General features: G+C 39.3%; 2 protein-coding genes across 3 annotated transcripts in view; one reads left to right on the top strand and one right to left on the bottom strand.

The window, feature by feature from the left end:
* Positions 1-23,767, top strand: part of LOC112959401 (unconventional myosin-X-like) — a 74,858-nt gene extending 51,091 nt beyond the window's left edge. The window contains exons 24-41 of the mRNA XM_026053422.1: positions 51-93; positions 1,051-1,842; positions 2,895-3,018; positions 4,167-4,410; positions 5,236-5,331; positions 6,960-7,053; positions 7,676-7,731; positions 8,467-8,609; positions 10,028-10,222; positions 11,312-11,469; positions 13,439-13,562; positions 14,838-15,135; positions 16,375-16,582; positions 17,107-17,243; positions 18,977-19,100; positions 19,805-20,248; positions 20,901-21,092; positions 21,875-23,767. Coding sequence (XP_025909207.1) covers positions 51-93; positions 1,051-1,842; positions 2,895-3,018; positions 4,167-4,410; positions 5,236-5,331; positions 6,960-7,053; positions 7,676-7,731; positions 8,467-8,609; positions 10,028-10,222; positions 11,312-11,469; positions 13,439-13,562; positions 14,838-15,135; positions 16,375-16,582; positions 17,107-17,243; positions 18,977-19,100; positions 19,805-20,248; positions 20,901-21,092; positions 21,875-21,988 — 3,586 coding nt within the window. The 3' untranslated portion in view covers positions 21,989-23,767. The remainder of the gene's footprint in view (positions 1-50; positions 94-1,050; positions 1,843-2,894; positions 3,019-4,166; positions 4,411-5,235; positions 5,332-6,959; positions 7,054-7,675; positions 7,732-8,466; positions 8,610-10,027; positions 10,223-11,311; positions 11,470-13,438; positions 13,563-14,837; positions 15,136-16,374; positions 16,583-17,106; positions 17,244-18,976; positions 19,101-19,804; positions 20,249-20,900; positions 21,093-21,874) is intronic.
* A 7,663-nt stretch (positions 23,768-31,430) lies between these two features.
* Positions 31,431-71,018, bottom strand: LY75 (lymphocyte antigen 75). Of its 2 annotated transcripts, none has more exons than XM_026053340.1 (34): positions 70,646-71,018; positions 69,461-69,634; positions 69,026-69,190; positions 68,364-68,474; positions 66,910-67,050; positions 65,052-65,240; positions 64,046-64,203; positions 63,084-63,194; positions 61,691-61,779; positions 61,186-61,358; positions 60,821-61,017; positions 60,012-60,154; positions 54,749-54,830; positions 54,133-54,204; positions 52,993-53,116; positions 51,941-51,976; positions 51,504-51,679; positions 50,326-50,390; positions 49,655-49,731; positions 48,873-49,009; positions 47,892-47,997; positions 45,820-45,980; positions 45,023-45,152; positions 42,494-42,726; positions 40,684-40,852; positions 39,329-39,490; positions 38,755-38,877; positions 38,165-38,359; positions 37,579-37,799; positions 36,706-36,880; positions 35,913-36,080; positions 34,863-34,985; positions 34,284-34,454; positions 31,431-33,072 (listed from the first exon to the last, which is right to left on the bottom strand). In XM_026053340.1, the coding sequence occupies exons 1-34, from the start codon at positions 70,974-70,976 to the stop codon at positions 32,888-32,890; spliced, it is 5,073 nt and encodes a 1,690-aa protein (XP_025909125.1). In that variant the 5' UTR covers positions 70,977-71,018; the 3' UTR covers positions 31,431-32,887. The 2 variants fall into 2 exon arrangements, with proteins under 2 accessions (XP_025909125.1, XP_025909200.1); XM_026053415.1 differs by having other exon boundaries at positions 34,284-34,451.
* Positions 71,019-71,779: the final 761 nt, after the last annotated feature.

Raw genomic sequence — 71,779 nt, 5'->3', positions numbered from 1 at the left:
TTCAAGTAGGAGAGCTGCATGTATCTCTGACTGTCACATCTTGTTTTTAGCAGAGAAAAGGAGCAACTGAATGCTCTACTCCACGTGGCTCAGGTAACTTTAACATTTTATTCTCTCCATATGTCTCCTTCAAGGATCTGTGAAGGGTCCTCCATGGCCTACACTTTCCCCTCAAGCTAATATATCTACTTTATTGTGGCAACACTGCTTAGAAAATGTGCTTTGTTCAGTCACCACCTGCAGGTGTTTGGCTTTGGCAGAAGTGCATAGAGCTAATGAGCTTTTTTTCCCTGCACAACTCATGTACCAGCTTGCATAGTTCCTGTTTAAATATTTTCAGTCCTGAACATGCAACATCCTTTTTTTTCTCATTGCTACTTCAGCTTATTACATGACCTTGTGATGTGCTGCACTGTGACACAGTCTGTTTTGTTGGACTGTTGCCTGTAACAGGCAAAATAAAGTGTGTTGAAGGCTGTTGCCACGGCTAAAATAACCCCCTTATAACTGATATAATTGTTTGTTGCTACTTCATATTTTAGAAGAATAGACCTTCTAATGTGAGGTGTGTGAAAACAGCTTTATATCTTCTGGTCTGTTTTCCCATACCATTTGTTCCCCAATTTTGGGCCAATTCTGTTTAGAATAGATGATACATTAGAATATAGCAATTTATTTATGCATGTGAGATGGTCCAAAAAGGGAGGAAGGGCTTTGCGGATGCTTCTATCCAAATTCTAGTATACCGAGTGGCTGACATACAGACTCTTGTAAAAAGTCGCTGTTTCCAGTCAACAATTTTGACCTATTTAGAAAGGAAGTAGGTTTTAGAAGAAGGTAGCCGAAGATCCAGCAGGTCTACCTTTAATTTTTATACCATGGAAGATTGCAGTTGCCAGTCAGAAAAGGAGAGGACACTTAGCGTAATAATTCTGCATAAAAGAAATGCAAGACAAGTACAGGAGATAGGGAGAATGGAAGGTCCAGATAATGACCTCCTGTAGGTTAAAGAAGTAGCATTAACTTTAATATTGTGACAAATTTCTTAAGGTGGAACTAGTAAAGACTGAGGAAGCAGATATTCCCCTGCAAGAAGAAGAGAGACATCAAATGGAGGAGATTTTAAGACTAGAAAAGGAGATTGAGAAGTTGCAGAAGCAGAAGGAGGATCACATGTCCATCATCTGTGAAAGCACCAGGAATGAAATCAATCGGCAGAGAGAAGAAGAGATCCAGAGGCTGGAAAAGGAGGCATCTAGGGTTGCCCAGGAATTTTTGGAACTGCTTGATTTTGGCAATTTGGATGAAAGCGTTCAGAATTTAGAGCATTCACTCTCCAGTGAGGGAACACTCAACATAGACTCTAGTCTGGTAGCACCATTGGCTGAAGAAGAAGTGGATGAGGGCTTTCATGCTGATGATGAGGGACAACCAACTTCCAGTTTGGTGGTCTTGAATCAGCACAGCACAAGAAACAGCAATAACTGTTCAGAGGAAGCTGTGGACACAAACCCATCACTTTTCCAAAGAGAGGTGGGAGAGATTGTTGCTGCTCCAGGCCAACCTGTGGAAAGAACCGTAAGCCTAAAGGAGCAGAATGCCCTATCTGATCCAGGGGGAAGCATTTACAGTGCAGTCTCAGATACACAGAGGAGTAACAGTGGAGATGTGGGAGAGCCAGTTTACAATTTACCTGTGGATGTGGAATCTGATTATGACCATGAGGAGTTTGATGGCTGTGGAGATGCAGGTAGTGCCTCAGCTGAGCCTCTGAATGGTGAGGAAGTCCTGAGACACTCCCATGGCACCAGCATGGACTCCAATCGTGGAAGCCTGGACTCGGTAAGAATTACTCCCTTTGCTTTTCCAAACAGAAGTATGACTTTATTCATGTTCATAGCTTACCACAGTCTAGGCCAGTTTCTACACTTTTTTCTTATAAATGGAAGTTGAGGCTTCTGAATGAATAAAACTCATGAAAAATTCAGGTGCTATTCACTCATGGCATAAACCATGGAAAGAATTAAGTGCATCTCAGTCAGGATAACATCAGTACTTGCTGACCTAGCAGTACCTGCTTTTTACAGTTAATGGCAGAGGGAAAATGAATGAGTAGAAGAGGAGGGCAGAAAGGACAGACAGCAAAGAGCTAGCAGAAAGAACACAAAGGAAGAGAAGAAGGAGAACACACATTTGGGAAAAGAAAAGAACTGCTACCTTTGTCAGTATTAAACTAATACAGCCAAATGAAGTTGTGTTTAAGATGAAGGAAATGAAAGGGTTATATGGGATTTCAAGTGTGAAGTACTTTCTTTTGACTGAGGGCCATTATCTACTTGGGAAACAGAGGTGAATAAACACTGTGATGTTATTTCAGTAATTTAGATCTGTGCTTTAGAGTTCACTTATTCTAGAATGTGCGATTGGAAGTTGTAGTCATTTTCTTGATGGGTGTAGTTCAATGTTCCATCTTACCCAGCATCCTAGCCTATCTGCCAACAGAGTGCCAGAGGATATTACTAGCAGATAGTTTTGGAAAAATCCTCCCAGCTGGAAAATTCTCCCCTGATCCCATTAAATTAGATTTTGAACTGTTGGCTGAGCCATGGAAGAGGAAGGTTTGTTATTGCAGGTAACTGGAGATTTCTAGCTGTATCCACTGGCAAATGTCACTAGCCTTTCTGGCACAAAAATTCCACGTTCCCTGGACAGTCTTGCTTTAGGCATTAATGGGTAAGCTGCCAAGCCTCCAATTTTCCTGTACTGCCTTCTTCATAAAGGGAGTATGTGTGGTTTTGTGCCTTCTAATCATAAGACTTCTGCAGTCATGTTACTTTGCTCCAGTTCTCCTGAGACTAGGAGAACCAAAGCAGCCTTTATTTATTTTCTTTTAGTTTCTGGACAGTGAGGAGGAAGTGGATGTTTACATAGATACAGATGAAGAATTTTGTAATGGACGGGTCACCATCTTCAATGGTTCAGGACCGCCTTATTTTCACAGCTATCTCTACATGAAGGGTAAGCAGCTTCAGCCAAAATCACAGAATGATGGGAACCAGGAAACCCACTTTCTTCTGTTTCTTCAAATCATCATCTTTCACTGCTCTCATTTCCCTGCGTGCTCTCTTTCTCTGTCTTCCTTTATATCATACCACCAAATAAAATGAGCAACCAGACAGTGGATAGCAGGGAGCTAGATTGAGTATCTTTGGCTGAGAGACCGATATATTTCCACCTGTTCAGGGTATGGATTTAAATGGCTGGTTCTGATCTACAACCGTGAAACCTATTCAAAAATAATTGAGGAGTACATGAAGGAGGAGGAGAAGAATGATCTGTAGGATTTTGAGGTGAGGAGTTAATGGAGAGAAGATTCAAAGCTGCTGAGAGTGAGAGGAGTCCAGTCTCTGTTTCCTGTATCAGTTTCCTGTAACAGATGGCCAAGTAGTTTGATAGCACAAGATGACTGGATCCTGTATCAAGCACTGTAGGCAGACTTGAAAGAAGCCCTGGAGAGGATATCACACCATTTATGTCATTGACAGCTAGATAAATTCTTTGTTTTGGAGACTGGGATTTTCAGAAGAGGCTGAAGGATTTAGACTTCGGGCTTCTTAAAAAAAGTCTCTTCCTACTGGCCTGTAGTGAAGCCCGTAGGCTTCTACAATGTTTTGCAATATTATATATGCATGCATATATATATATATATATATTTATGTATGTAGCATATGTATATAGCATATGAACTTATATGCCTGTAAATTTGTCTAATATATAGTTATGCATAGTGTCTTCATAGTGTTGATAAGTTTAGCACTGGAATAATCTAGCCGAGAAAGTTAAAGAGTTAGTTTTATCAGGTCTCTTTGTGCAATTACCTCTAACTATGTGACTATGTAGAAAGAAGGACATAAGGAACAGCACTGACCTTTTTATATTTTATGTTTACTTCACTGGTTATTTCTGAGGGTTTTGTTGCTTATTTTTTTTTTCTCTGTCCAAACAAAACAAACATTTTTGTTTATCTCCCTCAGCGCCTTTTTTTTTCCTTTTTTTTTTTTTTTAGTGTAGAAACTGAACTGGTAACTAAATGTCCAAGAAAGGAGGATCACAGTAGAGAATTGTGCCCTGCTGCGTGTCTGATGAAGTCTTGTCCCTCTTTGCAGGAGGCCTGATGAACCCATGGAGGCGGCGCTGGTGTGTTCTGAAGAATGAGGCATTCATGTGGTTCAGAACCAAGCAAGAGGCGCTCAAGTCAGGCTGGCTCTACAAAAAAGGAGGCGGCATGTCAACACTTTCACGCCGCAACTGGAAACGCCGCTGGTTTGTGCTTCGAGAATCCAAGCTGATGTACTTTGAGAATGATAGTGAGGAAAAGCTGAAGGGGACAATCGATATTAGAAAGGCAAAGTGAGTGAAAAATGAATCTTTTCAATCCTTAGTATTCACTCTCTGGTTGGATAATGAGATTTCCAGTGCTGCCAGTTCATTGTTCTAGTTATCTCCAATAGTGCTGGAAGAATCAGAAGCATAAGAGAAAGAAAACACAATTAGAGTTTCTAGTTTAACCCTGGAAGGATTTTGGAACTCATTCTTTATCCAGTCTTGCATGTGATAATCCAGCAGAGGCTCTTTTGAAGCCATGGATGGAGCCAGACCAGGAGGGGCTAATTCAGTACCTGCCCTATGAATCCTCTCCTTCCCTCTTTCTATGCCTTTCTTGGCTTCTCCAGGCAGTTCACAGAGGGGGTGAGAAGCTCACAGTGGGATTTGATCTTGGCAATGTGCACTATGCCTTTTCCTCAGCCTTGGATGCTCTTTCTGCTGCCATAGCCAATTCCTCAGCTCCTGCTGAAGGAGAGGCAAGTCACACATGAGCATTACGTGATCATATAAAGGACCAAAAAGGGTGGCTCACTGTGCTTCATAAATAGCTGTATAAACTCGTGATCCTGCTATCTCTTCTTTCCTTCAATCTGCTGAAGCTTAAGGAAAACCCATTTAACTCTTTCAAGTTTTGCATTTGTAATAGTTAAGCTGTACAAATCTTTTTCAGGAGATTGCAAAAGTCTGTGTGTATTATAAGAATTTTTGCATTTTTATTGAAGTTAGAAGCCACCTGATATATTAATTTCTTTTCTGTGTTGTACAGTGTGAAAAAAAAAAATGGCCAGAGGAAATTAATGCCTGCAGAAATCTTTCTGTATCTGGCTCATGTGATTTGCTGTGTTTCAGGGAGATCGTGGATATTCACGAGAAGGAGAATGCCTTGGACATTGTGACAGAAGACAGAGTGTATCACATTGTGGCAGAATCACCTGAAGATGCCAGGTATACGCGGGAGTTTTGTTTGACTCGATCAGTGTGAATCTGACCCAGATGCTTGTGGGAGAGCTTTGTGTCTGCTTGAGAAATATCATAATTACTTCCCTTCTGCTAGACAGAAAAGAGGATTCACTCCTCGGGGTCATTTTCTGCTGCTTAGAAGGTACCACACCTTCTCTGGGGACACCCTGTTGCAGCTGCTGAGAGAGTGGTTCAGATTATCAGTTAGTCACAGGACTGTGGTCTTCTGCATGTGGCTGTGAGCACACTGTATTCAAGGGTTACCTCAGGAGACTGGCAAAACCGTAATGTAAACTGGAACATCTAATAGCTGATTTATTTATTAAATGGAATCTTGAATCAAACAAAACATCTATTCATGTTGTCTGTAAATGATTGCAAGAGCAGCTGGGTTTTATCCAGGAGACAGAGAAAAGGCTGCAGCTTATCAGAGTCTGTAGTGTCATCTGATAAAATCTTCCCAGTTCAAAGCAAACAAATGACTCATGTCCTTCCTTCTTGGTGTCCTGGCCATGCAATGAGAATCAGTTATTTAAGGGCAGGTTGGATAACCTGTTCTGGACAGTGGGTAGGTTACTGTCCCTAGCTGCTTATGCTTCTCCCACTCTTACTACAGATTACTGTTCTCTAATTCCAGCAAATGTTACTGGGCTACTTTAAATCAGTTCTGTGAAGTTATTCAGGGATTTTGTTGTTACTTTTTTGGGAATTTATGGAGAAAGGGGAAAATATTTTGGACACAAATTCACAGAGACGGGTGAAGGCCAGCCACATGAACAAGAAACGAGGAAATTCAGAAGGCAGTAGCTGAAGAGATGGTAAATTCTTAATCCAGAGCTTCTGCAGCTGGAATAGCCATGCCCTCAACTGTTATGAATTGCTAGCACAAATGTGGCCTCTGTCAGTACAACTCAGTTGTGAGGGAGGAGAATCGCCAACACTTGCACGAGCAAAGGGCAGATTGGCAGATGGTGTAGAGCAGCTGATCTGTGAATCCTCCACAAAGTCTAGATGTTTGTTGATCTCACTGGAAGCTGATTCACTGGAAGATAAAGATAAGAATCTGCCTGTTTTGCAGAAGAGATTTGGCCTCCAGATATGTCTGTAATGGGAACCTCTCACAGAAAAATATCTTCATTCTCTTCCTTCCAGATTAACTCATGATTAATTGAGATCCATAAAACTTTCAAGTTTATGAGCAGATCAGAGACAGTCTAGTTAAAAGGCGTCTAAGAATCTCTAGGGCTCTAGTCCAGGAGGATCACAGCTGATGCTCTCTTTACAACCACTGTTTGTTCTACACAGTCTCCTGACGTGCTCCTCAGCAGGACAACTGACTGCTTTGTGGTTTCTTGAATAGCAAATAGAAAGCTGAATTTTTTGGGAACAACTATCAGTGGGTTAAAGGACATGCACAGAATTTTCATAGATAAATTGGGAGGAAGGAAGACATTAGTCTAGTATGATATACCCAAGAGATATTTTGTAGTATAATTGTGAGGAAGTTGTGAATGAAGCAATTTTTCTACTTCCTGGCAGCTTTCAGGGTTCCTTGATCATCTAGAACTACTTTCACTACCAGATCTTAACTTTTAGTCTGTTTTGATTGCCAGTGGTTGGTTTAACGTCCTGAGCCGAGTACACGGTGCTACAGCACAGCAGCTGAGGGAAATGCAAGATGAACAGGCCAATCCAAAGAATGCTGTGGTGAGTTACTGTGCAACCAGTCTGTGGGCATGCTTGCGGTCATCTGTGTTTAACTGTTTCGTGCACGTCTTCCCAGCACATGCAGTGCTGTAGCTATTGAACCATGTGCAAAAGGCAGGTGATTATTCAAAAGAAATAGCAAAGCTTATGGAAAAGAGAGGAGGCAGTAAGGAACGTAGTGGATGACCAAGGTGACTGAGTTTGATCACCCTATGGCTCTTCTGTTGGGTTTTGGGAGGAATACCTCATGCAGCTAAAGTATTATGGGACTATTCTGGTTCAATTATACTAGACACAAGAGATTCGGTGAGAGGAACAGTATATTTTGTGTATTTTACTAGTGCTGAGATGTGGAGTCGGGATTATCTCAGATCTCTACAATGCTGCGTGGAAAGCTCCAGCTCTTTTCCTGCAGCTCCATGGAATATTTGCACGCCTTTTCTGCTGTTTAGGAAGTCTTTCATGATGATTCTCTCATTCTCCCTTATTGCTTTTCTCATCTCTTCATTTCTACTCAAACTATTGGAAATCAGAAGAGCATTTTTAGTACCTATTCAAGAAGGAAAATGTCTGTAATTTGATACAAGCAATTGTTGTAATCTGTGTCTTTTTCACTTTACAGGGAACTCTGGATGTTGGGCTCATTGACTCTGTCTGTGCCTCGGACAGTCCTGATAGGTAGGTGCAGATTGTTTTTCAGTGACTTGAGCATCTCCAAGATCAGAAGCAGTCTGACTTATTCTTGTGTGGCGGTCCAGATTTCAGTAGAGGTTTTGCATTTGTTTAAACTGACAGTAAAAACTGACATTTTTTCCAGTTTTTCAACGGTAGTTTTAAGATAATCTTGTAAATTTGGAGATGTTATGGAGGAAAACAACACTGGGAGAATAATAAATGAATTCAGAAGTCTGTATACTTTCTAATATGTTTGCAATGCAACACAGCACAGACCTCTAGTTCACAAATGGGTTAGCTAAGGAGAAAAGATTATGGGACATTTTACATCATGTTATGTTAACATTTAATTATTTCCTATAATGTTAACAGGTTCAACAAGGGCAAAGCTTCTCATTGCACAACTGAATTAAAATGTTAGCTATTAAGGTATTTACTTCTATCATTTGCTTCTCTCTCTGAGGTTACAGGGACTTTTTGGATACTAGATCAGAAAATACTTATCTTGGTAGCTAGCAAAGAGTTCTTTAAAGTAGAAAGTTTTAGCCCCTTCTGAAGTGGGGCTCCTTAGAGTTAATATGTGTCCCAGTAAAACACTGGGCACTGGCAGAATTTATTCTCCCCTCCACAGTTGGTATTCAGAGAATCTTTTTTCTTTGCGACTCTGGCTTTGCATCTGCTGTGACTTGAGACATTTATCTGGTTATGACCAGTTCTAATCCTCATGTCTTCTGGCAGACCAAATTCTTTCGTGATCATCACAGCAAATCGAGTGATTCATTGCAACAGTGACACCCCTGAGGAGATGCACCACTGGATCTCCCTACTGCAGAAACCAAAAGGCGAATCTAAGGTTGATGGACAGGAATTCCTTGTAAGAGGTAAAAGAAATGTATGCAATTAAATTTTATGAAACTCAGGTTTTGATTATGATCTGAGGATAAGGTCTGATTAAAGCTAATCTGATTTAATTTAGCTGCTCCCCCAAACTGATCATCCTCTGCCCCCCCACCTTCCTGCCAGCTGCCTGCCCTGTCTTTTCTTGCTCTGGCACAAGCTCTTGTCTGGCTCCATGTCAGGTGGGTTCAGGAAGCTAAAATTGGAAAAAAACAAAGCACTTCTTTATATATTTAGTTTTCTAGTATTAGTTCCTGAGCTTATTTCAACATGTTATCCAACAAATGTCAGCATGGCATGGGAGGGAGCAGGGGCTGTCCTTTGCAAGCAGCTGGCCTTATATTGACTATAACAGGACACTGCATCTTTGTTTTCAGGAAGCTCTGTTCTTTCTGACACCTGTCGTGCAGAGAAGGAAGGAGGGAGATCTTTGTTAGGTAGCTGCTTTCCTTTGTAAAGCAAACTAATGTGACTAACATGTGGTAAACATGGCGAGGATAATTCTCTAAAGCTGGGTGAAAGATTTAAATTATGTCTAGTTAGAGCTCAGTTGGCGATGGAGGAACTGAGGGATGAGTACTGATCACACACGTATTACAAAATATTCTCCTATTTGTCTCCAACAGTCTCTTAAATTTCCTCAGTATTTTCAGCTCATCATGTGGTCTTTGATGTACAAAGACACTGCTGGCACTATATGTGGAAAGCAAGTGCAGAGCAAATTGCCTTATGTCTTCCAGAAAGTTTTTTAGATCAGCTATGTCAGAATTTAATAAATACTAGAAAAATAGAAGTATCTCACAGAGCTGAAATTTCCTGTGTTTCTAAACACAGTAAGCAAGATATCCTGGCTAAGGCAAACTAAATAAGCTAGCTGCTGATCTTGCATAAATGGAGCAATGAATGCACGGCAGCATCAGGTGTCCTGCATCACATCAGTTGGAGCGAAGAAGTATAATTCAGTATCAGCAAGGGTGGCTCTATGGGAGAAGTGTACTTTTCATGTTTTCTTCAATGAGGTTATAAATACCCAGTTGACTGGCGGCTATTTCTATGAAACACTTGGGTTTACATAGGATGACTGATGTAGAACTGTGTAACATTTCACATGAAACACATTGTAAGTCAAACTTTTGAAATAATTGACAATTTCATAGCTGCAAATATAAACAGTTTTTTAGCTGGAAATTACTAACCAGAAATAGAGATTTTGATGCCCACAGGATTTAATCTAGCCAAGGAAAGAGAAACCAAGATTCATCCTTTGAATAGGTAGGTCACAGGATATGCCTTTTGCCTGGAGCTGGAGGCCCGGTCCCAAAGCTGGGATGCCGCCAGGGAAAGGACAGAATTCCTCTTGTGGTGAAAGCCAGCTGTTGACATGTCTCTGTTCCTCTGCTAGGCTGGCTTCATAAAGAGGTCCAGAGCAGCAACAAGATGTCCTCTCTGAAGATGAAGAAGCGCTGGTTTGTGCTGACAAACACTGCCCTCGATTACTACAAGTCATCGGAGCGCACCGCTGCCAAGCTCGGCACGCTTGTGCTCAACAGCCTGTGCTCAGTCGTGCAGCCTGATGAGAGGGTCTTCAAAGACACAGGTGAGAGGGAAAAAGCACTCAGAAGTCCTGAGCAGACTCTCGGTAGCAGCCTGCAGCAGCTGTCCGAAGAGGCAAGGGGCAGGAACCTAATGGTGTGTCATGCTGAGAGGCAATCTTAATGTTTTTTTGCCTGCTCTGGGTCTCACTGCAAATATCTCTGCCCATGTGAAACATGAGACATGTAAAGGGATAGAGAATGGTGTGCAAGTGATGGTAGTGCCCTCACACCTGACAGAGACAGTATTTTTTTCACTAATATCTCTGCCTGCCAAACAGGGAAGGGGTCTGAGTCATAAAGCTCAAATATAAAGCTTTATTAATATTGCTTGTTTATAAGTTTGGGGTGGAAGTGGGGTTAGGGGACTGGGGATGAAGACTTGGAGTCTCCCTGACAAAGAAGCTAAAGATTAGAACAAAGCTAGAATTACTGGAAATTTGAGGACTACAGTCACCTGAGGTATCTTTAAAAGGGTCTGGAAGCAATCTGCAACAGGATGCTGTGGTGCATTTTGTACAGTAAAGACAAGAAATTTCTTCTACCCACTTTAATTCTTTCATATTTGTCTCTTCAAAAGAGATCTCAAGCTGCACATAGCAGAGTAAATTGTCATCGCTGTGATCTTGAGCTGCACATAGCAAACTTGCATTGCTGTGGCCTGTTACCTCAGTTTATGTCAAATACATGATTTTAAAAAGTTATGAGAATGGATTTGACAATCCAAGTGGATTGTCTGCTGTTTGCAAAAACTGCACTCAGCACTCAGTTTTTGACTGATTAATAGTATAGTGTGGTCAGAATCAGGACTATGAAAGTGAACTGCCTGGTCAGTAGAGAAGCATTCATGTCATCCTGTGAAACGCTTGGTCTTGGAAAGCTGTGTTTGTGCCAAAACTTAGATTGGGGCCTTCTTGCCGATAAATCTACTTTGGGAGTGAGGGAACACTACTGTCTAAAGCAGCCTCTTTTAACCAACCACACTATATGTTGCTGTCAAAGCAGCACTGGTTTTTCCACGCCACTGGCCACAGTTAGGAAGAGAAGATAAAGCAGAAAGAAGTTCAGTGTCCTGCTTCTTTGTGTCTTCACAGGCTATTGGAACATCATTGTCCATGGGCGAAAGCATTCGTACAGACTGTACACAAAGCTGCTGAATGAAGCTATGCGCTGGGCCTCTGCCATTCAAGGGGTCATTGACAGCAAAGTTCCTATAGAAACTCCTACCCAGCAACTCATTCGGGACATCAGGGTAGGTGGCATCAAGCTGACTCCCCACTCAGTTGGGAGCAGCCACATCACCACTGGGCTGACTTGGTCATTATGGAGAATGTGGCAAGAGACAGGGTTGCTGTCTTAGAGGAGAAAAATGGAGAAGAAACCTAAATGATTGTGTAACTGAACAATCAAATCTTGCACTTCAGCACGTAAACTGACCTGCAGGAGTCTGGGCCACAGACGCTGTGGGGTTACCAGCTACGTGCAGGTTTAGACCATCAGGCATGTGCAAAGCCCAGCTTCACCCTTTCCTCTTCCCTATCATCCTCCTGGAACAAATATAAAGATTTCTGTTCCTGCCAGCCATGAGGCTTCCATGTACTCTACTGTCCTCTTCACAACCTCCACCAATGTGGTTAAATAGTAAAGGGTGACAAAAATATAAACTCCAAAAAAGCAAAAGCTGTGCCAAGTGATTATATTGGAAAGGGCTTTTCTTTTCACAAAGTAAAATATAATTATTAGAATCATAATACAGGACAGGCCAAAGCATATTTAAGGAACAACGTGCTAAGTGAGTAAAGACTACTAAGGAAAGCTTATCTGAAAAGTTGAGTAATTCTCTGCATCAGCGATGACTACAGAGACACTCAGAGAACTTTAAGCACCAGAGCCTGTCTCTAAAGCGGAAACATTTGAAAAACTTGCTAATTGAGATACCAGACTGTGGAACAAAATCACCAGGATCAAATGGCATTAAACCTGCAGCTCTAAAGGAACTCAGATGCGAAATTACGGAATTACTGACTATAGTATGTAACCCGCTGCTTAGGTTGGTCCTAATACCCAAAACAAAGAAATGGAAAGTAGCAAGCATGACACTAGGCTTTGAAAAAGACTGGTTGAGTGCTTGGGAAAATACCAACAAGTCATTCTGTGTTTATCTCCCAGTGTTCTTTGGCAGTGCCGGAGTCATGTGTATGATGATGATCCTGGTCATACAGTTTACTTGAATTTCAAAACACTTCGACATGTCTTTAGCAGAGACACTCAAGAAGTTAAGCTGTTACTGGACAGGAAGAAGGTCTTCTCATGGGTGAAGGATCAGTTAAAGATTAAGATCCAGGGCTTCACATGAGTGCTTTGTTTCCATATTGGAGAAGAGTCCCTGGTTTGATTGCCATGTGCTCGTGTGCTGGTAGCAGTGCCATTCAGCAGGTTCATAAGTGAACAAAAGTAAATTACTTAAAATAGTCAAAACTAAAGCTGGTTGTGAGAAGTTGCAAGGAATTTTTGATTTGTGTAACTTGGGCAAAATGATAGATGAATTTCAGGGCTGATATATGCAAAGTAATGTGAATGTGGTAAGACACACTGCCCTGAACTAGATAGGAGTGGATAGTAACCATTCAGGAAGAGAATCTTGGAAAACACTGGATTAGCATTCAAGGAAAAGAAAAAAAAGAGAACATTAGGAGTTATTAGGGAAGGAACATAGGACAAAATAGCGAAAAATATCATGCCAATGTATACAGTAGTGTCAGGCCCACATTCTTAATACCACGTCCTTTCTAGTTGTCCTCTCTCTAATCACATATAGTATAGCCTAGCAGGTTCAGGGAGATGAGGCTCATTATAGGATACTAAACTTGATGGATCTGTTGTCAGAAAGTCCACGATGCATTAACTGTTGGAAGTTTGAAGGGTGTACCAAGGAGGAATAGTGCTATAATCCTCTGTTGTATGACTGTATTGGGCATCAGACACAGGCCTATAGCTGTAGTCAAGATCCTGGGCTTGTTTTTTGGTATAACAGTTATTCTTGCATGTGTTTTTCAGATTAATTTTAATTGAACAGAGTAATTTTAATTTGCGAATTATGCTTTACTCATCTAGTCCTGCTGAAAGCTAGATAAAGGCAACCAAGCTTGTACCTAAATTAAGGGCATCTTGTGACAATTACCTCCATTTGATAGTAATTCTTTTTCTTCTTTTTTTCCCAGGAAAATAGTATGAACTTTGAAGTAGTGGAACAGACATATAGGAGAAACCCAATCTTGCGATACACTCAGCACCCTTTGCATTCCCCATTGCTCCCACTACCCTATGGAGATGTTAGCATCAATTGTAAGTATTCCACCTGCGTGACGGAGTCCACTAAACCTCTTCTTTTCTGGAGTACCAGTACAGAGCCTGAGTATTGCAAAAGTGGTCTTTAACCTCTCTCTTTGCAAGCAGAATCTACCTGACACAGTGCATGCCACAGAGGTCAGAGAGAGAGAGGGCTGCTTTTCTCTGTGCTCTGTGTCCCCAGCTTTGTCTCTTAGGAAAACTGAAGAGACCTTACAAAGTGAAGTTCTATTAGGAAATATTAGATGGATGCATCAGAGAATTTCTGCCAACTGAAATGTCAGTAAGAGATGATGGAGCAAGTCAATAGCATGAGTAATAACAAACTAGTCACCCAGGTGAAGGAAGATTAGGAGGGCAATAGCTGAATATTAAGCACAGCAAACAATCTCTTACTTAAATTTGTCCTTTGGCATTTTGAAATGGCATTTTGAAAAAAGAAAAAAAAAAGCTTACAAAAGGGATTCAGGAAGGACCTGGAGAATTATATATCAATAAATCTGACTTCCAAAATCTGTAGAATCTGTAATGAAGCAGAATGTTAGGTGAAGAGTTCGTAAGCATTTTACAAAGGGAAGGCATACTTAAAAATTCATTAGAGCTCTTTCAAGGAACTGCTGAGGCTTACAGGTGAAGATGATCCGTCTGTTATAGTTCACATAGATTTCCAGCAAGTCTTCTAGATGGCATTAAAGGCTTCTCAATAAATGAACTTTCCAATAAGAGGGGTTGGACTAGATGATCTCTAAAGGTCCCTTCCAACCTCAAGGATTCTATGATTCTATAATAAGCACTCCTATTTGGTTATTAAGACCTTTGAATAAATGGAAAATAGGAATTAATGGAGTTACCTAGCAAAGGACCATCATCAGTAGAGCTAAGCAGAGATTTATGGTACCACTGATGTTATTTGACATGTTCATAAATGAGTCCATTATTTAACTATTCACAAGAGATGAAGAATGACTTTAGAATGGCTAAGAATAAGAACTTGGGACCTGCTTGTTTTGTTTAGTGCTGGTTTCTTTTAAACTGCTTTTCAGTACAGTGACAACAAGCTAAATACTCATTGAAAGTGCATTTTCACATTTAAAAGGGATGTGCTCATGAATTCTAAGTAGAAATTTAAGTTTAGGAGAAGAAAGAAGCAGATCCTCAAGTTGATGTTATTCTGTTACAGAACTTAGTATAGTCATTAGTCTTGTTGCTGAGTCAATAGGAAATGGAGGAAATGCTCACCTCTTGTCCCTTCTGTTTGTGATCACTCCCCAGTGCAACAAGAGAAGGGTTACAGCAGCTTACAGGATGAAGCAGTGAAGATCTTTAACTCCCTTCAGGAGATTGAGACAGTGTCTGACCCCATACCTATTATCCAAGGCATCCTGCAGACCTGCCATGATTTGAAGCCCCTGCGTGATGAAGTGTATTGTCAGCTCATCAAACAAACTAATCACATGCCACATCCCAACAGTCCTGGGAATCTGCACCACTGGCAGCTCATGTCATGTATGAGCTGCACGTTTCTGCCCAGTAGAGGGATCCTTCGCTACCTCAAGTTCCACCTTAGAAGGTAAAAGTCCATTTTATTTGTAGCTTGTTTTCCTTTCTCTGTGCTTAACCCCTAGTACCTGCTGTACTTGCCCTCTGTCTGGGCAAGAGCATCTTCTTTAGGTGTTGCAGCCACTCACCTTCATGCACAATTCTTGCTACCTGCTCTTCTCTTGTATTCGCCTCCTCACCCCTTGCTACCCATCTGTTGTGTCAAAAGGATGTAGAAAGTAAGGTTACCCAAGAAGAATACCATGGGATCTTCTTAAAGTGGGTTTACAACCTATCACCTACTGATTACTAAAGTCCTTATGACCATTCCCAGTCTGCAGGGAAGGTGAGAATTGCATTTCACACTGATTCAAGTATGTGCCACCTTGCAGTCATCACAGGTGAAGCATGTATACTGTGGAGTACTAGATATCCTGTAAATTCAACTTACCATGTTTTAATTTCTTAGCTTCACTAAGCATGTATTACTTAATGCTGTATTTGTATTTAACTTGAAGTTTGCCTTAACTAAATCGTTTTCATTTTCCTCCACAATTCATGTTAAGCACCTAATGCAACGTTCTAAGACAGCTTGTACTGGGTGTGAGGTTTGTAGCTTCATCCCATGGGTGACAGATGAGAAAGACCAATAAAATATATTTGATTGCTTCCAAACTAGGAGACAATGAGGTGAAATTCACGCTATTGCTCCAAAAAGCTGGACTTTTCAGACATCCTAGGCCTCATTGCAAGGGATGATGAGTAATACTGTATGTTGCCGTTTTACACTTCTATCCCTGGGAATGCCTATCATATCATATTTAAAATTTCTGGCCTTGGGGGGAAGAGAGCATCTAAAGGAACAACTTCCTACCCTCATGATTATCAAAAATACTGTAGAAGTGGCTTAAGCCTCAGCTAGTTTAAAAAAAAAAAATGAATAAACCAAAAAAAAAAAGTTCTTTCTTTTTCGTCTCAGTTGTGTAAATTGGCATAGTCTGTCCCACTATATTCTGTTGTTTTTAAACTCCTTAAACTTTGATCTCCTTATTTCATGCACTATCAAGAAATGCCACCAACGTGACTCTTCAGTGACTTGTAAAAGCATTCTGTATGGTTTGTTTTTAGGACACAAATGGGCTCATTTTTTCTGTTTTTGCACTTGACATCACCATGTTCCCTGAATACCTACAGTAGTCCAAGCTAAATGGTAACCTGCTTAGTTTCTGGTGCTCTGTGTATTGACTGTTTTGCTTTTCTTTCCAACTAGGGTAAAAGACCTCTTTCCAGGCTCAGAGATAGACAGATACGCCCAATTCATCAGTGATTCCCTGAAAAGAACAAAGACCCGGGAATTTGTGCCCTCCCAGGAGGAAATACAGGCTCTCCTCACCCGTGAAGAAATGACCACCACCGTGTACTGCCACGGCGGTGGCTCCTGCAAAATCACCATCAATTCTCACACAAGCGCTGGGGAGGTAATGCCTTAGTAGCGTTAATCACATGCAAGGACACCGCTGTGTAAGGACACCTAGAATATGTAGTATATCCTACAGGTTTACAGGGGTTCAAGAATAATCTGATCAAGTTCATGGAAAAGAAATTCACATGGAGTTTCTGACAACAGATAAACCATATCTGCCTTAGAATCCTAAACTGTAAATTATTGGAAGTCAGGTGTGTATATATATTCTTTACTGGGCATCAGATTTAATCATTATCAAAGGTGAATTGGGCTTAAATAGACGTGTGGTTTGATACGGAATGGTTGCTGCTATGTTGTAAGTCAAACTAAACTGGCTTCCATCACCCAATCCTGCTCTCAACAACATCTCCCCATTCTGTTCCCGGCTGCTAGTGTCGGGATTCTTCCATTTGCACAGGCAGTTGATTTGATTAGCTCACAAACACAAAGTATTTGTTTTCCTTCTTATTCTTGGCCAATGAGCTTGCTTGTATGTCTTGTATATATCCACTCTGTGATATCCCTCTGATTTTGCAGGTTGTTGAAAAGCTGATCCGAGGTTTAGCAATGGAGGACAGCCGTAATATGTTTGCTCTCTTTGAACATAATCAGCAAGTGGATCGTGCTGTTGAGAGTCGGGTTATTGTGGCTGATATCCTGGCCAAGTTTGAGAGGTAAAAAAAATGTTTAATAGAACCCTTCCTCTTAATTCCTCACAAGACATAGCCCTGGGTTATGTGAGTGTGCCCTCGAGTAGTATTTTCCAAAGCAGCTGAAGTGAATCAAGCGTTTGCTTTGGCGAGACCTTCCCTTCAGTAAGGTTCAAGTGCTCTTTCTCACTGTGGTCCAGAGCCAGGAGTCAGAAATTAATACGTTAATGCTCCTACTGTGCCACAGTGGAACAAAAAAGATGCCACTGCAAATCATTAATTTGTTTTGCATGCTACTGGAATAGACATGGACAACTTACACAACCAATTATCTTCGTATTAGTAAATAACAACTGAATACTTTGGTTGAATGAAGAGCTGTTAAGTCCTTAACCCACAGCACTTTTAATGACCATAAATCTTGCTTTTTCCCTGTAACAAATATCAGGTCTTTTCTTTGCCAACTCTTGGCAAGTAACTTGTTGGGGGAAAAAAAAGCTCGCTCACATCTATTTCAATGACAGACATGTTACTTATTCAGCTGCTTGGACAAAATTAGTAGTATGTGTATAAAAAAGTATGGAGGGCGAATTCAGTCACTCTGCTGTCTTGATCATTCTTTCTCTGTGCAAGGGGAATACTGCCTCCTGGCACACTTGCCATGGCAGGAATGGTAGGACAAATGAGGTATTCAGTAATGACTATGCATTCAGAAGTACCAAAAGGTATGTGCAGATCTGACAGCTAATAAAATGGGACATCAACAAACTGAGATATTTTCTTGCATAATAACTTGTGTCACTGTGATGGATGTAGTGGGTTAATATGGGCAACACAGACAAACACGATCTGTAAAGCTCCTTGGCCATGATAGCGGAAGATCATAAAAGCGTTAAGGCAATAAGGTTGCTGCTTGTCAGATTTTTTGAATGATATACTTGTAACCATCAGAAATCACTTTGATGTGTCTAGACATTTGGGAGTTGCAAACAGTGGCTGCACTTGCACTGCATATGAATGTATGCCCTTCCTAAGGGCTGTCACGGGGATATAAGATTGAACGCCTCTTGCTTTGAAGACCCTGGCTGCATTTTGTTGTCGCTTGCTGCATATGAAAATTAATCTGCGTGGATAAATGATTCAGGGGACTCAGCCCAGCGCCCTCTGGGAAAAATGTCTTTGTATCAACTACCTCTGATAATGATCTGTCGATTTACATCACAAGAGCTCTATCAGAAAGCAGAGAAATGATCACAGCGGGAATATAAACACAGCTCAGATTTCCTACTGTGGACTGTGATTTTGTGGCCAGCATACAAACACAGCAGTAGTTTGTGGAGGAAGCTGGCAATGCCACTCTCTATTTTATCTATTCTGAAAAAAAAATAAGGTTATTCCAAGTGCTGGCAAGGGTGACACTTTTTCACAGTCATACCAGTACATGGAAACAGTTATCTTGAAAAGTGGAGAGTATGTTGTGTCTTGCCTCTCCTAACCCATGCATTTAGCTGGGACCCTTGATCTAAAGATATGATGAAGTTTATCTTGTAAGAACTTTTTATCCTTCCAAATCAAAATTTTATGCAACTCGAGGAAAAAAAAATAGAAGTTGCAAAGAAATTGTCCTGGTAAACCAGGCAGTTCAGTGCTCTTTCCAGAAATCCAGGGATACCCTTTATATTGTGCAGTTGCACTGTAGATATCTTACTACTATGACTCCTGTGTTTTCAGCTCTCGTTCTCTTGCCTGTTTTACAGACTTGCTGGCTCTGAGGAGGAAGAGGAGGAAGGACAATGGCAGCTATATTTTAAACTTTACTGTTTCTTGGATGTTGAGAATGTTCCCAAAGATGGAGTGGAGTTTGCTTTCATGTTTGAGCAGGTAAGCTGGTCATGGGAGTGTATTTGGTTTCCAAGGTGGCATGAAGCACACAAGAGTGAGTATATTGAAAAGTAGCTTACCTTTACCTTAGAAGTGAGAATGCTGGTTTGAATCGAAGATTTTATTGTCTTGGATTGTTGGTTTCACCTTTTGATTTACTTTTCTAATATGTGATAGATGTAGTTTAAAAAAATAAGTTTTACAGAGGAAAAAAGAAGTGAAAGGAAGCAAGAAGATTGAGGGAAACACCAGGTCAAAGAGGAAGAGGTGGGAGGCTCTGGTACAGAAGAGGCTTAGGTTAAAAGCCTTAAGTTATTGCATCTAACTCTATCTGGTATTGAGTATTGTCTCCACATAGGAACTGCTGCTGGCACAAGGAAATTGCCTCAATTCTCCTTTCATCCACCTGCTGTGATCTAGCAAGACCTTCTTACAAGTCTTTAAGGACACGAGTTCATAAGAAAGTTCTTTCCAGCCTAGGGCTTGTAAGAAGAGATGTCCCTAGTCTGCTCATTCAATAAATTGCAAAATTTTCATATTGCAGTTCATTCCAATTCCTTTTCTTCTCTTTATTAGGATGTCTGCTCTGGTCTATTGAATTATGTTCCCTGCTGGAACTTTGTTCTACAGCACATACTAATAATGTGTGTTTTTATTATTATTATTATTTCTAATGGGTTTGGGGGCTTTTTCTTTGCCTGTAGGCCCATGAAAGCCTCATAGACGGCCATTTTCCTGCCCCAGAGGACACTTTGCAGCGCCTCGCTGCCCTACGGCTGCAGTACCTTCATGGAGATTATTCCAAAATAAGCTGGACCCTTGATGGTGTCTACCCAGTTAACAGGCTAAAATCAAAAATACTGCACTCCACCAAGAGCAGCGGCAGTCACACGTTGGAGAGGAGACGGACCAGCTTCCTTGAAGGGACATTAAAACGGAGCTTCAAGACAGGCTCTGTAAAGAAGCAGAAAGTAGAAGAGGAGCAGATGATGGAGATGTGGGTGAAGGAAGAGCTTTCAGCTGCTCGGGCGAGCATAGCACAGAAATGGACCAAGCTGCATGGACTCTCTCAGCATCAGGCCATGGTGAAATACATGTCCATTGTAAAGGAGTGGCCAGGCTACGGATCAACCCTCTTTGATGTTGAGGTGAGAGATGTAGAAGTGCATGTAACTACTGTCATGAATAACAGGCAGGTATGTGTAGAGCATAAGGGGATTTCAGGAATAGGCTGCATTTGCCTTCTTTAAGCTAAGTGTGAAGCATGCAGTAGTGCCTACCCACTGAGGGGTACTGAGCAAGCAAAGTCGTGTGTCCTGGTGAATGGAAGGACACCACAAATTCCCTCTCTCAGTAGAAATCAATGACACTGAGAGAACTTATGGGCTTAGTAGTGTGGTGGCTAAGGAAAAGAAAAGTAAAATTTTATTGTCCTTTTTTGTCCTTGCTGGCAAAAACTGTAGCCATGTTCTGCAGCAATAAAACAAATGCTGCAGACATTCCAAGCAAACAATATGGAACTTTTACATCTGAGGAGAAGTGCTAGGTATTGCAGTTATTTACTGTTTACCCGGTATTTATCTCTCCCAGCAGAGGAGATGAAATGAGAATTCTCAATATAAGACTCAAAGGCATGTGTTTTGTAAATCTTTGCAGCAGGAGTGTCTGCAAGATGCCATCTCTGTCTCTGTTCGATTGGAGAGCTGCTACAGGGAACCAGAAATTAGGGCTTTCCCTTGTATCAAAATGGTTTGATTCTATACTGTATTAATGCACAGTTTCATGTCTCTGTTCTTGCAGTGTAAGGAAGGGGGATTTCCAAATGATCTTTGGCTTGGAGTAAGCACAGAAAATGTGTCTATCTATAAACGAGGAGATCCTAAACCTCTAGAAACTTTCCAGTATGAGCATATTGTTTTCTTCGGAGCACCACAACCTAACACCTTCAAAATTACAGTGGATGAGAGAGAAATGTTTTTTGAAACATCCCAGGTATGTGTTGTATGTGAGCTTTTACTAATACTTGAATAATGCTTTGTGCCATGACTCTGAAGTGCCATGACACGTGTTCTTGAGTACAAGAACAGGGATAAATAAGAAAAAAAATGATGATGATTAGAAAGCAGAGGTTTGAGTGGTCTTCATGGACATTTGGAATTTAAAAAAAAAACACATAGTTTTAATTAGTACACTAAGCATATTATTATTGTGGAATTAGAAAACTGAATGCTGATGAGTGGGATGTTTTTCATTTCCTTCCAGTATGAGGAGTTCTGTGTACAGAAGCCACCACAAAGCTGTTAACGCTCTTGTTTTCAGTCTCTGTGTCTTTCCTAGTTTTTATACATCCTGACAGAGATGGGGTAAAGAAGGGGACTGGATTTTGTTTTGTTTTACAGTAATGATGGCCTTTTTTGTTTTCGTCTTTGATCCTGTTTTCAGGCATTCTGATCTCCGTTAATCTCAAAGTTGATATTTTCATGGAAATAGCTATTGAAATGTCAATAGCATTTTCCTAGATGTTTCTATTTCTTAAAATATGCTTTCATCTAAAGATCTTAACCACCTTGTTCCATTTGTGCCTAGCTGTACTGTAATGGCCCAGTTCTTTCTTGCCTTCCTTCCTGTCATATTCGCATTTAGTACTACATTCAAAATTTATTGTGCTATGACTTTGAAAGTGAGGAATCTTTTTCTGTAAAATTTCTGGTACACCTCTGCAAACAGAATACTTTTTTAGTGTGCTTCCCCTTCTGTTGGTGTTCCCTGTGCAGGTGGGTGAGATAATAAAGATCATGAAAGCGTACATCAACATGATAGTGAAGAAACGCTGCAGCGTCAAGTCCGCCACCAGCCTGGACAGCCACGCTAGCGTCTGGACGAGGTGATATGGAGGAACTGCTGTGAGACAGGGGCAGTTGTTTCATGGACGAAACTTGCAACTTGCCAGCACAAGTGTAGCAAAGATGTTTTTTAAAAACTCCACTTGACTGACTACTGTATTTAAAAACTGAAGTGGTATCTGCAATACCATAGGATTTGCACCTCTGCCCAAAGACATTAAGCAGTAACAACTGTTGTTAAATATTAACTGCCTAAGACTTGTTTTCCTTTGCTTGTTTGATGAATAATGTACTTTAAAGAAGCAAAGTCAGAAGCATCCTCCTTCTCCTGCTGCTCTCACAATTTGGCAGAAAAATTTACATAATCATTTCTGCACTAGAGATGTCAGACTTAAGCTTCCTTATGAATTCCCAACATACAAACATCTAGGGCCATAGGATTGCAGTAGGGTATGCTAAAAGAATATTTGTTTTTATTTATTTTGCGAGCTACTTTGAAATACAATTCACTGTGGGGTTTTTCTCTTCATGTATAGTAATGATCTGATCTGGTCTTAAAAGAAAGCACCTCTGTATGAGCAAAGCCAAATAGTCAAACTAACAGGTCACGTCCTACGTGAGACAATTAAAAAGCAAACACACAAACACATTTGCTGGTTCTTTACCTTCCAGGTACTTGACTGTAAAAAGTGGCACTTTACGTAAAAGTACTGAGTATTCAACATGTAAGAGAATCTTGGGGACTAGCAGCACCAAAATCATCAGATGCTATGCCAGGTACCTGCCAGGCAGCATAAAAATTAACAACTGCCTTTCCACAACTACAGCCAAGGTGATGAGATTGATTTAGTTGTGTTTCAAGCAGAGCTGTTGTGCACAAACTCCAGACTTTTGGAGGTTTTTACAGTGAGCAGCCTGCATTAAGTTCTTTTCTTATTTATATGGGATTTCAGGATGTCTGGCATCCCTGAACATTAGTTCTAAATTAAGTGGTTCCTACTGAGTGAAGAGATGCCTAGATAAACTTTTATAGGCAATTATTCCACTTCCTCTTTACTACTGCAGATTGGAGACACCAATCCCTTCATCCTCCACCAAATTCTAATTGGAAATGCACCCATCACTGAGTCTTTAAAATTGTTCCGGTCTCCTGAAGGTCCCTGATCAGCAGCAAACTTTAGAACAATATTGCACTGCCAAAATAACAGTTTTTTTAGAGGATTTTATAGTCATTTGCAAAGAGGCTGCTTTTTTTCCCCCCTCCTAGTTAAAAGATAAGTCATCTTCAGTTTCTTAATAAATCTGAGGAGCTGTAATGTATGCCCAGCCACTTCTTTTTATTTTTTTTTTTTTTAAAGTCAGATGTTTCCCTTTTTGAAAAAGTTGCAGTTAAGGCTTATTGCTCAGCTAAAAAAGCTGAGCTGGAAGCTAGGAGTCAATATGCTATACATTTGATTCAAATTTATCCTCAGATCGTGCCATTCACTAATACTATATCACTGGTTTTTAAGCTGACGATACGGATGATAAAAAGCAGCATGCTTAATCTGTGCTTTTCTCTCACCTCCACTATACTGCAGCATGTGCAATGTCACACAATCCAGTTTAAGAAGATATCCACTGTTTGTATCGTGGTTTCAATTGGAGTTTTGCCTTAAATAATGATCCTCCTTACAAACATCCCATTTTTGTCTCTTGAAATAAAAAGATGACCAGGTCACAAGTGAGAATGAACAGGAACGCAGAGGTAGTGTGCAAAGTAATACTTCATATCGGTCCATACACTGACTAGATCTTTTATGTATAAGAATAGCCTTGATTATCCCTGCCCTTTACTCTGCACTATTTCTGTGTTCTGGCTCTTGGGTTGCTGCAGGCAGCTTGAACCCACTTGGGAATGTAACTCCCATTACTGTTTGTTGTAATTTTTCTCATTTCTATTACAGAATTCCTTCTGCTGTCTTTTTTAATTTGTAACTGGCTTTACAAGATGAAAGTTTAATAAATTATTGGATTGCACAGGCTGTATTCACTCTCAGTCATTATGTATCTGTGTTAAGATGTATATCCTAAGATCTAATGCTCAGAAGTTGTAAGTAACATAGGCATCGACGGCATGAAGAGACAACAGTCCTTACCGTGAGAATCAAATTTTGCCATTGTTGGAAAGAGTCTGCAGCTACAGTGGAGAATGTCTGTTTCCAGGTTTTGCTCTTCACTCTCAGATTAAGAATTTTATTGTACCATTATTCCAACTAAGCTGCGCCTTTGATCAGTGAGAAAATGCCCATACCCCAAGTGTCCCTGCTGGGGCAAGGGGGTGGGACTAGATGATCTCTAGAGGTCCCTTGTTGAATAGTCTGCACTGAATAGGCTGTCCTCTAATACACAACTTCCCTGACTCCATATACAGGTATGGAAACCAAGCACAGAGAGAGAATCACCATTAACACGTCCTCAGATTAGTTTCTGAAAGCCATGGATCCCTGGAGATAGGCTCATGCACTTTAATTTCAAACTGCTCACAGATTTACAAGTCCTTTGCTCTTGTCAATCGTGTAGTCTTTCCTGTTCTTTTATTTGAAGCTGAAACTGCCTCTGCTTATGTCTGCAATTGCTTTCCTTTTCTCAGCTATTACATCCCTGTAAGAGTCTTGTCTAAGGGCTCTTCACCTCTCTTTCCTTTCTGCTTAAGAAGCTTTTAAGTCACATGCAGACAGCTGGCCCTTGTCTGGATGGAGGAGAGCATATTAAAATCTGTAATACTAATATTGACTTTTCTTTGTGCCAATTACAGTCTGCTTGGCCTACAGCTCTCTCCTGGATAGCAGCCTTAGGATGAATCAGCTATTGATCGCTTCAGGTTCTGGCAGGCTGTGTTCCTCCACCCTTATCAGCCGCTGGGCTGCAACTGATAGTGAAGCTCAAGTTTTTGCTCTTGGTGATAAAAGCAGACCAACCTGTTTCACCACTGATCAAGGCAGGAGACGCCTAGCCCATCTCTCTTCTATACAACTGTTAATTCCAAACTTCACTTGCCTCATCTAACCCATCACCATTGCGACAATACACATGCCCCAGTGAAGTTCACCATAAATGTCACAGGGTGCACAGGCGCAGGTTTGACTCAGGTTAGTGCAAATTAACACCCAAAGGCAATCTCCAATTAGCAGCACCTCCCACACACACTTTTTCAGTCTGGTCTATCATCATCTTTATCAGACTGTCATTGTCCCTTCTTGCCTCTGCCTTAGTAGTGCTCCAATAGCTAATTCAACCTGGTATGGTCTAACCTTTCTTTTATATGAAACAGTTTCAGATCAAACGAAAGTACTATGGTATAATTTACCATCAGCAACTGAACAGTAAATCTAAACACTTCATGCAGAAAAAAACATAAGCCTCTAACAAGTTACATCTGCTACTTTCAGTGCAGTTGTTTGACTGTAAGCTTCAGTTATCAATTAACACTGTTATGTTTGTTTATACATAAATATGCATTTTAATATGTATATATTTTATATATTTATATACATTTATGTATACAGTTGTATATACATATATGTATACATACATATGTTTTACATATAAATACATATTTATGTTTTCTACAAAGTTTGTATATATCTATTTTGTTCTCTAACACACATTTTCCTTATGCAAGGTATATTATTACACTGTCTTATTATTACACCACGGCTTGACCTGAGAGCAGCATGCCCCCGTTGCCACTGTTAAGCAAATCTCTCACTCATACACATGTTCCAGCCCCATGCTGAAATACAACCTCCTAAATCTATACTTTTTTTTTTTTTTTTTTAAATAATACTTCTTACATTCCATGGGCCATCCTGCCATTAATGACTAATATTTTCCAATGTTACAATTGCATGTACTCTTCTTGGTGGTGGCCCCATGACACTGTGAATATAACGGTGATTGCTGAGCCCCTGACCTTGTGTAAAATTCATTTATCTCCACCCAGCTGCCTTGTAAGTGCTGCTCTTTAAACAACATTGGTTGCACCCTGGGCAACCATGGAGGAGCCCATTACACGTTCACCTGTGCTCCAGGTCCATTCGGCTCTGGAAGGAACCCAGAGAGCCCTACAGTACCTTGTCTGATGCCTAAGCCCGGCAAGGCCTCTGCTCCCATCTGCTGTAGGACATGCCTTGGACAGCCCTGCACTCTGCAGTCTCCAGCGTGGTGGCAAGGAGCCACCAGCATGCCCTGCACCAAGCACCTCTGTGCCTCATGCTGCACCCAACCTCCCTCCCTGGTGTCCCTTATTGGCTCCATCACCTCTCCTCTCCCCCCCGGCATACAGCTCAGCCACCACGCTCTGTGGGGCAGCCCCCTGAGGGAGCAGCCGTGCTTCCTTATGCCCCAGTGCAGTGACAGCAATGGGGATGTAAAACCTGCAACTCTTCTGTCTGGCAAACAGAAACAGCTGAAAAATGCCCTATAACATTTTATGTCTGTGCATATATATATATATGTGTGTGTGTGTATTATATATGTGTAGGTATATGTGTATTTTTATATATATATATATACACACACACATATAAAAGTAGGTGCATGCATCTAGCATTACATTATATATGTTTTACACACATATACAAATTATATATCATACAACCTATAATACAAGAATATATTCTCTAGCTCTACAAATACCCTCTTAACATATATTTACTATAAATGACATTATATATATGTATACTATAATACATGTGTATAATAGCTATATATATTAACAAGTCTAGATACATAGATACACCACATGGATCTTAAATGTCAGGAGAAGTAGTTTAGGCACTCACCTGGTTAGGTATTGAATACGGTTCATGTAGCAGAGCAGGCTCCCCCCCTTGCATGGATTCACTCTACATCAACACTTGCATTGCCTTGCTGCACTGCAAGGCCAGGCAGGCTAGGAGAGAGCCTGGCTCCTGCTCAGCTGTCCCCACTCGTGCCTCATTCTCAGCTCATCATCTCCTCCCAGAGCACTGTGGGCACAGGAGTATTTAAAGTGAGCGCCCAGAAGGGCTGCCCTTTCTCTAGGTACCTCCAGGAAGGCTTGAAGAGTTAAATCTTGACCAGCAATAGTCTTCAAGCATCTAGAGAAGCAGAGGAAGACCCCTATTTCCTCCAGTGCAGCACTCAGAAGTGGGACTTCTCCTTCAAGGTGAGCCTGACAGTATAAAAATGTATACAAGTCTTTATAGTAAGAGTATTATTGTTAGGTGGACAAGGAGCACAGTTGCAGCAAGTACAGGGCTGTACTTGCTGCAGGGAGGTGTGCAGCAAGTTGGCTAGGACAGGAAGGAAGGATACGGTATTTTTTCTTCACTGATACTCACCCTCTTACCTCTCTGAGGTCTTATGTGGGCATTGTGGCTCCTGGCTAATATACTACAGGCTTGCCCTTCATAGAAGGGGACTAGTATAGCATGTCTGCTGCCAGGGCTGCAAGCGTGATGAGGAGAGCTGTTTGCTGTAGACAACTGCTTCTTGGCCCAGAAATCCTCACTGAGATGCTTAGAAGAAGTTGTTCAACTGTGAGAGGGCCTTTTAATACCCTAGCTCTTGTTAACGAGGCTTTCTGCTGAAGTCAGATGGTCTTTTATGGAAATGAGGAACACCTGGGTCCTTCCTGGGTAACGAGGTCTGGTGCACTCCTGTTCGCCTCTGCTTTGGAATTGAAGGGGGATGATCTCAATCACCAGGTTTCTCTGTGGTTGAAGGTAGACCAGCTGCAGCTGGGGCATCCCTCCCACTGCCTCACAGCTGTTGGCATTTGAAAGCAGGAACAGTTTAGCAGGGATGATCTCCTAGGCCACCAGACCTTTCCATAGTAACTATCCGCTCTTGAGCTCTATCCTGGAGCCTAGTGACATGATGTTCCTCTGTTGTAGGTCCTTCTAGCTGTCAGCAGTGGTTGTTTTAGCGCTGGTGGCTGTTGTAGCCCTTTCCCCATGCATGTGCTGATGTTAGGAGACTGTTGGCAGTGTGCTTCTCCTTGGCCTTTCATCAGCTGCACTCGGTCGCCTGTCCTTCCTCAGGAATTGGTGCTTTCCAGCCTTCTTGCCTAGCAGCTCGTGCGAGTGCAGTTCCATAAGGCTTTCTGGTCCACTTGTGTCTGTACTGTTGTTATTCGCAAGGTGGCTTGCTTACAAACCTTGCACTTCATTTCTCAGTAGGACTGAGATGTCTCTCTGAAGCTTCCTGTCTGTATCAACACTCATATTTATACATTAACCCATGTAGATATCCCATACCTCTATAAAAATACAACACATACTGAGTTTTAAGTACTTAAATGAGAATACTGGCAGCATATGAGTTATATGATTACAAAGATTACCAGCGGAACAATATACCCACATTATACCCAAGCAGGGCAAAAAGACAAGTGTCAGATACTGAAAATAGAAAGAAGGTGGTAGTGAGGTGGAGGAGGGGTGTATCTGAAGTAGATGGCTGAAACTGTTATGAAACAGAACAAGTAAAAAGTACAATGGTGTCCACGGGGGACAAGCAAAAGTTAGCAACTTTCTTCAGAAACACAGTCTATTTCCTCCAAGTAGCTCACGACCCACACTCTGCATAAATGTGTCCTCATATGCACATATGTCACATTCTTGCTTGCCACCACTCTTTAAATAGACATATATATAAAAATAAGTTCCCATGACAGAGGTAGATAGCAGTTAAATAACTAATGCTGTTCAATCATACATGCTTTCATTCATATTTCTGAAAACTTTAAGTAGTATTTGTATTAAAAATACAACTCGGCTAGTTTACGCAAAAAATGTTACTTGAAAGAAAGAACTCTTGAGCATCCAAAGATACAGTGTGGAGGAAATTAACATTTCTCTCTCTCAAAAAAAAAAAAAAAAAAAAAATCTCATAAGCAATGACAATATTGACAAAAGCAGTTTGCAGTAATTTTTTTCTGTTACTGGAATTTCACTTTTCTTAAAAGGTATCTTGGAATAAGTTATTCTCCTTTTGCCAAAAAGGAGCAAAGCTAACAAATACCTCTTGTTTACATTTACTTTACATTTCCTTCTGCATTGCGAATACAAATACAGAGGACTTACAGTCGGTTTCATTGTCACACAATAACAATGAAATCTCATCTGGAAACTCCTTCCCCCCATCCTGTACCTGTATCATATCCTTCAATGTGAAAATGTTGTAGAGGAATAAAAACAAGTTAATGGTGTTTTATCTGCTTGCTAATGCTACACAGCTTATCTGCTATCCATAAAAAAAAAAAAAAAAAATCTTTAAAATCCTTTGGCAACTCTCACTTAAAAAGTCTTCAAAACTAAATAGAAGTCCTTTATGGTCATGATTGAATTTATTGTTCTTGTACTTAAGCTCTTGTTCTTCCTACACTTAATTTTTATTATGGCCCATAGTTTTCTCTTCAAAACTGCTGTTTAACATGTTTGGCCACTAAAAGTTTTATGTATTTTTTGACAACAGAATGAATTTGATTAACTTCATAAACCTCAGTGTTACATTTCTTGCTGTGCTTTACAGACGGCCACAGATATGTAAAGGATCCAAGTTGTAATTCTGACTTGTAGCAATGGAAATTCTAATGTTTGGTCTTTGCTTATTTACAACAAGAACAAAATCACTGTCAGGCCATGCAATTTATTTCCTTCTTTCAAAAATGTTTAGATTTATAACATATGTCCAGGGCAATGAGCAGATGGTATGCTTGGTTTGAAAAGAAAACTAGTAAGACATACAACAAATCTACCAGACCTAGATAGTGCTTATGCATAAGTAGTTCTTTTTTGTATCTGTAAAGAGGAGAAAAAAACCAAAAACATTTAACCTAAGAATAGTAGATGGTCCAATGTCTGCTATAGATCAAATTTCCCATTTTGTGTCATGATGAGGTTAATGAGGGGCTCTTCAGAGACAACGAGTAAAACTTAGGAAGAGAAACGAGCAATGTATTAGTCCACTCCTCTTCATCCCCTTGCCAAAGGTCTGGAAGGTGCTCTGCCATAGTGGCAGATAAGCAATGATACTGTGGTTCGTACATTGAATTGTAACCATGCAAAACTGTCTTGCATTTAGCCAGAGATGCACAAATTTTGCTTAGAGCAATCCCCATCCAGTAGACAGCTTGTGTCCTAAGACTAAGGACGCTTAGGATCTCCTAACCTCTTAAGAGCCATAGGAAAATACTGTGCTTCTGTTTCCCTATTCATCCTTTGTCTTCTGTTTTTATACCAATCTTTTCTAAGGCCTGTGACCTTGCATTATAGCTTTCTGTTTTTCTCTGACCTTGTGTAAAACAAGAGCAGCCCTGGCCTATGCTACTCGTGATCACAGCTGAGCTCATCCTATGTAACAGGAGAGTTATCTTCAGTCTGACTTCCCCAGATGTCAGCGATCTATAGGTGAATTAAAATTGATTTTACTCACAAATGGAAAATAATGTGCAGCTCTTCTGAAGCAGGGCTGTGATCCCTTTCTGCTGTACACTCTTTTCCATTTCTGTAATCTCCTTAGTACTGAACTTGACCCAAGAATTTCTTCCAGAAAGAAGGTAATTTACTAACATAGCATGAAATGGAAAGCCTACATTTAAAGGAGATCCATCTCATTACAAACAAAATTGAAATTAACTTGACTAACTGATTTCCTGCAATTTACAAGCAAAGGCACTGGGGAATCTTGCAATTTAAGCTCCAAAGCACTTCATACATGCAAAGAATAACAGGGAGATAACAATGAACTACCTACTTTGTTGTTTTTGTTGTTGTGGTGGTTTTTTTTCCCCTAAATACATCAGAAAGACTTTGATCTTTAAACTGTTCCTATCATGGTATGGTAGCACCAACCTCAGTGTGAACACAGCCCCTCTATAACGTGGCTTTGCCCTATAATAGAGCTGTACCTCAGTTCTGATAACTGCTTCTACAGAAAGAAAACCAGTGTGAGCAGCTTAGTGTTTTACTTAATTTTATTCTTTCAATGGCAATGCATCTAAATAATTTCACTATGTATTGTAATAAGGCGGTCATTTGCCTGCACTGAGGCAGTTGTGCTTATCCAAGTAAGAATTACCAGTGATTAGACAACCTGGGTATGATGAAAGAAACATGAGAAATGGGCCTTACAAAATTATTTACATCATTCATAATAATAAAATATTTTATAAAAAGTATATATTCACAGGATATTCATTGGGGAATTGGAGCTTGACTATTATTTCCATTTTCAATTTTACACTCACAAATGTGCAAATATAAACATCTATAAAACTAGTATATCTAAAAGCATATAAACTTAGTTGTAATTTTCCCCCAATCATTACTGCTGTTAGAAAAGGGTAATAAACAATAAACATCTTTGTATTCCCTTAAGTTAGAAGCCATTCAGCAAAGCACTTATAAGCTAAGTAGATTTTACATTTCAAACATTTCTCATAAATGGATAAGTTTAAAAGAAGGGTGGGGTTTCTTTCCATTACACTTATTTTCAAGGTATAATAATTAATTTTTATACAGGTTACCCAAGAAAGAAAGAAAAAGTTCTCAGTTGTGCCCAAGTACCAAATAAGTGCTTATTTCTTTGATCAGCAAACTAGCACACAGTATTTCCTCTTCCATGGCTGTCCACTCTGTTATTTTAACAGGTTCTAACACGGTATCTACAAGAAGTTCTCTATTTCTCAATACAATTGATAAACATTTGCTTATCAAATAGTGCAAACAGGAACAAAGAAAAGTGCTGTCAGCATAAGTAAACTGCAGGGTGAGGGGAAAAACAGGCAGCGGAATATTGTAACCTTGCAATGTCACTTCAGAGAAATCAGTAGTATTCTTTTCAGTACATTAGACCAAACGTATTCCTACTAGCCGATCACATCTTTGTTAAATGGGGAAGGGATTTAGTCTCCTACATGTGCTCCTTCATAAAGTAAACATACCTGTTCCTTCTTTGTGCATTTTAGGAAAAGTCTAATGACTCTTTCAAAACATGAATTGGTCAAATCATTACTATATAGAATTCTGACTTCCCTTTTTTTTCTTTTTTTAAGCTTCTTTGGAGTGCACACAAGGCCACAGTGACACATTAGGTTAAAAAAAAAATCAAGTTTAAGTTTTATGTAAAATACTCAAGTATTTTTAGCATCTACGTACGCAACTTAAGTTACCATACATTCTCTTTCCTTCCCTAGATGTATCCTTATCTTATCTCTAAAAGAGACGATGAGTATTTTCACCTATAAAAGTATGCATTTGATCCTAGTATGAGTATTACTGCAAGTAAAATGTCAAGAGGTTCTCCTTACAGAATTAGGAACATCAGCACTGCAATGCTCCTGTCCTTGCTCAGAGTGCAAGAGATCATAAAACAGTTATTTTTTTGTGCTTTAATATAGAAAAAGGTCATGTAGGTCTAATCTCAGAGGAGGAAACAAGAACACAGAATTTGGTAGATCATTCTCTAAACATTACTCTAAATGCAGTTTTATGTCTTTATCTTAATATACTCCAGGTTCAAATACAGATTTTTGTTTTTTACTTAAATATTTCCTACCATTGGTTGTTGTAAAAATTTGAGAGAAGATGTTGAAGAAAAAAAAACCCCAAAAATCTATAAATCTTACCCTACAAAATAAAACATAACACTTGTGCTTTAGATTTAGAAGGCTGGGTGTTCTGCTCAAGTTCATGTGTGCCCTGTGTACAACTTTCAGGCATAAGATAAGCAATGTGCTGTCTTACACATTGCCATGGACTTGAGTAAAAATTGCACACTTGCATAAAAGAGCAGATTATAGCCCCCAATAAAAAACCTTATTCTTTTTTTTCAAAAAGAAATAAAACCTCAAGTTCCTCCTTTATGACTTCACACAGTGAAGTTCATTCTAAATCACCCAGAAAGAAGAGTTTCTCAAAACCTATCTTTTGTGAACACATCTTCAGTTTCATCATCGTTCAGCCCTCTTTGATAGCGCACTGAAGAGAAGCCACTCCAATGAAGACGTTTCTTTTTATAGAGATACCAGACTAATCCGCAAATGAAGACTGAAATAATCATCAAAGCAAATGCTACAGCCACTCCAGTATGATTAGAACCTGCAATAAAACAAAAATAGTTATCCTGGATGACTGTAGCATCCTGGAGGGTTTTTCTAAGAATATTTATTTCACAGAGTTAGTACCTATTTAGCTATGAATTAATAATACATTTACTCTAGGATCATTGAATTAAGAAAAACTGCATCACATTAATAGTTTTCACCTCATCAACTTGGAAGTTAAGTTCCTATATGCATTAGTAGCTAATAGCTTATTTTTAACCATTCTGTGGGAAATTTCTTCATTATGTTTAAGTTTGGAGGTCAGCTGTTTTTCCTGCTCAAAGCAGGGCTAACTTCAAAGTCTGATCAGTCAAAATAGTCTACTAGTAAGTGTTTTACTTGATTCAAGTAAGGAACATGGCATTGTACTGAATATAAGTGAAACCATTAAATGCTATTTTTGAAAAATGTCAGGAATTAACTTTAAAATATAGTCTGCTCTGAAATGAAGCAAATTTTAAAATTATTGCTGGAAAAAAAGGCTGTTCAGCGTTTGAGACAGGTGTTTCATTTAATGAAATTTTAGAACGCTGTATTTTAGAACTCTTAATATGCTCCAGGAGTCTCCTTGAGTGGAAAGTAATTATACCTCCCCTGGAGTGAAAAGATTTTTCCGCAGTCGTCTTAAATAGCACAACCTATTTCTGCATTTCTATTTCTGTGAAGATGTATGCAAAATCTGAAATATCCCACTGCTTCTCAGGGACTTATTTAAGACTTTAGTAACCGCTTCATCTCCTGGCCGGGACAGAATAAGAAATATCATCATGAGGCTCAAGGTCTATTTGGGGCCCTGTGGGGCTGATTTTAGAAGCTTCCTCAGCATTGAAAATGCGGTCTGCATCTCACATGAACAGAAGTCTCTGCTTCCACTGCACAGACATAGAAGAAAACCAGACTCGTCTGTGGAAGACCCTCAGGTACCAAGAGGAGGAAAAGCCAGAGCAACTGCTCTTTGCTCTCTTAAGTGGAAATTTCACTTCTCTCCCCTATCTTTCAAGCAGGTAGGGGGTAAGCAGAAGAGGCATAATCCTAGTGATAACTAGTTGAATGAGCAGCAGTGACAGCAAGGCTCTCGCTTAAGCTGAGGTACTTGATGGGCTCTCTGCTGAGCTGTAATTCCATCACATGAACGCAGACTTTTTCCAGGAGGAGGAAATCCTGCGATACAGTCGCAACAGGAGTTAAGCCTCAATTCTGACGTACCTACGGGGGCTTTGCAAACCACTCTGCTTTGGCTACGACCACAGTCGACTTTAGTCCAGGTGCCAGTTGTGGACAGGATCACGCTGCACTTCTCATTGTCCTCTGCAGTTTTGTTTTCCCAGTTGACATAATTAACTGATGAGCCATCCAGCCAGTTCAAGGACTGACCTGCTGAGAAATACCTGGTTTAGTTAAACCATCATAACATCCTGTATTATGACACAGAAGGTAATCCTCAAGCTACTGTTTTCTTTACACTACTAGAAGAAAGAGGGCCAAGAATACTTGTCCTATATATTTAAAAACAATAACTAGGTATACATTCCTTTTAGCTACACTTCATTTTCAAGCCCTTAGCAAACTGACAGAAATGGCAGCATTTGCAGTAGAACTATGTGGCATCAGTGTCGGGGAAAATTATTTTCAAGACCCCTGTTTATCTCAAGTGTGGCTACCAGGAAATACTTAATCCAAAGGCAAGGCTATTAATGTTACAAAACAGTATTCTTATTTGAGGTTCTCTGCCTTTTCATTTACCATACAAAACACTCATGTTCACACAGGGATGCTACTGCTTACCCCTAGAGCTCTGAGCCAGACCAAGCCACACTTTCCTAGTGATTAGATCATTTTCTCGTATGTGTTTGCTGACAAACATGTTCTCCTCAGCGTTTGCTATAGTCAGAAGGGTTGCTGAAGGACCTAAGAGGAAAAGAAAATGAGTTAAAATTGTAACTTTACAGATTTTTTTCATTGTGCTTAGACATTAACTGTGTTTTCTAAAAATTCCGCAAGAGCAATGTTACACATAGAAACAAGGACAAGTTCTGCTGCTATGGGCTTCTAGGGGGAATTTCTGCTGCAAGAGAGATAAACTTCCCCAAGAACACAGGCTAATATTATACATGACAATTTCAGATAATTCTGCATCAAGAACTGAGGCTATTTTTTCCTTTCCTTTAATTCATCCTACATAGTTCAACTTTACATCATAAGATAGATAATTCAATGAAAAAAGACATTCACTAGTTTCTAAGCTAAGCAGGTGACACAAGGTGTAGTATGTGATCCTGCTTAACACCACCTTTCACAGTAAAATCCCACTTATCAAAGACAACATAAAATCCTCCAGTTGGACAGAAAATTTTTTACTTTTATGGATATTGTATGGATAAAGTCATTAAGGTTGTTTGCTTTAAACTACTTGATGGGAATCTCCCGGGAAACAGCTAGTGCCAAGGTATCGTACGAATACACAACTAACAGGACTAACTATATTGAAGTTAACTGTATACAAATAAAATAGTTTTCTCTAAGCTAAACTTCTAAATCCACTTCTAAAAACTTCTTAATCTTTCTAAACTTCTAACTCCTCTGTCAATGGCTATCTGCATTTCACTCGCAACTGTTTGCCCAGTTAAACTGTCAAAACATTGTGGAATTTTATCAAAACCCTTGATCAGATCATCACAGAAAGTTGAGATAAAGCTTGCCACTAGACATTTTCCTAAGTTAAAGCAGCATAAACGCTGAACTATAAGCAGTGTAGGCTTGTGCGTGCTACGTGTTTTATTTTTTCTGGAAGAATGGACTAATGACAACTTGTTACGTGATAAAGTGTGAACGTACTCAGTTTGTGGCAGACTCGTTTAGCATCTTCCACGTTATACACGGAGAAGTTGTAGAAGGCCATGTCGAAGGCATAGCAGTGATCCTTATACTGTATCCACTGCAGAGATCCACTGAGGTGTGGGCATCCTGGGGCTGTGCTCCCTTGCTGTGGCTGTAATTGTATCTCTGCAAAGATAGAGATATTTGATACCGTTTCTGCAGCAGGAGTTTGTGCATTGTCTCTTTGTTGTAGTAACGAAAAATAAATACTAACAAGAACTGTACGTCCTACCAACTATTCACACATGACAATTAATATATATTCCTCCTTTATGCATAACAGATGAACTAAGGGGAATTTGGGACTCTTTTTTTGCTTTCAAGGAGTTTCAAGTTTGGTTTGATACAGAATTTTGATGCAGAAAAGATATTAAGAGTTTACATTTGTGTCACAGGTGACCAAAAAGTGACCAGGCTATCATCAGACCAACAGAATGGCTGGACTGTGAATTGAGGGCAAGTTCATCTGCCCACAGGATAAAATAATAATTATTAATAGAAATATGCTCGTTTTATTATTCCTTTTCATACAGGTAGGCCAATCATTTCCCAGTTTAGGCTCCCCTTTTACTTGTAAACAGTAAAGGCAGAAGTAGGAAGCAAAATGAGAAGAAAAAGCAAGTCTTTTCATTACGGACTGCTTTTAGGAGAACCTGCATGTCTTTTGACCTCGCTTTTCAGTTCTATATAGAACATATGAAGATAAATACATGAAAAATTACGGAAAATATTTTAAAGAGATAATACTTACTGTTGGTAGAAGTATAGCAAATGGCACCTTCAGCAACACTTGTACATTTTGTACGGTTCCAAGATCCTCTTGTATTCAGCAGAACACAGTTTTCGGTAGTGTTTGAGTTTTCTAATTCCCAAGGATAGTAGTCAAAGTCACTTCCATCTGACCATTCAAAATTAGCTTTACTTCCCTAATTAAAAAAAACAAACCCCACAATTTTTACAACAAAGCATACAGTCCTTAGTAGTTTATGTAGCAAGGTATGTGGTGCTGCATTAAGAAACACATTGACTATGTGTTATCCAAATCCACATGGAATCAGTGTACAGCATGGTTAGCATTTTCCAAGAATAGCTGATGTAGAAGCTCTGGTTATCTGTGGGAACTGAGAGGCTGTGACATCTTAAGCTTAGGGCATGTTAAGAATGGTATTAGCTACGTTGCAAACTGCTAACCTGCAGGGATAGCTGCACTGAATGAAGCTGGCCAGTTGCAGCAATTGCAGCCAGCACTTGCAGCAATAGCTCTTACTTTAGATGCACTGCTGCAAATGTACAACAGTGACATGCAGGTTGTGTGGGGGGTCCCATTCCAATCAAAGAATGGGCAGAGGTGGCAAAGGTATGTATGGAAAATCCACAGCCCCTCTCACACCTCTTATTTTAAGATTTCAACTATTTAGAAAAATTACTGAAGGGTACTTATTTTAAATTTTAATATACCTTATATACTTTCTAACATGCTGTAGGGGGGATAAAAAAGTGAACAATGTACTACAAATAATAGAGCATCCAAGAATCTGGAAAAAATCCAGAAAGTATTTAATATTCTGGGTAGTGAATTACAATAATTATTATAAGCTACGAGGTTATCAACAGTAATACTTACATCATGGATTGAGAGTCCAAGCCACAGAGGGAAGCCATCCCGCCTGACAATATCTTCAAGAAACAGCTGCTGTGATTCGCTGTGCACACTTGCTAAATCACTCCCCTTGTGCTTGCACTCTCTCAGTGCCTCGTACCACGTTAGCTTTTTCTGAAGGATCCTGTAAGTGCTGTTTCCATGTAGAATAGACTCAGGCAGTGGAGGCTTGTGTTGCTGGGGCCCTATTTCAGAGGGTAAGAGTAAACTGTGTGCATTTCATTATTAAGAACATAAGGAATATGTTGTAATCCATCTTTAATACTGTAACTCAAGCATTAGTGTTCAGGAGAAACTACTTCTGCCACGTAAGCTGCCTTTTGATACTTTAAACAGATTGAGCAGTTGGACTAATACAGCAAATGCATCCAGCATGACTGGAAAGAATATTAGACCCTCCACCCACTAGAGTCCATGCCAGAGTCATGGACAGCTGTGCTACAGCTTCCACTGGGAGCAAAAGCAAAGCCTTGCATCCTGGACCAGGTCCCAACTATGATGTTCCTCACTCCACACACCATACTCGGCACTTACCTATTCTACTACTTACCTCTCTCGATTTTACACGCGAGAATGCTGTACACATTATAGTGATGAGCTTGCCAACTTTGAGAATAATTATAGATATCCCAGAAACCATCAAGATTTACACCAGCAAAAAAACTGTTTCTCTTTATGTTAGGTCTTCCCAGGCGCCAGTTATTGTAGGTCAGATGAGTTTCATCATACCATTTCAGAACATTATCTGTGGAAAATATTCTTCATTGAGCAAAACATTGACACTGTGTACAAAAAGTTATTTAACTTTTAACAGAGTCATGACATTAAGTGACTCTGGAAAAATTGCAGCGGTGCTCTGAATTTCTGTAATTCTTTTCCATATACAATGCTAAATTTGTCAGCATTAGTCATCCAGTCTCTTTTAAATCCCGCTTTCTAGGGAAATCAAACCTAGACTAAACAGAATATACCGAGTCTAAATACCAAATAAAAAAAAATCCAGTTGTTTTCCCTCTAGAAGATCAATACAAAGATAAAGCTTTTATCATTTTGTCTTTGGTTGTATTCTGAAGCATGCAAGAAACATGCACTTAATGCTGCAAACTTTTCTTCTAGTCCACGTAAGGACTTGCAACTTACCACTGTTGTCATAAATCACACCCAGCCAGACCCACATAGCCAGGCCACTGAAGGTGCGGAGCTGCTCAGTAACAAAGGTATTTTCTTCTTCATCTCGAACACTCAGAACAAATGCTTCTGGGTCTGCTCAGATAAATACAAAACCAAAAATTACTTGCCTTCAAACTCACATTTTCTGCTTCTCTCAATCAGACTATTCTTAGGCCACCTAATTTGTTTACACAGTAAGGGAAGAAAAAACACTAAGTAGATGCGACTCTAAAACCAGACCATTGCTATGTAGATAATTGTCACCCAAACTATTTAAACTTGGTAGGTGTTAAACAAAAACACACATTTATGATATTTTCAGGAATCAGTAATTCCTAGTTATCCCTTTCTCAAGCTCTCCTATAGATGCTTTGGCAATTTTTACCGGAGTATTGTGAAGGTAAAATAGCATCAGGAAGTGCATTTCCAAATGCTACAAGCTCCTTACCGCTCTCACTGAGTTCTTGTTGTAACACAGCAATTCAGATCTAAAACTAACCATAAATGCATCTATGAATAGCCTATAATATAAAGAAGTACGTACTCATTTTCTTGCATAAATGGTGAGCTTCCTGGGACTTCAGTTCTCGCCACCTATTCTTTGTTATTGTAAAAGTGTAGCAGTTGTTTCTAAATGATATCCAGGGTGTATTTTTAATCTTATGTGGGCATTTAACTTGCGTAACTGGTTCTTTTTCGGGCTTCTCTAAGAAAGGGAAAGAAGACATTCAGGACATGATTATAAAACACTTGAGGTTACACTCCATGGCACATTTTTCACATAGCATTAAAAAAGACTGTAAAGATGTAACTTACTGAAACTTAAGTGTCACCTCCTAAACATGTGATATATGTTAGTGATTTCAATTTTCGCAGGGCAGAGGTATTTTTGAACAAAGTGCAGTAAGCATTGTGGAGGGAATATAGACACACAACTGTTATGTCGGTTTAGGAATAAAATCCTTGAGATAAAAATGCCAGGAAGCACAAACTAGTAACTAAAAGCTCTTATTGACTCTTGTATGAAGGTAGGCCATCATAATAAACAAGGGCTACTCCATACTAGGGAGACATCCCTGTTTTGTGACTTTATCTAACCCTTAAGACGTAAGAAACACTCTTCCTGTAGTTGGTCACACTGCAAGCTTCATTGAGAGTGGCAATCACAATCTTACATCTTTGTGCTCAGAACATACAGCAGTGGCCTTAACTGCATCCTCACGCCAATAAACCCTGAATAGCCTCATGGTGAAGAGTCCCTCCTGATGTGATTTGTCATTCAAAGTGACCTTTGCTTATATTTTTCAGAAAGGGCTTGTGCCACGTATGTATCTTCCCCAAAACTGCCCATTCCCTAGCTGCCTTGCTATTAGGTATATACTTAGCATGGTCTATAGGAAGCTGATGAAGATTTCAGTCTGTACCTTTCAAACCAGTGCCTACAGGCCATCTTTCTCCTCCATGTAGTCACTTATCTCCCACCCTGTATGGGCTTCAATAGCTGAAGGAATTGTGGAAAGTTCCAGTATAAAGACGTAAAGAGTACAGAGGCTGAATCTTAATCACTGTGCAACAGGGGGAGATTAGTACACAACATGTGTACTAATGAGTACACAACTCATGGAAACAGTGCAAAGGTGCAATCAGTTGACAATATGAGTTTGTCCCCAAGTACCCATCCTGGATTTAGTTCTAAGTAACCTGTAGATTAATCTCTATGACTATGTTCAACTCACCCCCTACTTCCCTACCCTCAGTTTGCAAACCAATCTGTTTCAGAGAAACCCAAAAACTGAATGTTGCCATTTTAGAATTATAATCTGTAATACTCAAAATATGCTTCATAGTAAGACAATGCAACTTTCCTAAATATTGTCAAGAGTATGTTAGGATACATACTTTCTGGCAAATAGCAAATAGCCCCTCGATTTTCAGAGGCACAGTCCGAAGTTTTCCAGAAACCATCAATATCCAAAAACACACATTCTTCATTCATTTCTTCATCATCTTCAGACCATCGACTGAAACTAACGTGTTTCCCATCCAACCAGCCATAATGTTTTCCACCCTAGCATTGTAAAACAGATGAGCAGTTTACACACTGAACAATATTGGTGCAGCAAACCACAGGATAATATATTTACATTGGCTAGAAGGTGCCAAGTGGCTGGAGTCCACAGCGTCTCTGGTGAGAACTGTAGGCGTTCCACTACTCCCACAACCCGATCAGATCCAATCAGCTCTTTACCATAGAACAAGCTTTGTGGTTTTTTTTGTTTTGTTTTGTTTTCGTGTTTTGCATTTGTGAAAATGAGTCAGCTGAAGCTGATGGCAAATGATCAAATGTTGCTGTCGCCCTACTATGCTTGTTAAGGGTGGCCTAGCAATGAGATGTCCAAACTATTAGCACTTGCACCTGCAAATCAGTACGGGGTGTAATTATCTGTGCTTGGAAAACTGATGATATCTGCCAATAAGGCCTCGTGTCTGTTTCTCCACTCCAGTGGGTTGAAAGTAATCTGTTAAATACTTAACTGATTTTATAAATCAAATGTGTTCCTGCCCTGGAGGATACAGCAGGAATAACAAAAACCCTACATATAACAAGCGTGCCATCTTATTTTAGATATAAAAGTTTTCTTTGGGAAATCCCCCTCCACCTTTGTAATTTTATTTATCTTCTATCTTTCTTTTGTGTCTGCGATTCCAGTACTGGAATAACAAGTTCTGTTGACCAGTTTCATTATAATTTCCTTTCATGTGACTTTTTAATTGTGCCCAAATAACAAAGTGTTGCAACAGTGAACAGCTAGTGCGTGTCAGAGTTATATACTGCAAAATTAATCATCTGCTATTCATTTAAAGAGTCAATAGAGAAGGGGGAAAAGGTGCCCTGGTCTTCTCATCTTCCTTACGATTAAATACCTATTTCCTTTACAAAAATATTCTCCATAATGCATGAGCATTTCTTAACTTTTTTTCTTTCCTGCTTTGCCTAGAATACTAACTAGCCCATTACTGACAAAGCAAGATCATAACACCACGGATGCCAAGTGAGAACCACTATTCTTATAGGTAAGTCATTTTCAAACCTAATTAACTTCTTTCTTCTTGCAAGCTAAGGAGGATTTAAAAGGATTTAACAGTTGAGAAAGCTATCGGTCCACACTGAAGATATCCAAGAGGGCCTCTGGCTAATACAGACAAAGTAGCAAACTACTGCAGTGACTTTTCTAAAGACAAAACTAAAGGAAAAAGAAACAAACACCACTGTCATAAAAAGAAACAAACACCACTGTCATAAAAAAAAAAAAATATGGTTACCTTTTTACAGTAATACTCTGTAATATTAAAATGGCAGCACTATTTCACTAACAGGAGAGACAGATATATTCAGTAATATATAGTGTACTACCCTACAAGATATCCCTCCATCCCATGATCCTATAAATATGTAAGTTCTTCATCAATTTTTCCAGTGGAATCCAACAACTAAGCATATAACTTGTAGAACTGAAGATTTAGTATCCCAATCTCGAAACCTTCCAGATAGTTTTCATTAAAGGAAAATAGATGGCAAAGGAAACAAGTCTTCGTTATCCTAGATTTTAAATTTTAAATTTTCATTGTGTTGTTGATACCTCTATTGCACACAACTCTAAATATTATTGTAAGACACAGTCCGAAGGGGAAAAAAAATAAAACTTACATCTCTGCTGAAGAGTCCAATCCACAGCGGATAATTATGAAGGGCAGCCTGAACAGCGAGGAAAGCCTGCTGGAACTGATCTGTGATGCTAACCAGTTGCATTTTGTTACTTATGCACGCAGACATTGCATCGTTCCAGGACAAATTCTTCAGAATTACCAAGTATTGAATATTCTGATAAGTCACTGTTTCATTAAGAACTTGTTCTGTCTTGTTACCAGTGGTTCCGATATCTAATCAAGAAATCCAGTTAGTAGATGGTTAGAGATTGGAATAAATTTCTTTGTAATGGACACAAAAACTTACTTGAATTTCCTCCTAACAACAAACATTAAAAATATTTTCTTAGACAGTAAAATATGCTAATGATGATAGCAGTAAATATATCTTTGACACTTTGGACAGAAAATATACAGAAGAAAAATAGAATCATTTGCAGCTCATTTTTACATACACGTTTTTGCATAAGAACTTGGGCTTACATATTCTTAAGATTTCCTAGCTTTAACTAATTACTATATAATATTAAGAGTTCTGTGGATTTACATTTATGTAAATCTAACAGGCCACAACCTTGCATATGCAGATGTTCTCAGAACTATGTGAGACTGTTATTAGGTGCAGCTGTCCATGTGAATAATGGACGTGGAGGTTTGCATCCAAACATGCTTAGTGATTAGTACCCAAATGATGAATTTCACTTCCACTCAAGGTAGATTTTATATAATTAGCTGATTGTTACCCACAGTGATCAGCATCCTGCTGAACTCATACAACACAGTGATGCTTGACAACTGCATTTAAGAAAAGATGCAGGCATTTCTGAATGTCAAAACCTATTCATAAGCCCCAAAATTTTATATGCAAACTGAAGTTGGGTCTCCAAAAGGCAGAAAACCATTCAAGGTGTATCTCAAGCAGGAAAAAGCTTACCAGGAAAGAAGGAAAAAAGGTGTTGCTGTAAGAATAGCAAGATACAAATGGCTGGTTTTAGGCTGGCCTGGTTATTTTACAAAACAGAGTAACACGGAAATATATTGATCTGGTATTTATGCAGGATTTACAAGTTTCAAAAAAATCAGAAAAGTGGCAATACTGAAACATTTTTTGAAGTGACTGGGATCAGCAGACAAATGCTTTCCCTGACAGAAGAGCTTCAAAAACGAATCACAGAACCGAGAGTGTCATCACATATGAACGGGTAACAAACTAGAAACACATTAGTAAGAAAAGTGCCTGTTTCTGAAAGAAAGGAGATATAATTGCTGATGCTGTCTCAAGAAGTTGTGCTAATCACAATCATATTGAGATTCCCAAGGAATCCACATTGTCTTCTCCCCTAGAAAAAAGCCTTAGGCAAGTCTGATCTCACAGCTGTACCTGCAACCTCCTGGAAGCTTGAATCATCCTAGGGTTCCCTCAAAAAAAAAAAAGATGGCATCAATACTGTCATATAAAGCCAGTCTGTAATAGGGCACACACTCTCTGGCAGTCCAGAAACCTTTCTCATTTCACCTTCTAGCTCTATGGGTTAGAAAGAAGTGTTCACTCCAGAAAAACACTGACACAGATGTGCTACTAACCTTTTATTAAGCTTGTTTTAAACTGGCTACACTTCTTCCATCTAGACTTCAAATCTGGACACTTTTGAGTTTCAAAAGTATTTGGTAATGAACTAAAGGAGAACACAAGGGGGAAAAAAAATCACTTTGCCTATTTGACAAAGGAAGATTTATATTTTCTTTGGAGTTTCTTTTGCACACCTGTTTTTCCAGAAGATAGCATGAGTTGTTTAAAAGGATGATTTAAATAAGAGGTACATATTCAAAAGTGGCTGTGCTGAATGCTAACCTACAGCTGTAATTAAGGCTCAGAGTAGCTTTATGTGTTTGATCAGATTCCAGTAATCAGTGGTGACCAATCTATCAGGTTATACCAGAACATTATTTTTAGTTCAAATAAAGCAAGCCATATTTATGCCGATGGACTTGATTCTGCACAACGCCAGGAAAAGCCGCGTCACTGCAAATCACCCCTCTCCATGCACGCTCTCAAGGTTTGCTCGGGGCAGGCTGATTTCAACTAGAGGGTTCACAATACTGCCTTGTATTTTGAAAGTGCTAAAATTTACAGATGTTTAGGTAGGATGAAAACATTCAGAGATCCCTTCCTAGTGCTTTTCTCTCTCAGTCTTCTGAAGTGGTGAAGGGAATAATTTGTCCCACCTCTTGATGTACACGACATCCACAAAATACTAGAGTCTCTGCAAACAAAAGCATGGCTCCACTGAAACCATATTGACAGAGTGTCTTGGAAAGATCCATTTCCTCTGTGGATTTAGATCTGGGCTATGAAAATAAGAAGTGGAGACTAAATAAATTTGCCCCAGAGCATCCTGCACACAGTGCTCCTCCAACATACCTGCTCCGTCACTGCGAGACCCTCGCTCTTCAACTGCATCAATTTACATGGCACAAGAATGTTAACAGCAGAGCGTGGCTCTGATTTATTTTGACTCTTCAGACTTACCTATTGGCCGCTGGCATATACCCAGAAAGTGCTTGTCAGCACAGGCAGTGAAGTTCCATGTTCCAACATACTGTGATTTGGGATCATTGAGGATTACACCACACTGATTGTTAAACTCTTCATCAAAAAGCTGAAAACCAGAATTATGCTCATCAGACTCAAATAAGATATAAACAATAGTGACGTGGAAAAGGTGAAAGAAACACAGGGCTAAGAGAACCTGATCTGTCTGAACTTGTTTAAGCAGTTTCCAAAGGAATGGTGCAACACGGCTTACCTATTTTACAACCACTGCCAGGTGTTTGGACTCAGAAAGAATTCTCAAATTAAATACAGGGAAAGAACATTAAATTAAACTATTCACCACTTGCAATAAATCTTGTTTATGGTTGTGATTCCATTAAATTTATTATGCTTCACCTTGGGTAAAGCAGCCAGCAAAATACTAATGTATAATAGCTTGCAGATGCGCACTACATGCAACTGAACCGAGAATTAGTGACGGCAACTTTTTGATGAGAATTTTTATAGAGTCTTAAATTACAAATAGAAATTCCAAGAAAGCCATTAAAGAGTTGTTTTTGTTTTTCTCTCACCCCTCATAGCATTTGGAGATGTTATGCAATTAAGAGTAAACAGAATTCCGTCAGTCAGTCATGTATTTGCCAATTAAGATGACTATTTGAGTAACAGTATTCTGTATTCTGCATTTTTATTATGTCTCTCTTCTTTTGATGCAGTCAATATTCCAAGCTTTATACACAATATCCAAAAGAAGTCCAAAAATCAGAACTTACATCCAATGGAATTTTCCTTAATCTTCCTGTCAGGAGCGGGTGAAAGTTACTATACAACAGTCTACTCCCGTCTATCCACTTGTTCTCCCTCGTGCTGAACAAGAACTGCAACCCAATCCAAACATCCTTTGGCATATCAGTAAGCAAGGTTGTTATAAAATCTGTCGGGCAGCACAATAAATATATACACATTATGGTACAGAAAACCATACCAAACATCTCAAAAAAACATAAATAACACAAACTATTTGTATAATCATCCTCCTCCCTCCATAACCAACAAGAAGAGTGCTATCATCTTTTATCTGAAAGGTACAGACCGTGTCCTCTAAATTTGCAGATGAGGAGCAGGCAGTGAACTTAACTTGTTTCTGTCTTGGTTCGTTACTCTCTACTTTCTCCTTGCACCGCATTCCAAATTTCAGATGCTGCTTTTCCACAGATCTTTAAGATTTTCTATTCTTTCCCCATAGAGATAACAAAAGGGTTCCCTCCAAGCTTCTCTGAACTGATAAAGTTTTATCTCTCATCTTTCTCTCCTTCCCACCTACCAGTAAAGGAAGGCGGGAAAGGACAAAGAAAGTCATACTTAGCTGGGAAAAAATTCAGGCAGGAAAAGCCTAAATCAGTCCCCTCTAGTGAATATTCTGTCAAGAAATGAGAGGTTTCAGTAAATCTCTGGTGAGCAGAGACATCCACGAAGCTTGTCTACAGTAGGAAGACAAATTGAGGCTATGTAATTAGCTACTGCCGACATGTCTCAACTCTCAGCCACATGCCAGATTAGCCTCAGCCCATTTTTCTAAACTAGACAAACCCATTGAGATTTACATATTGAAGCTAGCCACCTTTGCTGTACACTGGGAAGAGCAGAAACAGCTTATAAACTGGAACACACTTTGATGACTCTGCCTTAGTTTCCTACGCAAGCGGCTTTTACTACATTGGGGGTTCAGGGAGGGAAGCAAGAACAAACAAAACTACCTCCACAAAACAGGATAAAAGGTCCTGCTAAGTAATACTTTGGAGCGTTATGCTTCTGCAATCTTTAAAAGAGTCCCAGATCACTCGGGACATGTATCTACCTGTACGGTTACAGTCCTATTCATCTCCCATGACAGCAGTAACAAATTGCCATTTAGCTGCTGCCTGCCTCTACACTAGTAGCTCCCTTGTCGTCTTTCTAGAAGCAAGAGGTAAAGAGGTTCTTCATCTAGCAAGAAACCTCTTAAAAAGAGGTTTGCTTAAAAAGAAAGTAAAGTGTGGCTCACATGGTGGAATGCAGCCAAGCTATTTCAGTTATATCTGCAGACAACTATTAGTTGTCCACCCAAACACAAATTCAAATACAGCTGTCTCATTCAGCAGGAGTTACTGCTGAATCCTACTTGCAGCCAGTGCAAACATATTTTTCCCTAACTGCATTCACCTCAATGTCTACCTTTATATAAAACCCAAGAGAGACCCTGAGGGGAGCACAAACTCTTTTGTATTTTTGCAGTCCCCCTGCTTTACACCCTCCTAATCCTCTCCTGGGCAGTTTACAGTAGACCTGTTTAGACAGATGGGCAAAATAAGCTACTCAGCATGCTTAGACATGGAGGGTCCTGCACGCTGCAGAGATTTTTTTGCTTGTAGTCTTGTTCCAACACACAGCTGAGCTTACCTTGGGAGCAGCTTCTGGGCGATTGTCACAGCGCAAAACCTACAACCTCAGATATGTTTAAACTTGCAAAGCATGGGAGGGAATTCTTCACCCATCGACCTTTCTATCCTCAATCTTAAAACAAAGTTTTACAGTTCCTTCTTTTTGTAACAGGTAAGGCCATAAAAAAAAAAAAGCTATTCACTGAAATGGATGAAATATTTGCTGCTAGCATTTCTGCTTTAATGTTTCTAGAGGTCAGAACAACACTAGGCAATGTGTTTTCAGTGGTTTTGGCTTTTCAGAACTCTCCTAGTAGGCCTGCAGATAACCAAGTGATTTTATGCTGAAATACTTAGGCAGCAGAGCTATAATGAATTTGGGAGAGAAGCTTCACATTGAACATGCTCCCAATCCATCAACATACCTTGCTCAGCTTGATTTGAGATCGATGGAAGAGAGCCTCCATAAGTTACACATTTTTCATTAGCTGCATTAAACGTTAGAGATTTGGGATTCATCTTTAGAAAACACTGCAAAATAAACATAATGAAATTGTTTTTCATCTTATCTTTGCTTCCCAAAATACAGCTCATAGGAAAAGGGTCTTAAAATAATTATAAAAAAGCCTTATGATTTTAATCAACCATATAAGGATCACATTCTGTTTGAATACTGAGAATACTTATGACCATAACTCTCAAGTCAGGCTGGGTTGGACCTTGAATCTGCACTGTAATACATTACCTTTTGAGAGAAATTACATAGGAAACCTGAAGTTATTTTTTTGCAATTATATGAAATAAATTTGAAATAACTAAATCATTTGCACAAGGATAATGTACACAATTGATGTGACAGGCCACATAAAAGGGATCACAGTCTTACTCTGGATTTAAATGACTCTTGAAATACACTACTAAGGTTTTCTACAATATGTCTTTCTTACAGTATGGCTTCGAATGTCTATTGGTTCAACCTTAAAAGCTGCTTCCAATTATTCAGTTAAGTCCTTAAGGCGACTTAGGAAGCAGGATGTCTGCCAGCTTGCTGACTGCCTAATGATTACTCAGAGAGTGAATGAAGATGCTTCTGTCATAGGAGTCTCATCAGCTTCCTTTCTAATCCTTCAAAGCAGAGCCTGATTAGACAACAGCCAAAGTTCTTAGGAGAGTGAAGATAAAATACCTGAGAATTACTTGTTTGAAATTAAAAACCTTTCAGTCCTAAGTAAGGGACAGAAGTACACCAGATGATTTTAATCACTGCACATCATTTTCACAGGCAACCTTGCAGTAGATTCCTGATCACAGGAGCTACCTCCAGATCACAGGAGCTACCTCCTCACCTCCAACCTATTAGGTTATGAAAAATAAGTGATGGTGATTACTCTGTATTATGTCCTTACCTTGTCCCGAAAACGAAGCCAATCTTTAGGACAATCTCCTCCGACTGGGCGGTAACTGGGATCGTGCTTTTCCAGCAAGGAGGCATTATTTTTTTCACAAATGAAAGGCAATTTCATATTGCAGTTAACTGGGTAGTCTGCAGAAATACAAGTTTTAAAAAAGTTAGTGTATGACCATCATGATCTAATTCCTATATGTACTTGACATGATATGACAGAGACCAATAAAGAGGTCATGAAAGAGGGTAATGAAAAGGATCAAATTCTTTTAAGTGCAGATCCAGTGAAATATTACACGATATAAAGCACTAAAAGTAACATCAGAATAAGAGACAAATATAAATGATTTACATCAGATACTGATAGATACAAAGCATGAAATGCGAAATTTGAACTGGAAGACTAATGTTGCATTTTGGCAGGAAGTTTATGTAATCTAATGCTTACTTATGAAAAAAAAAAAGAAAAAATCCTATGCCTTTAACATCCATATATACAAAATCTGGTCTGCAATGTTTTACATCCTTCCATACACAACTGGCTTGTCTATCTAGTGAAAATTATTTTCTGACTAATAGGAATGAAAAAAGTCAACAAGACACTAGTATACAACAGAAAAATGGGGAAACTCGGCTCTAAAGTGGAAGTGATAATAAATAAGAGGAATTGTTTTTCTCCTTGTGGACTGGGGTAACATTTTTTTTTCAGCAATATAAACTGATTAAGAATAGGAATGTTTATTACTCTTAATATAATAAAAATGGAGAGGAAAAAAAAATTACCTCTATACCAGCTCTTTCTAGAGACATACCAACAGTCCCTCAGGAGTCGATCATGGAAGCGTGGAAATAACTGTAAACTGGATAAAACATGGCAGAGTCAATCTCCAACCTAATATGATCTTCAAGTGAAAATTCTAATAAAAACAGAACCACTGCTTATAAAATTTTGGGCTATTAATTGTTTCTAGGAGACACCCTATAATACTGGAAGGTACATCACAGAAGGAAACTGGACTAGCTAATGGATTTGGTAGACACGTGCCATATCTAAATTTAATGTGCCTCAGAAATGCGTAAGGTAAGAATTTATTCCTTAATTAACCATGCTGCGATTGCTAGCATGCCATCAGGACAAGTGAGGATAATGGGCAGGAGCCAAATACACAGTTCTATTACTCTTTTTCTTGCCCTATCTATTTTATGATCTAAATATGGAATGGCAAGGTTATGAGTTGGGTTCATGGAAACAAAAGGAAGACGAAAACATCACTGAACTATGTTGTTTTCTTTTGAGCTTAAAGTTATTTATCTTAATGATAATACAAAAGAAGTGAGCTCTACATATTTGACCATTAAGCATTTTCCTTTAGAAACTATTCTACTTAATTATATGCCCAGAAAGGACATCAAAAGAAGCTCACAGTAGGGCACCCCACAATTATTCTACATACGGTGAATGATAGCTGTAGCCATAATCAATAAATTTCAGCCACCACTTCTGTTCACTGTTCGATAACTGTGGAAAAAAAGAAAAAAGAAATAACAAAACTCTGGATTTTATAAGGATAGATTTACACACTTTACCAGGGATAAATCAATAACAAAACTCCTTTTGATTTTAAATGGTCTTTCATGTATGCAGGAATTCTTCTTCTTCAGTAATGGGAAAGGATACAGTTGGAGATTGATATGCCAAGCAAATGGACCCTTGCACCTAACTAGGAAAAACTCTCCTTGCATCTACTAGAAAAAGTCCCCATTCTGACTGGGATCAAGCTGCAGGAAATCTTTCAGTGCTACTTTAAACTCATGCTAAATATGCAGCCCTGCAAAGTCCATAGCAGCACTACCAGACAGCCAGGACACAGCTGCATGTTCCCCAAAGCTAACATGGATTCACAAGACTTTCCTTCCTTCCTCAGAACAATCCTGCTCTCCCAACAAAATGCCCAACAACGAATGAAAAGCCCAAGGATTCAGTGGGTCAAAGAATTCAGCTCTCTTCTCCAGGGAGAAAAGCAACAGTCAGCAGATGTGGTCAGGAGAAATCTCACGAAGAGAGCTTGAAGGCTGCTAATTTCAGGAAGCAGTGAATTCTCACAAGCAGTAGTACTAAAGAAAGGTAGTAACTGAGGTGCTGAAACATCACTTTTTTTTTTGGTAAGATTCCTTAGCAGAACATACTTGCATGCTGCAAACACCACAGACAGTATTCTGTAGAAACCATCTAACCATCACGCATTTCTAATTAAATTCTCTCATCAGACCAAAACCAACAACAAAAACACATGCACCCACAAAAAAAGAAAAAAAAAAGGAAAAAAGATAGAGACTTCTTATCCCACACACAAAATTAAGAACTGGGACAATGGGTAGTGAAGTATTTGCTGACCAGGGGATATTTACAAGTTGATCCCATTATACTATTTTCTTTCAGAAGATTTCTTTCCTGTTATTAAGGTTACATTTACATTCAAAAAGTTACAAGACTAATAATCTTTTTCTTTCAACTCATGTTTTAATATACAATTAAGAGTCATTAAGTTCCATAGGGCAGAGAAAAAAAGAATTTAAGGAAAAACATTGTCATCTATTAATGAAAAATATCTGCTAGATTACACCTCCTTACCTTTTCTATTTGAGATAGTATTGTCCTGAGTTTTGGGTAAGATTCCACAGAGGCCAACTCGCTATCATTTTTCTGACAGTAGAAGACAGCTTCTTGGAAGCTCAGGTTTTTATCTGGTACAAACCACAGCTCTGCTCCATCAACAACGAGTGGGGCTCCATGAATTCCAATTTCATCTATGTGGAAGAAATATCATATACGTGAAGAACCAATCCTGAGGAAAAAATATTCTTTCTTTTTCTAAATCTAATTTTAAAAAAAAACAGTTGGACATTGGGAAGAGCAAACATTCTTGTGCTCTGAGCTTTCTCTGAAAGTCATGACCTTCACTAATATCAAAATGGTATTATATGGCAATATAGCAAAACAGTAATGAAATATAGATAGCACTAAGAACTACATACAAATAATGGAAGAATATGCAAAAGTCTGTTTACCTGGTATATACCATTCGGGTGTCTTTGGAGTGCTGCCTGTTCAGAAGAAAAAGGACCAGTCATTTCAAGCACATTTTCTAATGTAGTCACAAATAAGAAAGAAGGGTGAAGGTTGGTACTGATTCTCCTCTATTTGAACGATGGAAAGAGACAGGAAATTATATACAGGTTCAACAGTTTAAAACTGGATGATGCAAACGTAATGGGAGTTTTGATGCCCTTGTCTTACAGATTTTATTTATTTTTGTCCTAGACAAAAGACACAGTACATGTATATCCATATTTCCCCAGAACAAGAAGTCTTCATGCCCCATAAAGGCTTTTAAAGTGCAAGTGAAATACAGAAGACCAATTTCACCAGAAGAGTAAGGGCTAATTCAGATCAGCACAAAGCAGACTGTGTTTCTGAGGTGTCTGCAATGCATTTATTTGCATTTATCACTAAAAAAGACTGAGTAAAGCCTATAGATGTTGTAACTTAGTGACATATACCAGCTCACCAAAACAAAGACCTACAAACAGAGGATCTGTGCACATGAAAAGATAGTTCTCTCTTCATGCAGCATCCTGTCAGATCAAGAAGGAACATGGGAGCAGTGGTACGGAATACACCATCCTCACGGTCATTTTCTGATACTTTCGTTTTTGAATATTTTAAACGTGTCTGTATCATCTGACACAGGCAAGCCTCATGCACTGACTTGCACCAGGTCAGAGAGGAAATGATAAAGCATTACTGCCCAAAGACACACCTCTTTTCCTCAAAGAAGCATAGAAAAGAAAAAGAAAAGAAAAACCTGATGCTCCTAATCCTAGCTCCTGATCAGATTTCACTGCTGCACTTCCCATATCATCCGTTTTCAGTTAAATAACAACACATCAAACATGCTGGCCTGCTCTCAGTCAGCCAGAACCAAAGCATTCCTCAAGCCTCATTTGCAGATTTGTATGATTTTACACCACAAGAACTGTTAACATTGAAATAAGAGTAAGAAACAAGAGCACATCAACAAACATTTTTATATGAATAAACAGAAGCAGATGCAGTCTACCTTTTGTTATCTGGCAGACCCATTCAAGTTTTGCCTCGCAATCAAAAGGCTTCAGGTAAAATTCCAGTTCTCTGCCCTCATGGAAATAGTATCTCCAAAACGATCTCCGTGAAAACTGAAATGTCTGTTTAAAAGTAAGAACAAGAAATTAAACCGACATAGTACAGACCTCTGCAACCAAGTATTTCAGCACAGTCTATGTCTCATCTTTACTTATTATTGGGTCTCATCTTTACTTATTATTGAATGACCTGTGACAGCCTGTTGCCCCAAAGGATTCTCATTGTTACAGAAAAAAAAACTATCCAAAATGAAACAGAAACAATCTTTCTTACTTAGCATTATTTCTCTTGTAATCAAGCTTAAAATCTCAATTCACCCTTGCTAATCTCTCCAATAGGAGAATTTTGCATTTGCTGAAAAAGCACATGTCTAAGTAATGAGCAGTGGAGAGAGGATACTGTAGGTATGAATAAAGTCACAATATCTCCTTCAAAGTACTCTCCTTTTGTCTAAAATATTTATTAACTTAATATTGAAGAAAGCAGCTTCTCAGCCTGGGGTCATAGCTCTTGGAGAGGAGGATGAGGGGAACAGCTGTGAACAGAAGCGAAAGGATGCAAATGTCCTTTCCTTCAATAAATAACAAAAAAAAATTACAGATACTCTATCCTAACTACTTAATCCTACTTCGTTTCAATCGTTCTAGTAATTTACTTCCATGTCAAAAAAAATCATGTCTATTTTAAAAAGTTACTTGTAGAGTGCCATTTGCTCTTCTGTTTTTGTCTCCACACTTAGTGTAATGCGTAGTACACAAGAGCTATACAGCCTGGAATTATGCAGTATATAATAGTTTTGTTATTAAAATATTTTAGTGGAAGCTAAGAAAGTCTTAGGGAAGGTTACTCTTATCTCAGCACTTGATTCGTAAAAATTGTTTTAACAGAGAAAAACTGGTAACAGGTGAAGATTCCCAAAGGAAACACTAGCAAATTTTTACTATGCTTAGTTAGGAAAACATTTCAGCAAACACATAAAATTCAATATATATCACTGACCAAGCACTGACCAAGGTATTTTTTCCAAGTGCTTTTATGTATAAATATACATACTGTTGTTTTAAACCTTAAAACTAACCTTCAGAGCAGCACAGTCTCTTGTGTCATACTCATCTTCCAGATAATCGAGGGGCATAATAACACTAGTTACCTACAGGAGGGACAGGATGAAAGAATCATTACTTCAGCAACACTTTTGCTGTGATACCTATAACATATATATGTTAACATACACTCATTGGATCAAAGAGCTTTGAGTTTGCATCCCTGTTTTTACAGAGAAAGCTGAACTAACAATTTTAGGCAAATAAATCAATTACAGCGAAGGAGATATTTCTAGAGAAGTCTAACTTACCATGGAGACAAACTGATAAACCTCAGCCTCAACTGTGCCTTGAAGACATTTTGTTTTCTTCATCATTTTTTAGGCCTTTATTACAATATTCCTCTATCTTACATTAAAATAGTTTATCAGCAATATAGTAAGAGACAGAAATCCAATTAATGTTATAAGCATATGTTTTATTAGGAATTCTACCTGGATGGTAGCTCTTTCCTAAATGCAGAATCTTCTGAATAATTCAGTCGTCGTAACATCTGCCATATTTAACTTAAAATATTTACCAATTTATTTTCAACTCAATCAAAGATGAAAATATCAGGATGTGACATTTCCTGGTTAGAACTTAACTTACAGGTTTATCATCGCTCCACTGCCAGGTTCCCAAAGAATCCGGACTCCTCTTATTCATTCCTATCCATACCCATCTGTCATTGCTGTAAGTAAACAAAACAAAATCTTAATTTAAGTGTAAAGTTAAGTAGTTTCTGTTAATGAAAAGACTGACCTGCTCCACTTCAGATCAAGCAGCAAGCTCAAAGCTTAGAACTGCAAGGTGCAGCAGTTCAAAGAGCAAAACTGATATAAGAGGTAGGCCCTCTTCTGTGCTTTTATTTAAAAGGATTTGTATGTTGTCTTTCCTTGATCACAGAGAAAACTAATTCCTTCACTGCTGCACCACCACTTCATCCATTCCTACTCGATACGAAGTTCTCTTATATTTTTTCTTACAGAATGACACTGAGTTTTGGCTGGCTTGCTTCTCCTTCTCCAGGTCGTCTATCGGTCTGTGATCAACTCAAATACACTCTTCATTAAACAACTCAAAAAATCGCCATTCATGCAGAAGAACTGACTCCATACGTCCTTTACATTTGTCATCGATATAAACAAACCAAATACGGTCATACATTTCAACTGTGTACCTTCACAAAAGAACCACCAACAAAAAAGCACACATAAAGCCTACGGACTCTAATAATTGCTTAAAATAAAGACAATAAAAAATTGATCTGAATTACTTGATTAGAATTAATTCATGTTGTACGGTATATGGGTATAACACAGGGTTATGAGACTCTTGAGTTTCCTTTTTTAACAAGAATTAAGAATTTTCTTGTCTAAACTTGAGAAACAGTGATGGAATAAAATTACAACATGCAACCTAAGGCCTCTAGAAGAGATATTCAATCAAACATGGCCTCCTGCTCAAAAAATAATTTTGCATTCAAAATGCTAAAGAGGTTTCTAACCAGCAGAGGTCACAGTTTGGGAAAGACTCCCAAAAGAGTAATGTTGGCAAACTATCAAACTATTTTAAGATAGACCTTGATAGTTTTGTGAATGCAGCATCATTATGTGTTGGCCTGTGATGGTAGGAAGATGGTCTCAGGCTCAGGCTTATCGGTGGAGGCAACGTTAAGAAAATCCCTGACAACATTAAAGAGTTTTTTTGGTGAGATGTGCCTTTCTGCACATGTCACCATAAAAATGCCAAGCAGGGCCTGATGTATTCTAGGGAGCAGCACCAGAAAAGCAGCTGAAACAGCTTGGGAGAATTTGAGGATATGGTTCCAAGACATTTATTTTAGTACTGGACTGAAAAATTACATTCCAATAGGAGGTTCATAAAACCAGATCTGGAAGCTTGCCCTTGGGATTCAAAGCTACAAAAGAAATGACAGCTTAGCCCAAAGCATGTAGGCTAAAGCACATGAAATCTAAGAGGAGCAATGGCATGCTATTTGGTATGGATTTCATTGGATTGTAAAGAATTAGCCACTAACAGATCTCCTTTCTGATGAGTACTTCAACTCTAGTATTAATCTTCCGACACTCGTGTGACAGTGTGGTCACACCAGTGTGAGCTTCTCATATTTAATGTGCTCTGGTCTGTTAATGATTCCACATGAATAGCCTTTAAAAAGCCTAATGCCCTGTATTTCTCCAGAGGGAAAACTGTGAGCAAGAATACTCCTAGCTTTCTAACAGCTTTGTGGCTTTTGGCAGCTTGCCTTTAGGACTTCTCCCCTGATTGTTCATTCCTATACAGCTAACGAGGGGCACTGCTTCCCTCTCCCCTCCTAGCCATCACTTATAGGTGTAATATAGTTTGAGTAGCTGGTCATCACAGAGGTGTGTCTACTCATGAAAGATGGAGACACTCATTTCAGAAGGATTTCTAGTGGTTACTTCAGAACCTATAGGAACTATTTTCAAAATCATTCAGTTGTTTTGGGTTATTAAAAACATAACAAAAACAAAAATACAAAAAAAATACCTTTCACTGTACAATTAGCCTGCAAATATAGCAATGCTTTTCAGCTGATCCTAGCGCTTCTGCATTATCATTTGCTTCTTTTGGCCTTGCTCAGTCATGAACATGAGTAACTCAGTCATCTCTACACTGATCTTGACAGTACTTTTAAATTTAAATAAAGTCTTTTGATAACCCTTTGATACTATACTATCACCTTATCATGGCATATACACACATACACACGAAGATCTTCAGTATAAATTATAAGTCACTCTCTATTGCAACTGAGCTTGCAGGAAGGAGTTTGGATGTACTTCTGATGTTAGTCTCCCCCTTGCAAAACATTTAAAATCCATACTGTAGATTGGTATCAAAATAGATTTATTTGTGCCAGAAAAGTCCTTGAGCTAAATTCTTGAAACTGTCTAGATTTTTTTCTAAATTTTCATCCTAAAAAAGGTGCTATTTGTGTTTTACAAAGAATCCCACGCTCACTAAAGATAAAAGACCCTCCCCTGCAGAATACCAGCACTTTTTCTCTCATACAAAACTAAAATTTGATAAAAGCCAGCATTGCACAACAGTGAATGTCCTTTAAAATCAGTGATAATGTAACAGAATTTTTTTCCACTACTGTATTCTAGCTACTAAAATAGATTTTTTTTTTGTCCCTCACATCAGCCCCAACTCAAGATCAAGAGCCTAAATGAAGTTACTTTGACTTCTAGTTGCAAGTTCTCAACAAGATGGAGAATAGAATACTAACAAAAACTTGTGCATTTGGGCCCACATTTCTCCTAGCGGAGGAATTTAAAAGGATAGTGGGAAGACCAGAAGACAGTGGCTTCAGCAGCAGGGCCCACCTAAAAGCGAAGCTCACCTCACACCACTCCCTGCTCTACAAGAGGCAACTACCACGAGCCACATCCCATCCTACCAACCAACCTTCTTTTAGGGGAAAAAAAGGACACAGAAGCTGCATCACTGCAATTCCCACAACATGCATCTCTGCTTTTACTGCTGGTTTGACTAGCGTCCCGAGTATAACACCAGTCACCTCTAGAAAGTATCACAGATGCTTAAATTTGGAGGATTGTGGACCAATACTGAAGCAGAACTGTGCATATAGAAGGCAACTGATTTCTTTCCAGTCAGGTGTCCTCATTGAAATGTCATTTCAAACCCATCCAAGCTGTTCCTCTCTTTGCATCCAGCATCCCTGCCAGCTATAAGCTGCAGAATGCTCAGAAAAACAATCCTAGGGAATGAGAGCAACTCAGAGAATGAAAGCAAGTCAAGTGGATCTTTTCGGCCCGTGCCATGTCCCTTGAAGTAAAAAAATTAAAAAATAAAAATAAAAAAAGAAAGCTTATCTCCTGTTTCTTTCAAATAGGCAAAGGATGGCAGGCAGCTTTTATTTTCTTTTCCAATGGCAATCGCCCAACTTGGCTGGAGCAGTTCTAGCTCTTATTCGCCTCTAAGGTGGAATCTGAGTAAAGAACAGAATGGACTCGGCAAGCTGCCCTTTTGCTGGTGAACCAAACTGACTTCTGCTAGCATTTAAAAACAAGCAGTTCTCAATGAGTCACAGGAGAACTGTGTGAGGAGAAAAAAAAAATTAATAAAAAAAAAAAATCCCGAAAGAGCCAAGGTGTGGCTCCCTCCCTGAGCAGAAATGACTGCACTGGATGGAGAGTGTAGGTCACAGTTTGCATGGAGAAAACGCAAGGAAAATGGACAGGCTACTTGCCAATGCATTCCAGCAGCCAGTCACACCTAACATTACCATAAGATATTTCTCCTACTTATCCAGGTTATTCGATTTTCATAAAATAATTCACTTGTTTTCCTCTCTCCATCTCAAATGAACTTATTTTCAGACAAGCTACACATCACTCAATCTCCAAAATACTTTATATAATCACCATCCTTGAGTAATTTGAAAAAGTAATTAACTTAGGTAATTTGTTGCATTGCACAAACAAACAAATGTAATTTAAAAGACTTCAGGCTATATCAGCCATGTAGCATTTCTGTGCAGGGAGTCCTGCAGGGTTAGCCCTGCCCACACCTGTTTTGCATTATATTTGACACACGCAGAACTCCAGTTACGATTCCAAAGTCATTTATATTATGGTCAATATATGGCCCTTCTGTTGACGTTAAGATAAAATGTTCCTGAAGTTCTGCAACCTCCCTTTTTTAAGCTAAGTTTGGTCTTTCAGCCATATGGGAACTGCAGTAGCGTCCTGTGTCAGCTGACTCGCTGGAAAGAAAAGTCTTTGAATGCCTTACAAAAAAGGGCCACTAACTGTAATTAATATCAGACACGGCCATCAAGCTGAAAAGTGATACCTACTGCTTCTTCTAAGACAGAAAATAAAAATAAGTTAATTCTCTAATCATCCTTCATGGTATATTAGGTAAAACAAAACCTGTGCCTGCAAAAGAGTACAATAAGATTTAGAGCTAGAAATAAATTGTCCACTTATTCCTATTTCAGGGACCTTGATCACTTCAGCAAAGGAGTCACAGGTGGCTTTTATACAAGCTGAACAATCTATTTAGAGAGCATAAGAGCTTGCTTTTATCTTTTATTGACCTAAACATTGACTGAGTAATTTTGATCATTTGTGTATTTCTAGATAGATTTTTTCAGATAAATTGGATGTTCAAGCAAGCATCTCTTCAGTGATCAAGTATTAGAATTTATCACTGTGCTGCACTTGACAGCTTTTAGATTAATCCTGATGTAGTTTGTGGATGAAAAGTTCAGCTGGCAGCACTTGAATTTCAGCTGTCAAAAGTTCTGCAAGACCAGGCTGCCAATCATCAAAAAAAAAAAAAAAAAAATACACTGCACAAGATCCTGATGTCACTCCAATGTCTAGTAAAGTTTTGTAATGGCAGATTCTTTGATTACAAAGCCCCCCTAAGGGTTAATTTCTTGACACTGGGAAAATCAACATACACATTTAATGCCCATGTAGTGTTGTTGCAGTTACGCCAAATGGAATCTGTGTCAGTCAGATTGCGGGACATTGTATTATTCACATGGTCAAAAGACAGGACCCAATTTAGTCGCAAGCATTTAATAAACAGAGGTACATACAACTTATCTGAGAAAAATGAAATAATAGCTCACTTCTAGAGAATGTACTAGTGAAAAATGGAAACAACTATTACTCAGCTGCACTAAAATTCAACATGAAGTGGAAAATATTTATTAAAAAAGCACAAGCCTAAATTAATGTAAGGGAAGATGCTTAAAGCAGTTTTTTTTTCTTTCACTCCCTATATCAATACGAAATGTTTGCCTAAAGCTGTACTCCCTTGACATTTTCCGTACATTGGTTACCTGATGGTTTTTCTCAGGATAGAATGAAGCACCTTGATTTCTTCGGAATGACTAAAACTAGGCAGGTGGCCTCCCAGGGCTTCACAGAACTTTTCTGCCTCTTCCCACGTCCTGGTCCTCAGCACTCTTTCACTGTGGAAGAACTTCACAAGAGCCAAAAATCAGAGTGAAGAACAGAAGATGCAACACCACTTCTGAAGTGCCCGCATGACTCAAATATGACTGTACTGTGCAGGAATGAGTAACAGGCATTTCCACGGGGAGCACACTGGACTTTAAATTTGACATTCTAACAGTCATTGTAATTTTTTAAGCTTTGTTTGGCAATAGTTAGGCTATAGCTAATAATATTTATTTCAAATGCTCTGTGCTCAGTATGACAAAATATCTGTTTTTCTTCACGAGAAGTATTTTAGCCCATTCCACCGCCCATTCCAAAACTGCAAGACAAATTACAGGTTTTACAAGACAAATTACAGGTTTTACAGGATGTAACATACACCTCAGCTAGCACATTCCCTCGATCCCTCCTTCGCCTTGTGTCCGAGGCGTCTCTTATTAGCTGGCTGTGCTGCACCCACGTGCTTCGTCAGTAAGAGCTTGGGAGAACCTGCCAGGGGCCAGCTGTCACATCCCATCAGCGGGACTAGGCCAGGACTAGGAACTAGGTCACATCTGCTGAACATCAGCTAGATCCATCCACCACTCAGGATCCTTGCCTGCACCCTGGCTTTTCACTTTGCAGCATGAGCTGCTTCCAGTACAAGGTGGTATGGGAAAATAAATATCCAACAGGAATAACATTTTACCTTGTAGCAGGCAAGGCCAGATCCATTGTGCCACCCAGGAGGACAGGGGTCAGTTGGCTTTGGGAGCACTTCTGGTTCCTTGGGTGGACCAATGTATTCTTTGCAGACAGAAAATGCTTTAGTGATTTTGCAGTCTTTAGTTTCCCACTTTCCAAGAGACTTCCCACTGGACATGGCCACACATCCTCCGGAAAACTCTAAGATAGAAGACAACAAAAAGAGCATTTAAAACTATTGATTGTTTTTCTCAAAATGAGTAGGTTTCTGAATAACTACTTTATCTCAGTCTTGCGAGTCCTTTAACAAGGTACTCCACCATTAGTTCAATGTCAAATGATTATGATATTTTAACTGTTAAAATTTACCTGGTTGCATTGAATTCCAGTTAGTGTATGTCACAGCTTCACTTTTTTCCCCATCCACCTCACCCCAAGAATATATTCCTGATTGGCTAATATCTTGCAAACCGATCCAGAAGTATTTTTCTTCAATTTTGCTGTATTTTCTGATGAGATTGTTTATAAATTCTTGTTCAAACCTGAAAATGTACAGATTAATAAATGTCAATAGTCAAGGAACATTTGAAGCTATCAAGTCATTTTGAAAAACAGACACATTAGACCAATAACTTCAAGTGGCTGTCCAGGCAGTCCTAGATGGACTGTATGCACATTATTTACTCTAGGGTAAATATTACCTTCTATTATGGGATCAGGAGGCTGGGAGATAATATGCTTCCCAGAAGGCTCAATTCTGTAGGGATTTGCTTGTTTGTTTTACAGTGTGCAGCTCACAGAGGTCTTAATCACTGACTGAATCTCCAGCATCTCACTGGAAAATATACACAGAAATCACAGCGCTGTACTTTACCTGCTCCTTACTGTAAGATTGCACTGTGCTCCAAACGATACTTCCGTTTTATAAATCTTGTAACAGAAGTTTCCATGCCTCTCTGACTCCTGGTTAGGGAATAAAAGACATGTTTACACATTACAGCCTAATTTAGGCATCATGTCCAAGGAAGAGATCACTGCCAGCACTGGCTGGTGCCTGAGAGCTGACATGCTGTATACAGAACAGAAACACAGTGCATCAGACATCCATTTGCTCAGTTAGGGAGGAAATGCGATATAAGGGATAAATATTCCATATCCATATTCCAGATGAGAAACAGAAAATGAAACTCTCAAATTCTAAATTCCAAGAAATAATTCAACCACAGGAATAAACTACAGCACTGTTTTAGCTCAACCGGGCACAAAGTCTTCTGATTGCTCTGTGCATTTAGAAAGGGACACGAGGGTGACAGCTAGTCCTATTCAAAACAATAGGAGTTTTGATGCTGTTGCACCAAGGCCAAGATTCAAACAGAGGAAGGATAAAACGGTGACATTAGTGTTACGCTACTGAAAAAAGACAAAACAAAAAACTTTCATATATAGAAAATCTGCAAACTTGCAAAAACGAGCAATTTTCCAATCTTTTTCCCCACATTTACAAACTGAAATTTCAAAGAATATTAGTTTTATTAAAATTAGTTACCTCTGGCCTGTTAATGCCAGAGCATCAAAGAAAGCTATAATTTCACGTGCTGACAGTCTCTGAAGAGACACAGTGAAAACACTGTCCAGTTGTGCAGAAAGATGGTGCACAAGTGTGTTTTCTCTTGCACATTGAAAAAGGAACCAAAGAACTTTGAAGTATCTGATAAGACCACCCCAAGACTGTTGAAAACTGAAGTTTGAAAGCCTTATTTATGCTTTAACACGTGTTATACTAAACAAAGCAAAATTGTATTCGAGACAAAGAACAGAGATGGAAGCCAAGTGAAACAAACAGGAACCTATTTTTTTTAATCAATCTCCACATATCCTTATGTTGCAAAATACTTATTCTAAATTCAGAAGTGTATTTAAGCAAAAACTACAAAGCATTAGTTATCATTTATCTAGTAAAAAAAACTTTTAAAAAAATTTCAAACAAACAGATAAAACACAACATCTCCTGGCTCCAAACTCATACTTTCACCCATGAACAAAGTACTAAAATACCCAGTGTCTGGTTAAGAGAAGTTGAAGGGTAACAAATTTGTGTATGTATACATTGTATACTGTATGCATTGTATATGAACATGTAAATCCTTTTTAAGCTAGAGTGTTTTATTGATTTTCTTTTAGAGATTAGCAGGCAAGAAGGTAGGGGAAATAAGTAACTTCATGCAGACTTCTGGATCGAGTAAAGACAAAAAATAAATTTTTATTACCTCTTTCAGTGAGCAACTTTTATTCGATTTTGTTTCATTCAAAATCTCTCCTTTTTTTTTGCATACATATTTCAATTTTTCTTCACAGGATTTGACTTTCCACCGTCCCAACTGTTAGGAGTAATGAAAAAAAAAACAAGTATTTCAAATTCTGAGATCCTCCTGCTTCCACAGTGCAGAGTTTTCAGGTGGGGAAAAGCAGATTGCCAGGGTTCCTTGCAATAGTGGTGGCAGGAACCCTGCAGGTGGAATGACCTGGATTACATGGACATGTGTTGGGGGGCAAGAGAAAGCAGAGAGCTGGCAAAGCTCAGATCACCCACAGAAAGGGCACGAAAAGAGCAGGATGGTGCTAACCGAAGGGCAGAGATGCAGGGAGACCTCAGCTTGCAAGCAGTGGCTCTGGAGAGAACGGGGACCCATTAAGTGCCAGGTGGAAACCACACACTCTTGTGTCAGGATGTGGTCCCTGACTCCCTCCTCCTGTCCTCAACCTCCACCCACAGCCCTTGTCCTCTTCTCTCACCTCGGTGTCACAGGGGCAGCCCAAATTGGGCCTGCAGATGACTGAAAACAGCTTTTGCATTCAAAACCCCAGCCCACTTTCTTCCTAGCTCAGTGCTCCAGACACACAAGGATGCGATAACACAAATGCAGGGTGACAGAGGTGACCGGCTGCCCCAGCGGCCGCAGTCTCAGAGCTGGGAGCATTGGTTTCCTTTAGTTCCAATTATTTGTGGCAAACAACCCATGCAGACAAACCAGCAAGCAGTGGCTAAGTAATGTTAAGAAGTTTTCTTTGAGGATTTTTAATGAAGACATGGCTAATTTATCTGGATTTTAAAGATTATTCCAGAAGTAAAATCAGCTATCTAATTTTCTCTCCTCTTTGCTTTCACACACATCAGTGTTGCCTCTACTATGATGAAAAAAGACATAACAAATCATCACTTTATTCCTACCTCTCCTGAATAGGCCACACAGTTAGGAGTGCTGTTAAAAGGAACTTTTGGTTCATTCTGATCCCAGTAGGTAAAAAACACAGTTGAGCCATCTGACCATTTGAATAAAGTTGGCACACCTTCATTCCTGAAACCCATCCACATTTCCTCTCTCACATCTGTAATTTAAAATGAAGACAAAACTATAGTTTCAGAATAATAAACAAGCTAACTGTACAAGAACATGAAGTCAAAATTATTTTTTTAATCGCTGTAATGAGTAGAATAAATGCTGCCATTTTTTTCTTACAATGAGAATGGGGATTTGAGACATTTATGATCTTGTTTCTAAAATTACACTTATGAAGGTAAGTTTTATACAGAAGGAAACAAACAATAGTGAAAAGTATGAGAAATAATAAACACACAAGGATAAAGAAAAAGAAACCCTCATTCAAAATCTTATTTTACAGTGTAGACAGAAATATAACACTACAGAACACAAACAACATCTATTAGTTCAGTGACTCAGTAGTCAAATATTGACCTAACTTTCTATAATACTCTCTGAATGAGAAAAATAAACACAAACTATTAGGAAAACAGAAGGAGGTTAGTCCATTAAGGTCTAAAAATAAATAAAATAGATGAAACCAAATTCAATGGGAGGGAGGGGGAAAAGGGAGAAAAAAATAATGTCAAAGTATGTAACACACTAAAGTCAGTGCAATATTGCCTCTGAACTGGATGGAGTGACATTGCTCCACCAAGCCTTTATCATTTTAGTTAAACTGCTGATATATTAATTTCAGTCTTTAGGGTGATAATATTTGCTTTTCTCCTCCTAAAGAGCTAACAGAGAGGGAGTGGACCTGAACACGAGCACATGGTACAAGCCTGGGTACAACTCTGGCATGAGCCAGAGCTTTCACTTAGCAGCCGGAGGTTACAACCACCTAGAGCACGCAACACGTTTTGCAATTGCAGCGCTTGGCGGTCGACCTTTACGCCACGTGTCCCCACTTACCTCTATGAAGCTCTGTAACAACCAGCTCGACATCTGCTAAGGACTGCACGCTCATGAGGTCGCCCTGCTTGGCCTTGCACAACGCGCGCGCTGCGCCCCAAGGTGCCTCCTTGTTTACCAGCAAGTAGCAAAAGCCATTGTGGGGAAGCCAGCCCGAATCACAGCGCGTCTCCAAGTGTCTCCAGAACTCTGACAGGAGAGAGAAACTGAATTAGTTTTAACTAATTCAATTAACTTTTGTTTTAACATTGAATAGTTCACTGTGCTTTTATTTTTTCCTCCAATATTGTACATCTTACAGCACCTTAAAACCAGCCAAAACACAGCAGAACGTGTTCAGAGATAAACAGCACAGCTCTTCAGTGCTAATGTTTTGAGACAACATCACACTACAGTGAGGCAAATACTCTTGACTGAGCAGCATTATGGGGATTAGCAAAATTTTGGAGCAATGATGTGGGCACAAGAAGAAAGAAGTTAGCAGGAGTGAAAGTAAAAAGCTGGAATTTATTCTGGTTTAGTGTAAGCAAAAGGTTCAGAAGTAATTGGAGCAAGATTTCAGAGGCAAATAGAAGCAAAATGAGTTACTTCATTGCAAGGCAGCAGCTTCAACAAAAAGTTGGTTGTTTTGTTCTGGCAGGGGTTTGCACTTCCATAGTGCATTATTATCCATATGCACTGCAGTCCTGTGCAAAAGACTAATTCTGTATAGCTCATAAGAAAACAAATGCCTAGGTTTAAACATTTTTCTTCTAATATTATATTATTAATTTATATGCCACAAGCCTTTCTGGTTCAAGACATGGTATAAAACACACCAATCTCATAAACACTAGTAACACCTCCACATCTTCAACTGAGGAGACAGAAAACGCGTAAGGATCTGACAACTAGTTTTTTTAGCAATCATTTGTAAATTTGATGATGTACCTTAAATTAAATGTGAACTACTTATCTATTATTTTCCTCAGTAAAGGCATGAACCTACCCAGGGGAGTCCACGATACTTTCCACCCCCAGGATGCGGCTTCAATCCTCTCACCCCAGTTCCCCCTACATGCAAGGGCAGTTGCCTCTTTCAGTGAAGATTTCCCCCAAGAGTTCCACAGATGGGTAAGGTGAAGAGTAAGGGGTAAGGCAGGGTGGATAAGGCAGGAGAGAGGGCAATGGACATGGAAAGGGTCAGACATCTAGGTGTAGGTGATGAGTCCAGCGAGTGGATGCCAGGAGATGTCACACCTGGACAGCAATTGTGTGTGTGGAAAGAGGCAGAATAAAACCTTGATTTGTTTTGTTCTTCTTATTCTGTTAGCAAGTGCCATGGCAAGATAAAATTAATGGGCCAAGTAAACATTAGACACTGGGCCAATTACCAACAGAGGCAGAGTTGGCTTCCAGTGCTGGACTTGGTATCAAAGGATATTAAGGTCACTTAACGTCTTGCATTTCAATGCAGAATTTGATCTAGGCCCCAGTTAAGTCAAATTTTATGTCCATACAGCCAAACTAGGCTAAAAGCAGTTTAGGAAGGTACAAGATGCAAAAGCCAGTTGCATACTTCCAAAGAATATGAAAGAAGGTACAAGGCATAGACAAAAATACTACAAAGAGGGGAAATGAGAAATGTTTGGTGTGTGCTGGGAAATATAGAGTATGAATGACAAAATTAAAGGTGGTTGCGATGCATCATCTTGATAACTGAGAGTTTGGTCCTTATCTGCTTAAATATCTAAAGTCACTATGAAAATGGTTTGGTAAAGCTGTTTAAGCAGTTTTGGGAAAGGGAAAAAAGGACTTCACAAATTAACATTTCTCTCATACTGACATATAAAAACAAACACATGCAACATTTTCCTACCTGGCAATTTCAAAACCTTCTTTAATGACTTCTTGCAAATATAGGGAAGTGGAGTCCCACAGTGGTAACTCTGCCACTGACCCGAGGTGGCATTCATCCCCACACAGCTAGTCTCATCCAAAGGGGTCAAATTCTGCATATCTATGTACAGAAAGAAATAAAAATAGAAGAGCACAAGTTATCTAACAGTAAGTTATCCAAGGCATCATTAAACTGTTCCCCTTTTTTTCAAATACAGAATATATAAAAGAATAATGATATAGAAATACTTTACATATTTTGTCATATTATAGCACCTCATATTCGAAGAACATGCTGTAAATGAAGGCATCTGTCCTACCATAGGACCCTCACAATGTTTTGGGAGAGAGAAAGCTACAGAATCAAATAATCCAGCCTCCTATTCCAATGTTTAATCCTATAACCATGAGGAATGTACTATTTACAATACAACACACCCTTTGGCTTAGCACTTTCCCAGACTAAGCATATCTCGGGGAGAGCCCTTTCTGCAGCCCTCAGTTTCCTTTGGGAGCCCTGGTCCAGCCCCACTCCCACTGCAGCTCTGCACGAGGCACAAAATTGACAATATTGCAAAGGAGAATTATTTTTGTAGCCCCTTTCCACTGGTACCTATTGGCTTTCTCTTTCAGTGTGCCCCAAGGCAAATCTGTCCTGAGCCCTGCTCAGCAAAACCCAGCTCCTCCTCATGGGGTTCATCCAGCCTCAGCAGGGAGGCTCAGGAAATACCTAACTGCTGACATGGAAGAACATCAAGGGGATAGACCCTGACTCCTTGCACTGGTGTGCAAGGACACACCAGTGCAGAAGGACAAGAGGTAATGAGCACAGTTTGCAGCAGGAAAATTCCTTCTAGATATTAGTAATATATTTTTTAAAAACACTAAGAGGGTAGTCAAACACTTGGTCAGGCTAGGTCAGATCTACATCCTAGGAGACCTTAAAATGTGACTGGACAAAGCCCTGAGCAACCAGATTTGGATGAGCCAGGAGTGGGACTGGGGACTGCCAAAGGTCCCTTCCACTTAGCATCATTCCATGACTCTGGGAACTCAGCTACAACACAACTGATAGATAAAGCATACTTCACACACTGACTTCCTCTGAAGTAAAACTAACTCTTTTTTTGTGTGTGTGTCTTCATAATGGTATTTTAGTTACAATGATCTGTTTTTGCAGCCATGAAAGTCTCTACTTAGAAAAAAAGAAATTAAAAAAATTAAAGCCTCTACCAATATGGGAAATAGAAGCTTAACTCAAAGTAATTATTTATTGTTCAGGAAGAAAGGATATTTTTCAGCTTTTAAGAGAAGTGGAATAAAAGCGTTTGTTTTGATGAGGTTCAATAGGAAAACAAACAAGCAAAAAACCCCACAAAAATAAATACTAGTTTGTACTGTGAATATTGTTAATATCACCAGAAACATCATTACCTGGATGCCAGTTGAGAAAATTCAAGGGTTTGTGATCTGACCACTGCCAACCTCCAGAAACATCCAATTGATTTAAGCCAATCCAAAACATCTCAGCAATGTCATCCTTACCTGGAGATGTTTTTGAAAGAAAAAAAAATTAGTATAAAATATTTGTCTCTTATTTGTCACTTTTAATGGGCATCATCTGGGGAAAAAAAATGCTACTATAATCATATACACAATTTTCTTGAGCCAAGAAGAAATTCCTCACATTTACCCATCCATGTTTCCTATCTGAGTGCCTTCAAATATTTATCAGTTTTTTCTCAGATTCCCCAAAAAGTTAATTTCTCCTGGCCCAGGCTGAACACCAGTGAGGATGATTTCATGACAACAGAGCAAGCTATGAACATGCTGCTAAAAATAAATAAACAAATAATAAAAATAACAAAAACACACCCTACTCATTAGGATTATGAACAAGAGCCAGCCACTATAATGAAAGCACATAGCTAAATTAATCTGAGTTTAGCAACTCACTTTTGCTACGCAAAATAAAGCAACTCAGGATTTTAAGTTTCAACAAGTTTCAACACAGAATTTTAAGTCTGAAACTAAAATGCTATCTTCACTTTATTTGTCAAGATTTTCTGGTATTCTTTTATGTCAGTTACACCTACCTTGTATGTAACTTAATTCAGTTGCATCTTGAATGCTAAGTAGATCTCCCCCTTGCCTTTGACATGAAATATAAGCTTCTTTCCAAGAAAGAGCAGACTGAGTATTAAACTGGTAGCAACTTTCAGAGCCCGGATCATGTTCCCAGAGATCATGACAACCATCCTCTGCTTAAAACAAGAACATGGCACTTGTAATTATAACTACACCGAAATGGCATAAAGTTAAAAAAATAAACATAAACAGAGAATTTGTATGCATATTTATATTGAAATCATATGTACTGCAAAGTAAATGTGCAATGACTGCTCTATCAGCAGTAGAAAAGGAGTTTGTTTTACACAGTTTGACAGCAAGGTGCTACACCAAGGTGGAGAGCTATATACACATGAAGTGACAGAACTCCTTTAGGGCACCTATTTAGAAAGCCAACGTGCCTGGTTGTAAGCAGAATCCCCATTTGCCATCACGATCGTAGTCTTCAGACGTGGAGCACCACTTGCCACCTCCGTGGGCTTCATCCTGAATGCAGTCGTGATGCCAGCTCTTATTATACAGAAAAGGAAACTCGCAGGGTTTTCCATAGGAGTTTCCATCTCTGGTATAAATCTCTAGGAAAAAAAGCAAGCAAAGAAGCCAGTAAAGCCACCCCGGGGTGGAGAGGGCTGCAAATATAACACAGTAACAGTTGCACAGTAACAGTTAACTTCGAGGTAGGCAAATTACACTTGTGGTCTGAAAACACTATATCCTGTTGTTAAAAACAATATACTGCAATGCCAGAAATGAAAGAGGCGAGCAAAAAATATTTTTCTGTACTCTTTTTCTTCCAAGTGGAGCATAACACATCAGAAACGTGTTTCCGCCTGGTAAGTTGGGGATAGACATGTTTTTCTAGGGAAATCCAGATGGTCTGCACAGAGCACTATGGAGCAAGGTGCTAGGAAACGAATACATGCATGAAAAGGAAAATGAATTTCGAAAGGGGCCTACTGGACCTTTCAGCCTGGCCATTCTCAACAGCTCAAATACAAAGAAACGTCTGCTATCAAATGGAACAAAATGTTCACCGTTTCTGCCAGTTCTTCTTTTGGAATTTCAGGTGGAACCAGGCTCCAGGGCAAGCAGAAGGAGTGCAGGGCAAGCGGGGAGACTATCAGAATAAAGGAAAGCAATGGCTCCTGAGAGCCAAACAGGCTGCCGGCTAAAAGCACACACAGAATTTGACTGCCTATCAGGGAAGAAAATATCCTCAAATCCTCTCATTTAGGTTAGCAGCAAATTTCCCACCCACTGTGAAAAGGGCAGTTCCAGTTCTGCTGGAGCGTGGTGGATATTCCACAACCTAAAAGGGCCTCACTAAAGAAAGGAGGCAGATATAAGAAGAAGAATTCACTTAGAAACAAAACAAATACATGCAACTGAAGAAATTCTTTTTTTTCTATCCTTAAAAGTAGTAAAGTTTTATACTTAAAGGCCAATATCTCACTACAGCAAAACATTCCATCGCATTGTCAATTAGCTCCTTTACATGATGAACCTCAAGTAACTACTGGCATAGACCTATAGCCAAAAGCTCTCCCCAAGACGCCGTGCTTCTGCCAAGGGCCGTGCCAACTCACCACGGTAAGGATCTCGACATATGTCATGCGAGGAGCTGTTGCTTCTCCACTGGTCCGATGCGTTTATGCTCGCGGTCACAAAGCTACCTTTGATGGTCACCTTGTACTGAGAGGCACCGAGGATGGAGGCATCAGCACATCGCCACCAGAGCATAAGCTCCGCGTTGCAGTCAACCATTTTCAGGCGGGACAGGGATTTGGTGAATATATCGAGGCCGAGGCACTGCTGAGATCCCAGATGGAAAAGGCGGTTGTGGGAGACCCATTTCCACCAAGCTGCACTCGTCTCCTCGCAGTCAGCTACCACTATGCGGGAGTTTTTAACCTGCATGCACTTGTTCAGGGCGTCGTGGCGAATGGCGAAGGCATCGTTGCCTGTATAGGAATACATAGATTTTCACCTATAGGTGTGACTAAGTATCGCTTGTGCAGGAAGTTCATTTTCAAAAGTGCAATCATGTTCTAAGATAAGATACCAGGGAAGTACAGAAACTGCTACTTACACGTTATATTATGCTGCAGATGACAAGTAATGACATTTTCCTGTTTACTTATGGAACAAAATCAACAATTAAAAAAAACTCTTTCAAAGTGGTTGCAAAATGAGGTGACAAACGAGACATTTCTCTAAGCCCCATTCCACCAAAAAGAACTCTCTTCATTTTAATGCATCCTGATGGGATTACTCCTTGATCAATCTGCAAGCTGCCTGGGTCAAGCACATCTTCATGTCCATAGACGTGACCAAATGCAGTGACACACATAGGCAGCATAAAAGCAATTACTAATGGTCTTCACTCAGCATTTTTCTTTTTTAAAAAAATCTTATGTGACACACTGTATGATGAACCCGTATTTGAACCAGTTGTGGGTACAACTGCAATATTGTCTACAGAATAATAAAAAATAAGCACTATTTCTGAAGAAGAGTTTTCAGTTCACCGCAAAAAGCACAGTGAGACAGGGCTCTGAACACACTGCACAACACAGCAGGGGTATCACTTTAAAATGATAGTGGAACACTAATTCCATTAGTTTGTCATTAAAAATATTTTTAAGAGATTTGAATAGTTCTACTGAGATAAGGTGACCCCTGTGCCAGGCTAAAAACGTTTCTATGTAAAGTTGTGGGAA

This window comes from Nothoprocta perdicaria, unplaced genomic scaffold (genome assembly GCF_003342845.1).
Source record: "Nothoprocta perdicaria isolate Ctin4 unplaced genomic scaffold, notPer1 scaffold_0, whole genome shotgun sequence".
NCBI lineage: Eukaryota > Metazoa > Chordata > Aves > Tinamiformes > Tinamidae > Nothoprocta > Nothoprocta perdicaria.
This window is presented reverse-complemented; position numbering and strand designations above follow the sequence as displayed.

Bases quoted from the DNA above. Each gene is read 5' to 3' on its own strand.
- LY75 (XM_026053340.1), bottom strand. From the start codon at position 70,976: ATGCAGGTTAAAAACTCCCGCATAGTGGTAGCTGACTGCGAGGAGACG. The intron at 45,153-45,819 runs GTAAGTTCTGAT...TCTGGTTTTCAG, and splicing joins TAAGGAAAATTCCATTGGAT to CTTTTTGATGAAGAGTTTAA. The intron at 33,073-34,283 runs GTACGTCAGAAT...GTTTTATTGCAG, and splicing joins GGTTTGCAAAGCCCCCGTAG to GTTCTAATCATACTGGAGTG.